The 72,089-nt window shown below is 42.6% G+C and overlaps 1 pseudogene; it reads right to left on the bottom strand.

Moving 5' to 3' along the window:
• Positions 1–44,880: 44,880 nt before the first annotated feature.
• LOC103115985 (large ribosomal subunit protein eL31-like) lies at positions 44,881–45,239 on the bottom strand (annotated as a pseudogene).
• Between the last annotated feature and the right edge of the window lie 26,850 nt (positions 45,240–72,089).

Raw genomic sequence — 72,089 nt, 5'->3', positions numbered from 1 at the left:
CCCCTGAAGGTGAGGAGCCTGGAGCTCAAACAGGGATCCTTCCGGTGTTCCTTGTGCTTTGTGCCACGTGCACGTAACCCACTGGGTTACCACCTGACTCCCAGGTGTCTATCTTTCTCCATTTTCCTTCCTCTCTCAATTTCTCTCTGTCCTATACAAAAAAAAAAAAAAAGCCACAGGAGCAGTGGATTACCCTGTAGGCAAGAAAAGAAAAAAAGAAAAAAGAGGAAGAATCCTTAATGTGGAGCTTCTCCACCCTCAGCATGTCACTCAGCTGGAAGGGCTTTGCTCACACAACTGCTCCGCCTTCATTCCCAGAGTTTCTATTCTGAATGTCTGAACTAGGGCGTATCTAATGAGCTTTCAAGAGCAGCAACAGCAACTGCTCCTCATGGTCCAGGAGCCATAGTTGAAAGACACTGGGTCAGCCGGTGATGCACCTGGTTAAGCACACACATTATAGTGTGCGAGGACCCAGGTTCAAGCCCTTGGTCCCCACCTGCAGTTGGGAAGCTTCACAAGTGGTGAACCAGGGGCTGCAGGTGTCTTTTTCTGCCTCTTTCCCTCTCTACCTCCTCTTCTTCCCCTCTCGATTTCTCTCTGTCTCTATTCAATAGTAAATAAGTAAAAAAAGAAATGATGAGCTCAAAAGAAAGAGAAAAAGACGCTGCCCATGATCAAACCTCCTTTCTACCTCATTCAGTTTCATATGTTAGCCAGTCAGGATAAGGAAGAGGAGATATTAAGGCAAGGTGACCTCAAAGAGCTGTGGAAATGGTCAAGACCTCTAGGACATTGGTTAGGTTGCTTTCTACCTGGAGAACCCAGGCTTCTGAGATAAAATAACTGTTTTTCCAAGGAGGAAACAGTAGTAAACAGAGCTATCCTTTCTCACTGACCAAAATTAGTAGAGTAATTATGGTTCTTAACTCCTCAAGCTGAATATCTATCTTACTTCCTCCTCAGTTTTACTGAGTTATAACCAATATATAATTTTGTATTTGTTTAAGGTGTACAGCATCACGATTTGACATGTGTATAAACTGTAAGATAGGCACCAAAGTGCTACTTTGTTGTGTTCTGGGGCCAGGCTCAAGTCTGGTCTCCACTCCATTAAAGGAAGCTTTGGACTATGGTCTCTGCCTTTCTTCCTATTTAAACAAAACAAAACACCAAAATAAATCAAGTTAACCTGTGCCAGCATGAAAATATAATTTTTTTTCTGATAATAACCATTAAGAATATGTAATCAGTCTCTCAGTAACTTTCTTTTCTTTTTAAACCAGAGAACTGATCAGCTCTGGCTTATAGTAGTGCAGGGGATTGAATCTAGGACTTTGGAGCCTCAGGCAAGAGAGTCTGTGTAACCACTATGCCTTCTACCCTCTGCTGGCAACTTTCTTTATAATCTAAAGTGCTGTTCACTATAGCCGTCTGCTGTACATTATATCCCATGGCTTGTTTACCTTACAACTGGAAGTTTGCTCCTTTACCATGCCTTGACCCATGTCCCCCTTCTCTCTACTCCCATTTCTGGCAACCATCTGTTTGTTCTACTTCTGTGAGTTTTTGTTTGTTTTCGTTTTTCACAGTGTCCACAGATAAGTGAGTTCATACACTATTTTTCTGTGATTTATTTTACCTGGTACAATGTCATCAGGTTCTTTCCATCCATGTTATCTCAAATGGCAAGCTTCATTTATTATGGTTGAATAATAATATTCCATTGTATAGGTATCACATTTTCTTTACCCATTCACATGTTCTTGAGTTGTATTGTTGACTTGTTCTAAATCAGCTTTTGAATTAATACATGTTCTAAACAAATTCAACAATCCCCAAAAAACTAGACGATAAAAGTGGGAAGAAGAGAAAGTCTTAAACTTCTTCTAAAGATAGCATTTCCCTAAATGTGTTGCAAAGAATATTAGTTCTAAAAAGCTGTGTCATAAAAAGAGTTCCATAGTCAAATGGAGACACCAAGTGCACATTATGTGAAGTCTTGTGATCAAGGAATCAGTTTGTGTGGCGCTAGTAGTGACCCAGTAGACAAAGTGTTGGACCCTCAAACATGAGGTCCTGAGCTCCATCCCCAACACTTAGTATGCCAGAGTGATGGCTCTGGTCTGTTTGTCTGTCTGTCTGTCTGTCTGTCTGTCTCTCTCTTTCTCCCACTTTCATCAATGAATAAATAAATCTTTTTTTTTTTTCCTCCAGGATTATCATTGTGGCTTTGAATCCACTGCTCCTGGAGGCTATTTTTTTTTCCTTTTGTTGCCCTTGTTGTTTACCGTTGTTGTTTTTATTACTGTTACTGTTTCCACTGATGTTGTTGTTGGATAGGAGAGAGAGGAACCGAGAGGAGGGGAAGGTAGAGAGGGGGAGAGAGAGACACCTGCAGATCTGCTTCACCACCCATGAAGCAACCGCCCTGCAGGTGGGGGCTCGAACGAACTGGAATCCTTATGCTGGTCCTTGTACTTTGCATGATGTGCGCTTAAGCTGCTGCGCTGCTGCCCAGCCCCATAAATCTTTTTTTTTTTTTTAATCAGTTTAAGGGCTGGGGAGATAGCATAATGATATGTGAATAACTTTCTTTTTATTTTTTATTATTTATTTATTTTTTTTAACCAGAGCACTGCTCAGCTCTGGCTTATGGTGGTGTGGGATATTGAACCTGGGACTTTGGAGCCTCAGGCACAAGAGTCTCTTTGCATAACCATTATGCTATCTACCCTTCACCGTGAATAACTTTCATACCTAAAGCTTAGAGGTCCCAGGTTCAGAAAATAGCTCACATGGGTAGTTCGCTGCTTTGCCATGTGCACAGCCCAGCTTGAGCCCAGCCCCCACCGCACTGAAGGAAGCTTGGTGCTGTGGTCTCTTTCACTCTCTCTGCCTCTCTGTCTTAAAAAGCAAACAGACAAACAAGTAACAGTTTAAGCAACTGCGGAGGCAACTCAGTGTCAGTAGCATGTATGCTTTGCAAACCTGAGACTGGGTTCAATCTCTGGCACCATATATGGCCAGAACAGTGTTTTCTCTCCCCACTTTATCTCTCTCTCTCATTAAATTAAGTAGTTAGTTAATTAATTAAAAGCAGCTTAAGGGTGGGGCTAGATAGCATAATGATTTTCCTGCCTAAGGTTCCAAAGTCCCAGGTTCAAAGCCTCTGCACCAGAGCTGAGCAGTGCTTTGGAGCCTCAGGCATGAAAAAGAAAAAGAAAAAGGAAAAAAAAAATTCAGTTTAAAATTGTTTCGTGCAGTTTTTGGAACTAGTACAGGGGGAACAATTTTGTTTATAATGTGTACGTATTCTGCAGCCCATATTTACAGGCACATTGCCTTTGGATGCCTTTTCTCTTCAAAGGGAGGAATTTTGTTTTGTTTGGGATGGAAACTTCATGTGGGCATGCAAACTGATACACACGCACAGGGCCGCCTCTAGCCTCGGTCTCCAGACAGGCAGGAAAGAGAGTGTCTGGAATGACAGCTCCAGATGTGGAGTTGCACCGAGGTAGGGCATTTGAGAAGCCCAGGGCTGTTCTCTCATGGGCAGTGAGGGTGAGTGGAGGGAGACTTGGTGGCAGGCTGCTGGGAGCATGGCATCTATGCAGCATTAAGTGGAATTTTCCTCTGGAAATCTTTTTGAGCTAAGTGGATTTGAATGTCCACCCCCTGGTTGCCTAGATCCCATGGCAAAGTGATTTTTGTCTTCATTTTCCAGTAATGATTAACGCTGCTTAGCCACTGCCATTCAGAGACAGTTTGTGGAACTGTGGAGATGGAGATAGGAAGGAAGCCCCCCTCCCTAGTCCCCATCTGGAAAGCCATTTCTCCACTTCTGCCTGCTGTTGAGAAGAGGAAGGACTGGTCTGCCTTTTCTCATATTAAATACTCAGTAGCTTTTCTCCTTTGAACAAAATACCCCTTTGGGCCTGTGGATGATGCTTTCCATCAGCCATTTTTGGTTACTGCAGAGATGGTAGCTTTAGGTTGGGAGCAGAGGCTGAGAGGCCCATAGCTTCGGGAGCAGGAGCACAGGCAGATGTGGCACCTTGTCACCTTGCTGATGGGAGACCTCTCTCATGCCATCTGCCATATTGACTCAGTCCCACCCTTCACTTTGAATAAACACGTTGGATAACAATGTGAGATCAAAGAGTCACAACCGCGGTGGGTGGAATGTCACATAAGAAGAGCCTTGCAGCACCAAGGAGCACTGACCCCAGCAAACAGTTGGCTCTGTTTTGTGTCTTCATCTTGTTTGCAAAAGCTTTTCTTTCTCTTCCCTTCGGACTGTCCTTTCTTTCAGTGAAAAAGGAAGGAATACCAACATATCACTCATTGATGAAAGGTAACAATAAGAAAGTGACTAGAAGCTGTTTGGGGGGGAGTGTGAGACAAGAGCTTAGCTTTTCAGGAGATAAAGCCTGTTAAGGAATGTCAAAACTATGAGCCACACCCTCAAAGAAGAGGGAGCCCAAAGGTTAAACTCTTAAGCTCTTGCACAGGACCCTTAAGCACAGCTCTGCTGCTTCCTGCTGTCCCCAGCTGGGAATGAATGAGAGCACTGCTTGCTAGGAGGTGTCACCAGTTGAGCTGGAGCTCTCAGAAACCTTTTTGGAGACTGGAGGCAGCAGCACCCTCTGGATTGTGCTAAAGTTTATGCCAGTTTGCTCAGATCTGTGGGCAGACTGGGTGGCCACACCAACCTGCCTCTCTTCAGACTGTAGGCTTTGAAAGAAAAATGCCTGAGTGCTTCTGAGCAGGGTCTGGGTTATTCCACACCGTGATCAACTTCCCTTTATCTAACATTGTAATTTTAGCAAACTAATTTGGAGTGCTCAGAAGCACCCAGGCATTTTTATTTCAATGCCTATAGTTTGAAGAGAGACAGTTTGGTGTGATCACCCAGTCCACCCACAAATCTGAGCAAACTGGCTTAAACATTATGGTGGAAAGTAACCTAGGCAGGGGATGAGACTGTTTTACAGACATCTATCCTGATGAGATAAGAAATTTTACCCATGTGTCAACAACTGTACTTACTGTAAGCCATTAATTCCCCAATAAGAAGGATAAAAATAAATTGAAAAAAAGATTTGATATGTGAGGCAAACTTGGGCCCAAGTTCTATACTTGTTTGCTGTGGTAGAGAGTAAATTGTTCAGCTTCCCATGGGTGGGCTGTAAATGAGTATCCCTCATGTACACACAAGGTAGTTTTTTTTTTTTTAATATTTATTTATTTATTCCCTTTTGTTGCCCTTGTTGTTTCATTGTTGCATTTATTATTGTTGTTGTCATTGTTGGATAGGATAGAGAGAAATGGAGAGAGGTGGGGAAGACAGAGAGGGAGAGAAAGACACCTGCAGACCTGCTTCACTGCCTGTGAAGTGACTCCCCTGCAGGTGGGGAGCCTGGAGCTCCAACAGGGATCCTTATACCAGACCTTGTACTTTGTGCCACCTGCACTTAACCCACTGCACTACCACCTGACTCCTGACAAGGTAGGTTTTTAATGATGTCAGGTGAACGATAGCCATTCAAAAAGTTAGCAGATTTCCAATGGCCATTCCCCCCCCCCCTTTTTTTTAAGAGACAGAAGTTGAAAGGGAAGGGAGAGATAGAGAAAGAGAAATAGAAAGCTGGGTGGTGGTGCATCTGGTTGAGTGCATATGTCACAGTGTGCAAGGATCCAGGTTCAAGTCCCCAGTCCCCACCTGCAGGGGGAAACTTCAAAAGGAGTGAAGCAGTGCTGCAGGTGTCTGTCTGTCTCTTTTCCTTTTTATCTCCCTCTTCCCCTCAATTTTTGACTGCCTCTATCTGATAAAGATAATTTAGAAAATGTCTAAGAGAGAGAGAGAGAGAGAGAGAGAGAGAAATAGCACAGCTTCACCGGTCATGAAGCTCTTTTTTCCTTACATGATTCCTTCAAGCTCCCTCTAAGATGAGGTGATGGAAGTAAATACACCATTCTTAATGGCTGAGTAGTATTCCATTGTGTATAGACACCACAATTTTCTTTTCTTTTTTAAAATTTTTTTTAAAGATGTTATTTATTTATGAGAAAGATAGGAGGAGAGAGAAAGAACCAGACATCACTCTGGCACATGTGCTCCCAGGGATCGAACTTGTGACCTGATGCTTGAGAGTTCAAAGCTTTACCACGGTGCCACCTCCCAGACCACATACCACAATTTTCTTAACCACTTTCTGTTGTTGGACACCTGGATTGCTTCCAAGTCTGGGCTATTACAAATTGTGCTGCTATGAATATAGGCATACACAGGATCTCTTTGGATGAATAGGATATATCCTCAGGAGAAGAATTGTCAAGTCATAGGGTAGGTCCATTTCTAGTCTTCTGAGAGTTCTTCAGACTGCTCTTCACAGGGGTTGCAATAGTTTACATTCCCACCAGCAGTGCAGAAGGGTCACTTTTCCCAGCAACCTCTCCAACATTTGTTGTTACTGAAGTGTATCTCTTTGTTGTTTTTATTTGAATTTCTCTGATAATCAATGACTTGGAGCATTTTTTCGTATATCTGTTGGTCTTCTGTTTTTATTTTTTTATATAAATTTTTAAAGATTTTTGTAAATTTTTTAAAAATTTCCTTTTATTACCCTTGTTTTACTGTTGTAGTTATTATTGTTGTTGTTATTGATGTCATCGTTGTTGGATAGGACAGAGAGAAATGGAGAGAGGAGGGGAAGACAGAGGGGAGAGAAAGATAGACACCTACAGACCTGCTTCACTGCCTGTGAAGCGACTCCCCTGCAGGTGGGGAGCCGGGGGCTGGAACTGCCTCATGCTGGTCCTTGTGCTTTGCGCCATGTGTGCTTAACCTGCTATGCTACCACCCGACTCCCCTGTTTTTCTTTTTTAAATGCATTGGTAGAAGTATTCTTTTTAATATATATATTATTTATTTTACTTTAATTAATAAATTTTAAAAACTTTAAAAAACTTTCTTTATTGGGGGATTAATGTTTTACATTCAACAGTAAATACAGTAGTTTGCACATGCATAACATTCCCCAGTTTCAAATATAACAATACAACCCCCACCAGGTCTTCTGTCATCCTTCTTGGACCTGTATTCTCTCCACCCACCCACCCACCCCAGAGTCTTTTACTTTGGTGCGATATGCCAATTCCATTTCAGGATCTACTTGTGTTTTCTTTTCTGATCTTGTTTTTCAACTTCTGCCTGAGAGTGAGATCATCCCAAATTCATCCTTCTGTTTGACTTAGTTCACTTAACATGAATTTTTCAAGGTCCATCCAAGATTGGCTGAAAACGGTGAAGTCACCATTTTTTACAGCTGAGTAGTATTCCATTGTGTATATATACCACAACTTGCTCAGCCACTCATCTGTTGTTGGACACCTGGGTTGCTTCCAGGTTTTGGCTATTACAAATTGTGCTGCCAAGAACATATGTGTACACAGATCTTTTTGGATGGATGTGTTGGGTTCCTTAGGATATATCCCCAGGAAAGGAATTGCAGGGTCATAGGGGGGGTCCATTTCTAGCCTTCTGAGAGTTCTCCAGACTGTTCTCCATAGAGGTTGGACCAATTTACATTCCCACCACCAGTGTAGGAGGGTTCTTTTGACCTCATACCCTCTCCAGCATTTGCTGCTGTTACTTTTTCTGATGTATGACATTCTCACAGGAGTGAAGTGAATTAATTAATTTTATTATAAAGATTTTACTTATTTATGAGAAAGACAGGAGAGAGAGAAAGAACCAGACATCACTCTAGCATGTGTGATGCCAGGGACCGAATTCGGGATCTCATGCTTGAGAGTCCAAAGCTTTATCACTATGCCACCTCCTGGACCACTTTATTTTTATTTTTTATTATCTTTATTTATTTATTGGCTAGAGACAGCCAGAATTTGAGAGGAAGAGGGAGAAAGACAGAGAGACACCTGAAGCCCTGCTTCACCACTTGTGAAGCTTTCCCCCTACCCTGGGGGCTTGAACTCAGGTCCTTGCACATTGTAACATGTGCACTCAACCAAGTGCGTCATCAGCTGGCCCTGATATATACTTTTTTAGTTTATTTGACAGAGACAGAAATTGAGAGGGATGGAGAAGTGGAAAGGGAGAGAGACAGAGAGACACCTGCAGCCCTTCTTCACTTCCTATAGGTGGGGACCAAAGGCTTAAACCTGGATCCTTGCACAGGGTAATGCCTGCCACCACCACCTGCCCCCTTTGGATCTCTTTGGTGAATATTCTTTTTTAAAAAATATTTTTTAATATTTATTGATTTCCTTTTGTTGCTCTTGTTTTATTGTTGTTATTGATGTCATTGTTGTTGGATAGGACAGAGAGAAATGAAGAGAGGAGAGGAAGACAGAGAGGAGGAGAGAAAGCTAGACACCTGCACACCTGCTTCACCGCCTGTGAAGCGACTCCCCTGCAGGTGGGGAGTCAAGGGCTCGAACCGGTATCCTTAAGCCGGTGAATATTCTGTTCATATCTTCCCTGTACTTTTGGGTGGGGTCTTTTTTTTTTTTCCTTGTTTGATGTATGGTATGTAAAGATCTCCTATTCTTTAAGAAATCTCTCTGGGTGGTGGTTCTTTTTGCCATATAAAAGCTTTTCAATTTGATATAGGGCCATTTATTTCTTTTTGTTTGCCTTTGGTTCAATCAAAATTGAGTCATTGAAGATGTCATTTAAACTTATATGAAAAAGAATCCTACCAGAATTTTCTTCTAAATATTTGATGGGTTCTGGACTAATATACAAATATGTCCTTGATCCACTTGGACTTTACTTTTTTTTTTATTTCTTTATTGGGGAATTAATGTTTTACATTCAACAGTAAATACAATAGTTTGTACCTGCATAACATTTCCCAGTTTTCCATATAACAATACAACCCCCACTAGGTCCTCTGTAATCCTGCTTGGATCTGTATTTTCCCCACCCACCCATCCCAGAGTCTTTTACTTTGGTGCAATATGCCAATTCCAGTTTCCTTTTTTGCTGTGTCCCTATCTGCTTTTGGTCTCAGGGTGATGTTGGCTTCATAGAAGGTGGAAGGGAGTGTTCCTGTTTCTTTGACCTTGTGGAAAATCTTTAGAAGTATCGGTACTATTTCCTGAAGGTTGTGTAGAATTCGTTTGTGAAGCCATCTGGTCCACTTGTTGGGGAGATTCTTAATAACTGTTTCAATTTCTTTGTCTGTGATTGGTGTATTTAGGTTTTGTAGTTCTTCTTGGTTCAATTTTGGAAGGGCATATGTTTCTAGGAATTCTTCCATTTCTTCCATATTTTCTAGCTTGGTGGCATATAGTTCTTCATAGAAGTTTCGCATAATTTTCGGGATTTCTGTGGTGTCAGTTGTGATATCTCCTCTATTGTTTATAATTCTATTAATTTGAGTGTTCCCCCCCTTTTTTTTTTAGTGAATCTGGCTGGGGTTTGTCAATCTTGTTTAATTTTTCAAAGAAACAACATTTGGCTTCATTGATCTTTTGCATGGTTCTCTTATTTTCTATGTTGTTTGTTTCTGCTCTAATTTTAGTGATTTCTGTCCTTCTGGTTGCTTTATGGTTCCTTTGTTCCTCTTCCACTAAGCCCTTAAGGTGTGCAGTAAGGTCGTTTATTTGAGCTTTTTCTTGTTCTTTAAAATGTGTTTGTATGGCTATGAATTTCCCTTTCAATACTGTCTTAGCTGTGTCCCAAATATTTTGATAGCTTTTGTCTTCATTTTTATTTGTTTCCAGGAACATTTGAATTTCTTGCTTGAGTGTCTCTCTGACCCAATGGTTCTTGAGCAGTATGTTGTTTAGTTTCCAAATTCTGTGTCTTTTAGTAATTTTCTGTTTGTTGTTAAATGTTAGCTTTACTCCACTGTGGTTTGAGAAGATACTTGGGATGATTTCAATGCTCTTGAATTTGTTGATGCTGTCTTTGTGGCCTACCATGTGGTCTGTCCTTGGGTATATGTTGTGTGGATTTGAAAAGAATGTGTATTCCAGTTTTCTGGGGTGAAGAACTCTGAAAATGTCCAGGAGGTCTAGTCTGTCCATATCTTCATTTAATTCTTTTCTTTATTGATTCTCTGCTTTGTTGATCTATCTAAGTGTGAGAGTGGGGTGTTAAAGTCTCCCACTATTATTGTATTACTATTGATGTATTTTTGTAGTTCTCTCGGTAGGTGTTTGATTGTATTTAGATGGTCCCTCATTGGGTGCATAGCTGTTAATAATTGTTAAGTCTTCTTGGCTGATTGATCCTCTAATCACTATATAATGGCCTAGCTTATCTTTTATTACTTTATTTAATTTAAAATCTATTGTGTCAGAGAAGAGAATGGCTGTTCCTGCCTTTTTTTGTGGTCCATTAGCCTGTAAGATAGTTTTCCATCCTTTCACTTTAAATCTTTGTTTATCTTGTTGGGTCAGATGGGATTCTTGCAAGCAGCATATGGTTGGGTTATGTTTTCTTATCTATCCTCCCACTCTGTGCCTTTTGATGGGTGAGTTTAAGCCATTGACATTTATTGATATTATGGATTTAATGTATTGTAGTGCCTTTATTCAACAATTTTTTATTTGCTCTGATATATGGTAAGTATTATAGTGATGTTCTTATTTATAAAAGGTGTTTTAGAACCTCTTTCAGGGCAGCATTGGTGATGGTTGCCTCCTTTAATTGTTGTCTGCCTGAGAAGGTTTTGATCCCTCCGTCTAGTTTGAATAAAAATCTAGCAGGGTAGATTATCCTTGGTTGAAACCATTTTTTATTCAGGGCTCGATAGATATCTTGCCATTCTCTTCTGGCATTTAGAGTTTGAGTGGAGAAGTCTTCTGATAGACTTATGGGTTTTCCCCATGTATGTGACTTTTTATTTTTCTCTTGCAGCCTTAAGGATTCTTTATTTATCCTTACTTTTTTTCATTGTAACTATGATCTGTCTTGGTGTCTTCAGGTCTGGGTTGATTCTGTTTGGGACTTTCTCTGGCATCCTGAATCTTTTAAGGTTTTTTTTTTAATATATTTATTCCCTTTTGTTACCCTTGTTGTTCTTTATTGTTGTAGTTATTATTGATGTTGTCGTTGTTGGATAGGACAGAGAGAAATGGAGAGAGGAGGGGAAGCATAGAGAGGGAGAGAAAGATAGACACCTGTAGACCTGCTTCACCGCCTGTGAAGTGACTCCCCTGCAGGTGGGGAGCCAGGGGCTTGAACTGGGATCTTTATGCTGCAGGTTCTTATGCTTTGTGCCACGTGTGCTTAACCCGCTGTGCTACCGCCCAGCTCCAGGCCTCTTGAATCTTAATGTCCTTTCTGTTGTTCAGGTCTGGGAAGTTTTCTTCTATAATTTCCTCTAGAATGTTTACTTCCCCTTCCTCTCTTTCTTCCTCTGGAAGGCCAATTATATGAATGTTACTTCTTTTGAGATCATCCCATATGTGTCTGTTGTTGTTTTCAGTGTCTCTCAATCTCTTTTTGAGCTCTTTTACCTCTTTTTTAGTTTTCTGTAGCTCATCCTCTGTCTGGATAATTCTTTTTCTGCTTCTGTTAGTCTGCTTTCCCTTCCCTCAGCTTCTTTCTTCAGTTCAGTTGTAGTACAAGCTTGTTCTGCTAATTGTCCTTTTAGTTCAGCTATTTCAACTTTCAGTTCTCTAATTACCTCAAGGTAGCTCGCATTTTCCTTGAGGGTCTCATCTGTTGTTTCCCTAATTCTGATAGCCCTTTCCTCCATAGTTGTCTTCATTTCTGTGATTATTAGGTTTACTATTGCTTGTATACTTTTCTTATCTATGGTTACTTCTTACTGATTTGTAGTTTCTTCTGGGCTCTTGTCTTCATTCATTGTAGTAGCAGTTTTATTTGCTCTTGGTTTAACCATTTTTTTATGTGTTTTTTATTTTTATGTTCTGTTGTTCTTCAGTTGTTGTGTTTTGAGTACAAGCCACGCTATACTAAATGCCTTTATGACAAATGCAGTCACCAACCTCTGAAATTACAATAGTAACTGAAGCAAGGATTGAAGTAGTTTAACCAGTACCAGTTAGGCAAACAACGCCTCCCATCCAAGAAAAAACAGCAACCAAATCCAAATGAAAAAGAAAGAGACAGGAAAAGAGGGAAAGCAAGAATAGACAATTATGCAAATCTACTGTCCACTATAAATTTTAGGTGTAGCAAGAGGAGAAAGGGAAGTAGAGAAGAGACACACACAAAGAGAGTCCACTCTGAGTCATATTTCTTCCCCAAAATAATTCATAAACGAGTATCGGTGAATTCAGAAAGCAGAAGAAGGAGGAAGGAAGAACAGAAGACACGAATGAGAAAAAAATAAAGAAAAAAAGCAGTGAAAAGAAAGAATTTTTTTTTTTTAATTAGGAGGTGGGAGAAGGGGGAGAGTGTATAGAGGAGGTAGGTAGAGTGAAACAAGTTCCTCTCACAATGGATAGGACACCCAGTCACCTAGCAATGGAAAATACAGTAAAAGTTAATTTTGGTCCACCTGAAGGAAGGGGAGAAGGGACACATGTATATATAATAGTAATAATAAAATAGAACAGAGTAAAAAACCCTAACAGTCATTCTGCAGCTCCCGATTGGTTTGGGCAGCCTGAGCAAAGACAGCCAGTTGTTAAAAACAAACAAACAAACAAAAAACCCTCTAGGTAGTCTTTTCCAGGCGGGGTGAGGGTCTGATTGCTCAGATATGTTGTCACTCCAATTGAGTTTGAGTCACTTAGAAAGAAAAAAAAGAGCAAAGGGAATTAGAAAGGAAAAGGATTGCACCCCTGCTGAGCCAGGAATCTTGGTAACGAAAAAAGGTCAGCTGAGAGCCTGCAAGTATAGCTCTCCAGCCCCTGGGGTCTGGTTATGGGGTGGGGGGGAGGGCTGTGCTTCAGAAGTAATAAAAAAATTTCCTTTCTTTTTTCTCTGTTTTCTAGCCCAAATTGAGCTATAGTCACCTCCTTGGTGTTACACTTAGGACCCCATACTCACCGTCCTGCTGACGGCCAGGTATCCTACCCTTTCCAGCAATTGTCGGAGCTCATGCCAACAGATGACTCCAAGTCACCATCTTGGCTCTGTCTGCCCCAAAGTTTACTTTAGTGTGTGATAAGATGTAGTGGTTTAGTTTTATTCTTCTGCACATTTCAATCCAATTTTCCCAGTATTGTTTGTTGAAGAGATTCTCCTTTCTTCACTTAATATTTTGGACCCCCCTTATCAAAAATTGCATGTCCATTGGTATGGGGGACACATCAACTTCTTAACAGTACTTCTCTTTTCCTCACTGGCAAGAAACCCCTACTACTATGAAGTGCTTTTCTTTATAACTCTGATTTACAGGTCAAAAGACATTTACCTTTCAAGTAGTAAGAGGCCCATTATTAACGCTGTGAGGTGTAGCAGATTAAAAATATAGAGTTCTGGGGAGTTGGGCAGTAGCACAGCAGGTTAAGCGCATGTAGCACAAAGTGCAACAACTGTTGTAAGGATCCTGGTTCCAGCCCCCAGCTCCCCACCTGCAGGGAGGTTGCATCACAAGCAGTGAAGCAGGTCTGCAGGTGTCTATCTTTCTCTTCCCTTTTCTGTCTTCCCCTCCTCTCTCTATTTTCTTTCTGTCTTATCCAACAACAATGACACCAATAACAACAACAATAATAACTACAACAATAAAACAAGGGCAACTGTATGCTTTACACTGAGTTCTAGTTCTCCCCCGCCAAGAGAATTGGATCAGTCCAGTTAGTTTTCGCGGGCCCGCTTGGCCCCGCCCCTAGGAACCCTTAGAGAGGGTTCCAAAGTGGGAGAGTGGGAGAGTTCAAGAGTTCCGGAGTTGGGGAGGGTTCCTGAGTTCCAGAGTAAGAGAGAGTGCTTGTGTCGCCGCAAAGAGACAGCAGAGTTCTGTTTGGTCATTAGTTTGGTTTAGTTTATGAATCGTTGTTCCTGAATAAAGAAATACAGCTTCCCTGCCCAGCCGTTGTCTCCATGTCTCTGTTACCCGCCCGTGAAGCTAGCCCGGCCGGCTAGAGCCTACGAATTTAACAACAAATGGCGCCCACGTGGACCTGACCTGCGCATCTCTCAGATAAGTAAAGACAATTTGGCTACCTATGCACTATGGCCTTCTCTTCTGCTTGTGAAGAGATCTCCAAAGGCCTCTGCTATTTCTTCACGAGACTGTTTTGCTGTTTCTGGAACATTTATCTCTGGACCACTCTGTGGTTTCCACTCGCTCGGGCGAACTCAGAACGGCCAGCGGGAATAGCCAGCAGGCGGGAGGCGAGGCGCGGAGCTGCTGTTTCCACCTGGTTAAACAGCCAGCCAGCCGGCTGTACCCAGACAACCCCGCGCACGCGCCCGCAGCCCCGCAGCCCACAAGAGGCCAACGCCAGCACTCAAGAGCCCCAAGAGCCTGACACCAGCACGCTAGAGCCCGATGCCACCACGCAAGAGCCTGATGCCAGCACGCAAGAGCCCGATGCCAGCACGCAAGAGCCCGATGCCAACACGCTGGAGCCCGATGCCAACACGCAAGAGCCCGATGCCAGCATGCATGAGCCCAATGCCAGCACACAGGCCAGCCCACAGGAGCCGGCTGTCCACCGTGTGGCGCAGGGCACTGGATGCGTGATCCCTCCACGCTGCTCAGCCACTGCGAGCAAGGCAGCAGACATGGCAGGGCCACGGGGCAGGGCCGCGGCGGCCTATCATGGCTGCCACCCCTGGGCACCTAGGCCCACGACTTCTACAAAACTGGCCCACCTGCCCTCTTGCTATGAATTCTGGAACAATCCCGGACCTCCCGGACCCCCGGGCTCCCTGCTGAAGCTGGGCACACGAGATCTCCAGCTGCCGGTCCAGTCTGAAGACAGACAAGCTAGAGTACGCAGAGATTTGTGCAGAGATCGCAACCTGCAATTCCTAAAAGTGAAACTGCGCGGGAAGCCACCTCCAGATGGTGAACCCCCCCCCACAACTAAGACAGTACAGATTTAAATTCGTGTTTAAAATGACATGTCTTCGTAACAAAGGTTTCTCTCCTTGTGCATTAATGACCATGTTTATGTGTATGTTTAAAGTTTGGTAAACAATAACTTTAAGGCTAAATTCTTACTAGTCAAAGTTAAATAAAAAAGGTTTTCAATGTAATTCACATAAAGATAAAATTAACTTACATTTAAAGTCTGAGGTAAAAATTAGTTAACAATCAATATATTTTAACTAAGTTGGTCTAAACAAAAGGTTAAACAGACTTGTTGATGTGTAAAACTCTCCATTACCTTCTCTATTAGAAATGGTAGATCGCACAATGGCTATGCTAATTATTCTCATGCCTGAGGTTTCCTTTCCTGACTCCATCTTGAATGGGTGTAACAAGAGGTTAAAAAGACGTTGTTGCTATGTAAAAGTCTCAAATTCCTTCTCTATTAGAAATATGCTAATAACAAGTTTTGTTTCATAGTAAGTAAATTATAGTCAGCTGCCTTTGAGACTCTAGGCCGTTCTCCTCCCCCATGCAAATGCCTGTCGAGGCAAGTAGCCCCCCAGAGACAAGAAATGTTTTTTTTTAAGCTGATAAAGTTTAGCCCACAGAGGCAGATATGGCCCCCTCAGGCTTTCCCTTAGCAGCACACTGGTTCTTGTTACTTGCTTGCATGTTTCTCCATGTTTGTGCCAGTTTCTTTTTATAAAAATGCCTGTACGATATAGGTTTCTGTTCACCCCACACCCTTGATACTGTAGCCATTTAGTTAAAAGAAAAGGGGGAATTGTTGTATGCTTTACATTGAGTTCTAGTTCTCCCCCGCCAAGAGAATTGGATCAGTCCAGTTAGTTTTCGCGGGCCCGCTTGGCCTCGCCCCTAGGAACCCCGAGAGAGGGTTCCAATGTGGGAGAGTGGGAGAGTTCGATAGTTCCGGAGTTGGGGAGGGTTCCTGAGTTCCAGAGTAAGAGAGAGTGCTTGCGCCGCCGCAAAGAGACAGCAGAGTTCTGTTTGGTCATTAGTTTGGTTTAGTTTATGAATCGTTGTTCCTGAATAAAGAAATACAGCTTCCCTGCCCAGCCGTTGTCTCCGCGTCTCTGTTATCCGCCCGTGAAGCTAGCCCGGCTGGCTAGAGCCTACGAATTTAACAACAGGCAACAAAAGGGAATAAGTAAGTATAAAAATATTTTTAAAATAAAAGAAAAAATAAAAATAATAAAAATACAGACCTCTGCGACCTAGGGCATGGCAATGTGGTTGAAGCATCAGCTTTTGTGCATGAGGTCTGAAGTTCATAACCTGGCATCCTCTGGTTCTCTTTCTCATGCTAGTAAATAAATAAATCTTTTGAAAATACATAGTGTGTCTATTTTTGAATTTCAGATAAATAGTAACTTTTATATAAAGAGTGAAGAAGGAAGAGAAGAAGGAGGGAGAGAGAGAGAGAGAGAGAGAGAGAGAGAGAGAGTGTGTGTGTGTGTGTGTGTGTGTGTGTGTGTGTATAAGACACCACAGCACCAAAGCTTCTTTCAGTGCCATGGGGATCCTGCTTGAACCTGAATTGAGCTGTTGTGGGCTGTTTTGCTGGCCTGAATAATTTTTTTTTTTTGGTTTAAATATGTTCCAGATATCTTTAGTAAAAGTATATCCAAAATAGCTCAGGGAACATAATACTAAAAACAAACGAACAAACAAAACCCCCTATAGTTTATCTGAAATTCAGCTTTACTAGATTTTCTCTGTCTTGTCTGGCATTCATAGTCATTGTGAGGGAGACTGAGCTGGCGAGCTTAGGCCCCTGGAGAATACTCAGTGTTGTGCTTGTCCATGGCTGACCACTGTACTGAGAGCATCTTTATCTAAGGTTTCTGTGACACCACCTCCATCAGTGTCTGTGAGTATCATAGACTTATTTTTTTAATTATTTATTTTGATAGAGACAGATATAAATTGAAGGAAAGGGGAAATAAAGAGGGAGAGACACAGGGGTCACGTGGTGACACACCTGGTTAAGTGCACACACTGTAGTGTGCAAGGTCCCAGGTTTAAGCCCCTTGTAACGTGCGCTCAAGCAGGTGTACTACCACCTAGCCCAAATTTCCTGATTTCTTATTTTAAAAATTTTTTATACTTATTTATTTTCCCTTTTGCTGCCCTTATTTTTTATTGTTGTAGTTATTGTTGTTGTTATTGATGTCATCATTGTTAGAGAGGACAGAGAAATGGAGAGAGTAGGGGAAGACAGAGAGGGAGAGAGAAAGATAGACACCTGCAAACCTGCTTCACTGCTTGTGAAACAACCTCCCTGCAGGTGGGGAGCCGGGTGTTTGAATGGATCCTTATGCTAGTCCTTGCGCTTCGCACCACCTGTGCTTAACTCACTGCCAGACTCCCAAACTTCCTGATTTCTAAAGACAGAGCAGCTCTTTACAAATTCATTGTCTGAATTCCAGCCACTTGTAGGGTCTAGAAGTCCACTGGTTGGAGAAAGATACTGAGAGACAGTAACTCAGGAAAAATTAAGTGGAGAGGACTCCAGAGATGGAGCGCACTTTGGCCCCTGAGCACAGTAAGGGCCCTGTCAGTGTGGACAGCACACCTGATGCCTGGACGCCCCCAGATTTTCCCAGCCCAGGGCACCTGGACTTAAATGTGGGCTCTATTTCCTGGCTCAGTGTTCACCTTCCTTTCTCAGAGCCTCAGTTTTTTTTTTTTTTTTTTTTTTTTAAGATTTTATTTATTTATTCATGAGAAATGATAGGAGAGAGAAAGAACCAGACATCACTCTGGTACATATGCTGCCAGGGATTGAACTCAGGATCTCATGCTTGAGAGTCCAATGCCTTATCCACTGTGCCACCTCCTGGACCATGCTCAGTTTTTTGTTTGTGTTTTTTTTTAACCAGAGAACTGCTCAGCTGTGGGTTATGGTGGTGCTGGGGACTGAACCTAGGACCTATGATGCCTCAGGCCTGAAAGTCTTTTTGAATAATGATTATGCTTTCTCCCTAGCTCACTTGTTTTTTGTTTGTTTGTTTTTTCAAACTTTAAAATTGGTATGGAAAAAAGTGCCTTGCAAGGTTGCTCTAGAGTTAAATCAATAGCATAGGGAAAGAAGTGTCAGGTAAAGAGCTCCATCAAGCTGTCTTTCTCCTGGGCCTGTTGGAATTAAAGACATGACAGGGCACTGATACAATAGCTCACTTGGATAGTGCTCAGGCTTTGTCATGGGCACAACCAAGGTTTGAGCCTGGCCCTCACTTCAGGCTTCAGTGCTGTGGTATCTTTCTCTCCGACATTTACTTTCTTTCCTTCTCTCTCTCTCTCTCTCTCTCTCTCTCTTTATTCCCACTCCTCAGCCCTACGTTAAGGTGGTGGTGATGGAGGAATTGAACCTGGGACCCCTTGGAGACTCAGGCACAGGAGTTTCTTTGCATAGCCACTATGCTATCTACCCTCTCCTTTGTCTCTCTATGTCTGTTTCTGTCTCATTCTTTTTATCTGAAAAAGCTGGCCTGGAATGGTAAAGCCCTGGTAACCACCACAACAAAAAGAATGACTGGAAGGAAAATACCTCAAGGCAACCAATATCCTTTCCAGTATTACAGTAATTCTCAGGTACTTTGCACTTTAACTCTTACCTGTGACAGGATAAACCTCTTTGGTCCTAAGGGTGTTTTCTGAGAATTGAAGAAGTGAGTGGATTTTAGAGGTAGTCTGACTTGTGACCTCTTCCCAGGCATCAATCATCCTGACGTCCCATCAGAGGAAGATCCTACCACCCAGATGCTAGTACCCCTTCGCAGTGTAGAGTCACTCTCATGGAACAGAAGGCTGAGCCCGACCTCTTGAATTCACGCAGGAGAAGCAGGATCCAGAGAGGCATAGTACTTAGATGTGGCACTACAGTCAGCATAGAGCAAGAGCTGGCTTTCAACTCAAGTTTTCTGTTCCTTTTCACTAAGGGCTTCTTTTTACTCTGCTTGTGTCCAAAGGTGACCAGAACACTCTAGGCACCTTCAGGGGCTGCCTCTAGATGTCTTATCCTAGGAGTCAGAGTCCCTCCACCTCAGTTTTGATCCCTCTCAGAATCGTTCCCTTGAAGAATGTAACGGTGGGAGAATTTTTATTTTATTTAAAATTAAAAAAATTTTTTTTTTACTTATTTATTGGATAGAGACAGCCAGAAATCAAGAGGGAAGGGGGGATAGAGAGGAAGAGAGACAGAGAGACACCTTCAGCCCTGCTTTACCACTTGTGAAGCATTCCCCCTGCAGGTGGGGACTGGGGACTTAAACCTGGATCCTTGGGCATTGTAATATGTGTGCTCAACCAGGTGCACCACCACCTGGCCCCCTTATTGTGACTTTTTATTATTATCTTTTTTTTTTTTTTAATTTATTTTATTTATTTATTCCCTTTTGTTGCCCTTGTTGTTTTATTGTTGTAGTTATTATTGTTGTTGTCGTTGTTGGATAGGACAGAGAGAAATGGAGAGAGGAGGGGAAGACAGAGAGGAGGAGAGAAAGATAGACACCTGCAGACCTGCTTCACCGCCTGTGAAGCGACTCCCCTGCAGGTGGGGAGCCGGGGTTCGAATATTATCTTTATTTGTTGGATAGAGACATTCAAAAATCCAGAGAGGGGAAGAGATAGAGAGGGAGAGAGACAGAGAGGCAACTGCAGCACTGCCTTACCACTTGTAAAGCTTTCCCCTTGTAGGTGAGGATGGTAGAATTTTTTTAATTCTTTTTTTTATAATTTTTTATTTTTTATTATCTTTATTTATTGGATAGAGACAGCCAGAAATCTAGAGGGAAGGGGGAGACACCTGCAGCCCTGCTTCACCACTTATGAAGCTTTCCCGCCTTCAGGTGGGGACCAGGGACTTGAACCTGGGTTCTTGCACACTGTAATGTGTGCACTCAACCAGGTGCGCCACCACCCGACCCCGGTAGAATTTTTTTTAACTTTTTTTTTTTTTTTTTACCTTTATTTATTGGATAGATATAGCCAGAAATCAAGAGGGAAGGAGGATATAGAGAGGGAGAGAGAGAAAGAGAGAGACACCTACAGCACTGCTTCACCACTTGTGAGGCTTTCCTCTTGCAGGTGGGGACCGGGGACTTAAACCTGGGTCCTTGTGCATTGTGACATGTGCTCTCAGCCTAGTGCACCACCACCCAGCCCCAGGATGGTAGAGTTTTATGTGCTTTTGAGAGATGCCAAATGACCCAAACAAAGCATGGAATCCTTTGGAAATGGAAGTCTTTTTAGGAAAAGATTCAATATATGCATATAATATGTATATGTACATAGAATATGTAAATATATTTAAATATCTTTACTAGGGAGAAGAATTACAACTTTCACCCTAGTTTCTAAAAGGGGTACAAGGCCTATAAATAACTAAGTAATTCAGGGACTGGGCGGTGGAACACTTGGTTGAGTGCATATGTTATTAAGTTCAAGAACGTGGGTTCAAGCCTCCAGTCCCCACCTGCAGGGGGGAATGCTTCACAAGTGGTGAAGCAGTACTGCAAGTGTCTCTCCTTTTCTCTCTCTTTCTATATATTTTACTTATTTATCTATTTATTTGGGTAAAGACAGAGAAATCGAGAGGGGAGTGGGGAGATAGGGAGAGAGACAGAGAGATACCTGCAACACTACTTCACTGCTTGTGAAGCTTTCCCCTTGCAGGTGGGGGCCAGGGGCTCCAGCTCAGGTCCTTGTGCATTGTAATGTGCATTCAACTAGGTGCACCACCGCCTGGCCCCCATGTCTCTCCCTCTTTATCTCCTCCTCCCCTCTCAGTTTCTCTTTGTCTTCTATCCAATAAATGATTAAAACAAGCAAAAAAATTTTAAAAGGTAATTCATTCATTATTCACTCATTCAACAAATATATGTCAATTGCCTTCTATAAGTGAGATGCTCTGCTGGATCCAGAAAATAGAGTAGAAAGAAAATAGATGGGGGTCGGGCAGTAGCGCAGCGGGTTAAGCACACATGGTGCAAAGCACAAGGACTAGCGTAAGGATCCCGGTTCAAGTCCTCAGCGCCCCACCTGCAGGGGGAGACGCTTCACAAGCGGTGAAACAGGTCTGTAGGTGTCTATCTTTCTCTCCCCCTCTCTGTCCATTCTCTCTGTCCTCTCTCCATTTCTCTGTGTCCTATCCGGCAACAAGGACATCAGTAACAGTGATAATAATAACCACAACAACAATAAGAACAAGGGAAAAAAAAAAAGGAAAATAAATAAATAAATAAATAAATGAAAGAAAATACATGTGGTCTCTACTCTTGCTTATATTCTAGTGAAAGAAATAAATGACAAATGATAAACAATAACACATAGGATAGCACCTTATGACAGAGTGAAGGAAAAATGAAACAGGTAGAGAACTACTAATCTGAATGAGAAGGATTATGTGCTTTGAAGGATTATGTGCTTTTTTTATGAGAAGGAGTATGTGCTTTGCATGTATAAGGTCCTGTGTTCTTTTCTTGGGTGGGAAAGAAGTCAGGAGGGGAGGGAGAGATAGAGATAGGGATGGAGACACACACACACACACACACACACACACACACACACACACACAGAACACTACAGACTAGACTGTGCAGTTCTCTGATGGCTTGTCGTCTTGTCTTTCTGGGGCTCTCACAATGCTTTCCTCTCCTGAGAAAGCACCTTTAAAAACAGACCCAGTTGTGATTTGAAGGTATGTAGATAAATCCCTAAATCCTCTGACCTCCCCCTACTTTAACTGGGTTGTTTGTGAGCTGGACTGCCAGGCTGTTATTAGATTAACCCTTCCACCCCTACCTCCCAGGCAGGGAGGATAATTCCAGGTCCCTAGGAAAGAAAGGCAGGTCTGTTTGGCCAGGATCAACCCTGCACTTTCCCCTTACAGCATCTCCTGCTCACTAAAGCTGTTGTTTGTGCAAGACTAAATAACCTGAAAGCCCCAGAAAGACAAATTTCCAGGAAATCTCGGTGAATTTTTAAAATGTTGTAGATTCTTATAATGAGGACATTGTTCAGAATTTTATCTGAGATCAGGATTTTGCTCTTCGCGGAGTGGCTTTTTCATATGTGCACATCTATTGCTGAAAAATGTTGAAGTGGTTTATACGCCCCCCCCACCCCCCACCCCCCAATCCTTAGTAAACTCACAGAACAAAGTGACATTGTATAACCAGAAGCCATTTTTGAGATGCTGTCCTAAATTCACCTGTAGGTGAGTGGGCAGTAGGCAGAGGGGTGACCTGTTGAAGGTCTAGCTTGCTTCATGTGGTCTGACTCTAGGAAGCCTGGTTTCTCCAGGCACTAGATTAGATCCCACAGCCCTGCTTAGATTACACAGGCATGCACACACACTGCTATCTGATGCTTGGGATCTGGTTGATAAGACCATTCAGTCCTTACCAGTCCTTAGGAAAATTATCACATTGTTGAATTTCTGGTTTAGAGAAAAACAGGCCCTGTCAATTAAACACAAGGCGTGGCACAACATGGAAGGGAAAATACAAGCACAAGTTAAAGCAAAAAATGTGTTTTTTTTTTTGTTGTTGTTGCTGGGCCTTCACAGCTGTAGGTTCACTGTTTAAAAAAAATATTTTTTGAAAACTTTATTTATTTATTTGATTTGATTTGATAGAACAGAGAGAAATTGAGTGGGGGAGATAGAGAGGGAGATACCTGTAGCACTGCTTCACTGCTTGTGAAGCTTTCCCCCCTGCAGGTGGGGGGCTCATTGTTTTTAGATAGAGACAGAGGCAGAGAGGTAGAGGAAGAGGGAGAGACACTACAGCACTGAAGCTTCCACCAGTGCATTGGGGCCAGGCTTTCACATGGGTCCTGTGCACTGGCAAAGTAGACACACTATGCAGCTGAGCTGTCTTGCTGGCTCTATGTAAATGTGCTTGGGGAAGGGACTGGTGAAACAGCTCATTTGCAGGGTGTGTTGCTTTACCATGTGCATGATCCAGGTTCAAACCCAGCTCCCCCCACTGCCCTGAAGGAAGCTTTGGTGCTGTGGTCTTTTTCACTCTCTTTCACTGTCTTTGCTGCCTCCCTGTTTCTATCAAATGAATGAATGAGAGAAAGAGATGAGAAGAGAAGAGAGGAGAGGAGAGGAGAGAAGAGGAGAGGAGAGGAGAGGAGAGGGGAGGGGGAGAAGAGGGGAGAGGGGAGGGGAGGGGGAGGGGGAGGGGAGAGGGGAGGGGAGAGGAGAGGGGAGGGGAGGGGAGAAGGGAGAGGGGAGGGGAGAAGGGAGAGGGGAGAAGAGGGGAGGAGAGGAGAGGGGAGAGGGGAGGGGAGAGGGGAGAGGGGAGAGGAGAGGGGAGAGGGGAGGGGAGGGGAGGGGAGGAGAGGAGAGGAGAGGAGAGGAGAGGAGAGGAGAGGAGAGGAGAGGAGAGGAGGGGAGAGGAGAGGAGAAGAGAAGAGTTGGGAGAAGGCCATGGATTTCATTGAGAGAATGAATAAAAAGGTTAACACTGACAGGGGTTTAAGCCCCCACTCTCCACCTGCAGGGGGGGATGCTTCCCAACCGGTGAAGAAGGTATCTTTCTCACTCCATATCCTCCCCCCCCCAACACACACATATACATTTTCTTTCTGTCCAGTCAAATAAAATAGAAGGAAAAAATGGCTGTAAGTACTGAGGCCCAGTGATAATCCTGGTAGGAAAAAAAAAAAAAAAGAGAAAAAGAAAGCCACTAGCTGATGGAGGAGAGAAGGAAGTACATGTTCTTTTTTTTTTTTTTTTTTTTTTTAAGATTTTATTTATTTCCTAGTGAGAAACATAGGAGGAGAGAGAACGAAAGAACCCTGGTACATGTGCTGCCAGGGATTGAACTCAGGACCTCATGCTTGAGAGTCCGATGCTTTATCCACTATGCCACCTCCAGGACCACAGGAAGTAGATTTTCAAACCTTTCCTGCCTTCTCTCCTTGTCTTCCTCAATTACATAGTTTGTTCTCTTCTTATCTAACTATATGATTTCAGGTTTTCACATATAAAAAGGTAAAGCCGGGTGTTTTCTTCTAGTAGATATCCAAGGTGCAGTCGATAACAACAGATAATCAGACTTAATAATCAGAATTATTTTCTCCCACTAATCACTAATCTAAACAGGTGTGAGATACCCCTCCCCCCCCCTTAATGAGAGAGCAGAGAGACCAAAATGCTGCTTAGCTCTGGCTTATGGTGGTGCTGAGGATTGAATCTGAGACTTCAGAGCTTCAGGCTGGTCTCCTTTACCTAGGAATATGATTTTTGCCAGGGAGCTCAGAATACCTCATGGATTTCAGCAGGCAGAAAGGACAATCATATCTGTTGGCTTAACAAATGCCTAGGAAAGCTAGTTTTCTGGCTAAAGACTCAGGGAAGCTGGAAAATATTGGCATGTTGTTATAGAATCCCTGGACTTGAAGTGCAAGGAACAGCGGCTCTCAGTTCCAGCCCCCGGCAACTCACCTGCAGGGGAGTCGTTTCACAGTCTGTGAAGCAGGTCCCCCCTCTGTCTTCCCCTCCTCTCTCCATTTCTCTCTGTCCTATCCAATACCAACAGCAATAAAAACAACAGTAATAACTACAATAAAAGAACAAGGGCAACGAAAAAAAGGGAATAAATATTTTTTAAAAAAGAAGAAGAAGAAGAATCCCTGGACTTGGGTAAGAAAAGGAAGGAAATCCCTGTGCTCAAGATAAAAATCCTGGGGACCAGGCAGTGGTGCACCTGGTTGAGTGTGCATGTTACAGTTCACAAGGATCCAGGTTTGAGTCCCAGTCCCCACCTGCAGGGGGAAAGCTTCACAAGTGGTAAATCAGGGCTACAGGTGTCTCTCTGTCTCTCTCCTTCTGTCTCTGTCTCTCAGTGTTCTTGCCATCACATTTTTTTCTCTAATATTTATTTCTTTATTATTGGATAGAGACAGAGAAATTGAGAGGGGAGAGGGAGAGAGACAGGGAAACACCTACAGCCCTGCTTCACCACTCGTGAAGCTTTCTTCCTACAGGTGGGGACCAGGGACTTTAACCTGGGTCCTATCTCACTGTATTGTGAGCCCTTAACTAGGTGCACCACGGCCTGGCCTCTGTCTCTCTCCTTCTCTATCACCCCCTTGCCTCTCGATTTCTGTCTGCCTCTATCCAATAAATAAAGACAATTAAAAATTTTTTTAAAAGGACAAAAATCCTAAATGATTTTTTTCTTCAGTTCCCATCAGTCCAGCCTTTAAAACAAGTGCTATCTATAGTCCTTAACATCTGTCCATCATCACCCGGGCCAAGCCTTACCCCCAACCCCCAGATTGTCACCTAATCAACCACAGGAACTCCTCCCAGGAACTGTTGTATATCTTCAGCTGCTTTCTAGTGTATTCTCTTCTCAGAAAACAGACAGGTCCATTACAATTGCAAATTAAATCACACACCCCCCCCCCGTTAATCCTTTTATACATTTTCTTCTAGTTTCCCTGAATTCTATCCAGGTCCCTTTTAAGGCATAGATGCCCCACCTCCCTTCTCTGCTTCCCATTAAAACCTCCTCACTCCTCTCTCCACTCCTCCAGAGAACACCCCCCACACCAGCATTAGAAGGCTGCAGCCTTTTGCTTGCCCAGCTCTCTTCGCATCAGAATGCTCTTGTCCTCTTCTTCACCTGCTGGTCCAGTTTTCAGTTGCAGATTTCCATTCAAATGCTCCTGCAGGTAAAGCCCCAGATGCCTTTCTCTCCCTCTCCCCCTCAACTGCCTTCTCATCTTTTGTCTTTACTAATCTTTTATTGTCTGCCTCTCCTGCTATGATGGCAGAGACACCTCTCTCTAGGTCCATGCTGTCTGGCATGGTAGCACATGCAGTTGCCAAAAACATGGAAGGTATGTGGCGAGTCTGAGTGGAGATGTGCTTTCATAACACAAACCAGGACAGCACACCCACTAAGACAAAGGCTTTGTCATAAGGCCCTGGGTTCAAGTCCTGGCATCACATTGGAGCACAGTGGCACCCAGGGGATCTCCATAGATTGTGGTGTCTCTTTCTTTGTCTGAAACAAACAAAACTCAGACCGACCCCGGGGATCTCCATAGATTGTAGCCTCTCTCTGTCTGAAAAAAAGAAAGAAACAAACAAACAAAAACTCAGACACACCAGTGGGTGAGGATTTGGTCTGAAAGTCTCCTTATACCAGTGACATAGGGAAATACTATTTTTAGATATGTTGGGTGAAATAAGATGTACTATAAAAATAAATATCAAGGTAAAATTATTTTATTTTAGGCTTATTGATTTGTCCATGAAAGGGAAAGAGAGAGAGGTACAGTTTGTACGATGCCAGAACCTTATACATGCAATGTTTGTGCTCTATTCACTGAGTCACCTCCCTGGTTAGTAAAAAGTTTATTAATGTGGCTGAAATTAGACATTTCAGACGGAGTAAAGGAGATAGCGTAATGATTCTGCTAAAAGACTTTCATGCCCAAGGCTCCAACATCCCAGGTTTAATCTCAACACCTCATTCTCTACTATAAACCAGAGTTCAGCAGTGTGCTGCAGTGTTATTTTTATTTTATTTTTCTTAGATTACATACATGGCTCACATTACATTTCTGTTAGCCCTGGATAATCTAGACTATGATAATTCTCCTCATTGTACACAAGGAAGTTCATCTACGCCGATGACATCTGCTGTGCAACTCAGGCATCCAAGTTCAACATCCTCAAGGAAACACTCACGAAAGACATGTCTCTGATATCTGATTACTGTAAAAAATGGCGACTAATCCCTAGCACTGCAAAAACGGTATCATCTGTTTTCCATCTACACCGTGCCTCGGCCTCGCGTGAGCTTAATATGCAGCTTGACAATACGAGAATCCGGCATGAAGCCCAGCCAGTCTATCTTGGCGTTACTCTCGATCGCACTCTGTCATTTCACGATCATCTCATAAAAACTGCAGCAAAGGTGGGCTCGAGGAATAACATCATTGCAAGACTGGCCAGCTCCTCATGGGGCGTGAGCGCTTCCACACTACGATCATCATCTCTGGCATTATGCTATTCCACTGCAGAATACTGTGCCCCAGTATGGTTCCGTAGCCCCCATGTCCACTTGGTCGATTCCAAATTATATTCCTCCATGAGGATAATTTCTGGAACCATCTGTTCCACCCCGGTTCCATGGCTGCCAGTTCTTAGCAACATCGCCCCACCAGATATTCAACGGGATGCGGCATCATCTAAGTTCATTTCCCATGTCTACGCTCGACGGGTCCTGCCAATATACGCGGATATCTTCGCCCACCCTGTCCAACGCTTGACGTCTCGTCACCCAATCTGGTCCCCTACGCCTACACTGAACTTCACTGTTCCAGACTCTTGGAAACAGAGTTGGCAGTCAGCTGAGGTAAAGAACAAACACCTTATCACAGACCCCTGCAAGCGTCAACCCGGCTTTGACCTAGCACGTTATGATTGGGCCCTCCTCAATCGCTATCGAACAGGCCATGGCCGGTGCGCTGCTATGTTCCATCGCTGGGGAGCCAGAGACGACCCGAACTGCCCCTGCGGCTACAGACAGACTATGACCCACATAGTCAACGACTGCCACCTCTCCAGATTCAAAGGAGGTCTCGAAACTTTACATCAGGCTCAACCTGATGCTGTTGACTGGCTATGGAAGAAGGGCAAACGCTAGAAGAATTGTACACTAAATGCTTGTTTACTGCCTGGCTGTTAATTTGTTTCCACTTTCCTTTGCAATTTACCAGATAAGAGGCTTCTAGAACTGTCAACTGGTCTTCATTTCCTTATTCCAGCTGTTTTGAATTAGGAGAAAGACAAAGCAAAATTCAAGCTCTAAAACAACATTAACAGAAGAAATCCCCTAAGCCACAGGGGCCCTAGCAGCAAGCCAAGGAAGGAAGCTGGGACCAAAATGAGTGGGTTACCCTGAGTGGCAGCAGTACTGAGCAGTTTTGGCAGTTAGAGGTCTTCCCTTAAGTCTAGGAGGTGACATAAGCAGTTTTCTCAGAACTGAGCAATAACCTAGTAAACAAGGCATGAAATCACACGAAGTGGATTTCAGCCAGTTCTGGGGGAAGAGTCACCCACATCACTTGTGTTAGCTGAAAAAAAAAAAAATATATATATATATATATATATATATATATATATATATATATATATAATAATAGGGAGTTGGGCGGTAGCGCAGCAGGTTAAGTGTACAGTGGCAGAAAGCACAATGACCAAGGGCTCATGGTTCAGCCCCTGGCTCCCCACGTGCAGGGGAGTCCCTTCACAGGCTGTAAAGCAGGTCTGCAGGTGTCTATCTTCCCCTTCTCTCTCCATTTCTCTCTGTCCTATCCAACAATGATGCCAACAATAATAACTACAACAATAAAACAAGGGCAACAAAAGGGAAAATAAATATTAAATATATGTAATAATATTAATAAATAAAACAGAAAATGTAGATTTTAGGTGAATTTCTTTCTTTATTATTATTTTTACCAGAACACTGCACAGCTCTGACTTATGAACCTGGGATTTTAGAGCATCTAGCTTTGAAGTCTTTTTACATAACCTTTATGCTATCTCCCCCACCTTAGGTGAGTTTATTAAAGAACTAAACTGAGAACTCTCCAGGAGGGACTCAAACCTGAAAACAGTTCTCACACTGCTCTGAGCAAACTGGTCCTGATATGGAGGTCGGAGGCATTGTGTCTACAAGCAGGGAACATACAGTTAACATCTACAAGAGAGCACGTTGCTCGTGACTCAGTGTCATCTCTACACTTTGGCATCTCAGCAAGATCTTTTTTTCCCTATCTACGCATCAACCTGTTCTTCTGGGAACTGTAGTTCAGATGTCATGAATCCACTGCTCTTGTGTGTCCTTGACGGTGATGAAGTCCCATGGTGTCTCAGGTCACTGTGCCCCAGTTTCTTTTACAGAGTCGGAAGGTTTGGGGTGCAGCCTTTTTCACAGACCAGACCAGTTGAGTCCTGAACTTAAAAAAAACTTATTTATTTTTATTATTATTATTATTTTTACCAGAGTACTGCTTAGCTCTTTCTTGTGGTTATGTAGGGGATTGAACCTGGGATTTCAGAGCCTTAGGCATGAGTGTCTCTTTCCATAACCATTATGCTATCTACACTCTCTCTAAAAATATTTTATTTATTATTACAATTCATTCTCCCCCCCCACCTTTTTTCTGAAAAAGGAATACAGAGAGAGAAAGAGGGGAAAGCAGAGCAGTACCCAGCTCTGGTTTATGTACTAGGAATTGAATTTGGGATCCCAGAGTTTCAGGAAGGGAAGTCTTTTTGCAGAATCACTATGCTGCCCCTGCCACACACCACCACCAACAGCCCCTAAATTCTGACTTTTGGTTCATTCACACAGATGTCCATGAAAGCTGGTGATTTCTTTGACAATTCATGAATCAAGGACTAGTGGAGATATTTCTTCATTCACTAGTGCAACTGAAAAACATACTTTTCTGTTTATGTGGTGGCGGGGAGAGGGAAGAGTACAGAATTTGGAGAGTCAAAGTACAGTGAGATGAGGAGAGGTAAATAACTGTGATGATTAGAAAAGCTGGAATGGTTTCTTTCCTAGCTTTCCTTCTAAGGCTTCTAGACTTAGCCTGGGATCAAGTTAGGGAAGAGCAAAAGCCTTGAGCTAGCTCATTAGCTGGGCTTATCTGATTAATCTTGGGGAGCCTGGGTCACATTCCATCGAACAAAATTGAGTAAAGTATGGAGAGTTCAAAAAGTTTTGAAGCCACAGGCTCTACCCCCATTCCTTATATAAGGGAGTGGATGGGGCAGGGAAGGAATGAGATAGAACTAGGGGGACCTTGAACAAAACATCCCCACCCCCTCAAAAAAAAAAACAAACCTGGAATTGCTCACTGGCCCAGGACTGCCCCCTTCACAGACTGGAACAGTCACTGGTCACACACTGACCATTCAGACTTATATTCCTGAAGTAGACTACCTTTGCTGGTGCTAGAAGTTGAACACAACAACAACTAGGCATGTAAGATCAGTCAGCTCTCTAAAACTTACATGTTGGAGGATAAAGAGCTGATTAAATATAAGCAAAGCATGGACTGGCAGAATAACTCCCATGGATAGTGTGCTGCTTTGCCAAGTGTGCAACCCAGGTTTGAGCCCAGCCTCCACTGCATTGAAACAAGCTTTAGGACTGTGGTCCCTTTCACCCTTTCACTATCTCCAAAAAAAAAAAAAAAAAAAGGAAAGGAAAGAGAGAGAAACAAGTAAAGAAAATGCAAGCTTTTGAGTTTGATGAAACCAACAATAAGAGAAAGGTACAAAAAAGGTACCTGTCCAGCAAGGAAGACCTCTATGAGGAAGTGCATGGAGAGATAGCATAATAGCTATGCAAAAGACTTTCATGCCTGAGGCAACAGAGGTCCCAGGTTCAGTCTCCAGCACCACCATAAACCAGACCTGAGGAATGCTCTGGTTAAAAAAAAAGTGAATTTAATCTAGGATCTGTGGGAAAGAATTACACACTGTCTCTTTCATGGCTTGACACTTTATGCATGCATTTATTCATTCACCAATCATTTACTGAGTGTCTTTTATGAGCAGGCTCTCTTTGCTGGGCATTGCCAAAAAAGATGAATCAGTCAGACTCTTGCCTGCAGAGGAATCTATAATGAGGAGATGGACAAGTCAGCAAGAAAACTCTTAACAGGGGTAACTCAATGTAGATTATCCCTAAAGGCCAGTTCAACATCTAAACATCCTTTGTTTAATGAGTATGTCTAGTAACAGTCCTCTCCATACACCTAATAATCCAACTGCAGCTAGAAAGCATGAACTATGAAATACTTCTTCTTCTTCTAGCGTTTGCCCTTCTTCCGTAGCCAGTCAACAGCGTCAGGTTGAGCCTGATGTCAAGTTTCGAGACCTCCTTTGAATCTGGAGAGGTGGCAGTCATTGACTATGTGGGTCATAGTCTGTCTGTAGCCGCAGGGGCAGTTCGGGTCATCTCTGGCTCCCCAGCGATGGAACATAGTGGCGCACCGGCCATGGCCTGTTTGATAGTGATTGAGGAGGGCCCAATCATAACGTGCTAGGTCAAAGCCGGGTTGACGCTTGCAGGGGTCTGTGATAAGGTGTTTGTTCTTTACCTCAGCTGACTGCCAACTCTGTTTCCAAGAGTCTGGAACAGAGAAGTTCAGTGTAGGCATAGGGGACCAGATTGGGTGACGAGACGTCAAGCGTTGGACAGGGTGGGCGAAGATATCCGCGTATATTGGCAGGTCCAGTCGAGCGTAGACGTGGGAAATGAACTTAGATGATGCCGCATCCCGTTGAATATCTGGTGGGGCAATGTTGCTAAGAACTGGCAGCCATGGAACCGGGGTGGAACGGATGGTTCCAGAAATTATCCTCATGGAGGAATATAATTTGGAATCGACCAAGTGGACATGGGGGCTACGGAACCATACTGGGGCACAGTATTCTGCAGTGGAATAGCATAATGCCAGAGATGATGATCGTAGTGTGGAAGCGCTCGCGCCCCATGAGGAGCTGGCCTGTCTTGCAATGATGTTATTCCTCGCGCCCACCTTTGCTGCAGTTTTTATGGGATGTTCGTGAAATGACAGAGTGCGATCGAGAGTAACACCAAGATAGACTGGCTGGGCTTCATGCTGGATTCTCGTGTCACCAAGCTGCACAAGCTGCGAGGCCGAGGCATGGTGTAGATGGAAAACAGATGATACCGTTTGTGCAGTGCTAGGGATTAGTCGCCATTTTTTTTACAGTAATCAGGTATCAGAGACATGTCTTTCGTGAGTGTTTCCTTGAGGATGTTGAACTTGGATGCCTGAGTTGCACAGCAGATGTCATCAGCGTAGATGAACTTCCTTGAAGAAGTTTCTGGGAGGTCATTGATGTAAATATTAAATAGCGTAGGAGCCAGAACAGAGCCCTGGGGGAGGCCACTTGAGACAAGTCTCCATCTGCTAGACTTGTCACCCAGATGCACCTGGAATCTTCTGTTTTGGAGAAGAAACGATATAGTGTTGGCCACCCATGGAGGCAGGCATCTTGAGATCTTGACTAGGAGACCACGGTGCCAGACCGTGTCATAGGCTGCTGTGAGATCAACAAAGACAGCACCCATCTTTAAATTCTTCTGGAATCCATTTTCAATGTAAGTTGAGAGGGCCAGGGCTTGTTCGCAGGTAGATCTTCCTGGGCGGAAACCAGCTTGGGCGGGTGATAGGAATTTCTCTGTAAGAGGAGAAATATGTGACAGAAGCAGCCTCTCAAGGAGTTTGTAACACATGGAGAGGAGAGAAATTGGTCTATAGCTGGCGGCCAGTGTTGGGTCTTTCTTTGGTTTCAAAACTGCTATTATTTTTGCATGACGCCAAATTTTGGGCATAGATTCAGATTCCAAAATGTGGGACAGGAATGAAGTGAGCCACTTCTTTGCCGCGGGGCCCAAGTTAAGAATGAGTTCTGGGGTGATGTTATCATAGCCAGCAGCCGTTCCCGGTTTAACCCTCTTCAAAGTGTCTTCCAGTTCAGACAGTGTAAAGGGAGAGAGTTTTGGAGATGCACAAGATAAACAGAAGTGGGATGACCACTCATGGGAAATTTCTCTTTTCCAGACTGGGTCGATCTTAGCACGTCCAACTTGAGTTAGGTGACTGGCCACTGAGTTTGGAGATACGGGAGGATGGGAGACGGGAGGGGGTTGGCTACCGGCACCCAGAGTATGAAGAAGCTTCCAGGCCTTCCTACTTGAGTGGGTGAGTTCAGACTTTCCGTGGGTTGTTGCCAGCGGGCTTGGCGTGCTGCATCCAGGGAGGCAATGAGATGGTCGGCCACATCTGGGTCGCCCGACTCATCATACTGCTTTAGTAGTTGCTCGCATTCAGCATCAAGACAAGGCGTATAGTTAGCACGTCTCCCACGAGGAATGGCTTGGGAAGCTGCTTTGAAGATGGCTTGGTGGAAGCGCCTGTAGGAATCTTCAGAGGGGATAGAGTTAATTGGAATTGCAGGAATAGATTTGTTGGTAAGATCACTGAACAGACGCCAGTTTGCTTTCCGAAAGTTCCATCTTAGTTTCTCCGAGCACAGAATCAGTGGGAGCTGGAGACCAATGTGGATGATAGCTGGGCGGTGATGACTGTGCGGGAAGATCTTGAGAACGTGTCTCGTAGCGGGAAAGGCTTGGCCGTTGACTGTGCTAATCCAGCACAGGTCGGGTGACGAGTCTTTATTCCATCTAGCACTGTGAAAAGAGCCTGGCTGTTTGGGATCGTATAATAGGGAGAGGTCATTCGCTGAAGCCCAGCCGGCTAAGATAGAGCCGTCAGCACAAGTGGAGGAATATCCCCAGTCTTGGTGATGACTATTAAAGTCTCCAACGTAAACGGCTGGGTGATTCGGGCTAGGCAGGACCTCATTATTATTAATAGTTCCAATAGTAATGGAGTCGTAGAAGGTCGAAATACTAAGAGCAGGTTACAACTATATTCTCAGCTCAGCTACTATCCTCCCAGAAAGATCATTATACTTTCCTTTTTTTTCCCTTCCCTTTATTGGGGGGTTAATGTCTTACAGTTGACAGTAAATGCAATAGTTTGTACATACATAACATTTCTCAGTTGTCCACACAACATTACAACCCCCACTAGGTCTCCTGCCATCCTGTTCCAGGACCTGAATGTCCCCCACCCATCCCAGAGTCTTTTACTTTGGTGCAATACACCAAGATCATTAAACGTTTCTTAATCAGTAAGGTCTGCTGACTCTGGCTTAATCAGTTTTGGATTCTATCTAGTTATGGTAAACTGTATCATGCCTTGTTTTTCAGAGTCCCATGAGAGGGTCTGGACCTAAGGTACTGTTCATGTGCTGCATGCTATGAGGAGGACACCCCCTGAGCCTCAGCCATTCCTTCTGTGGTGATCTCCCTGAAACAAAAGCCCTTAATAAGGTAGATTCTTGCCACTGTACTTTCGAGAGAAAATACCTATAATGTCTTAAGATCTTTAAGCAGAGGACTGAGGACTTAGCATAGTGGTTATGTAAAAGATTTTCATGCCTAAGGCTCCAAGGTCCCAGGTTTATTCCCCAGCGCCATCATAAACCAGAGATGAGTAATGCTCTGGTTAAAACAGTCTTTAAATGGGAAAAAAATGGTGTCATTTGAAGATCCGGGAGGTGGATCCTCTACTTCATCGACTATCCTTTCTTCATTGTACCCCTCTCACACTTTGCTCAAAGTGCTTTGCTTAAGGTCCCAGTGACTCCTCCATCCTGCCAAGTCCACTTGCCTCTGTAGAGTACCTGCATTGTCTGTTGCCCACACTGTGGTTTATCTCCTCAGGTGCTGAAATCCCAGATCCTGTGGCTTTCCCTTTTCCTGCCTCCCTAACCCACGTGGGTTCTTGTGAATAGTGCACAGAGTCAAGTGGGGGAAACGTCAACTTTTATGACTTCTTTCCAGCATCCTTTAGATAGCTTTACTATCTGCATTAACTATTAACTCCCTCTTGCACGACATTCTCACCAGTTACTTGATCTCAATTTACTTATCTATAGAAGGGAGTGAAATCATATCTATCTAAAAATGTGCTATGACGATTAAACACATAAAATATGACAATATATATTAGATGTATATTATGACATTTTATATTAATGCCACTATTTTCTAGTCAAAACATGCACGACAATTAAGTTAAAACACTCCATACAATGCACAGTATGAATACTACTTAAGTTATTGCTCTGGCTATTATTATTACTACCCTTTTAAAATTCATTTATTTAGAGACAGGAAGAGAGTGAGTGAAGTTTCCTTCAGTATAGTGGCAAGCATCACACTATCCAAGTGAGCTATTTAGCCTGCCCATTAATCTCTACTGGACTATACTGGACTCTCAGCCCCCAAAGGGCAGTCATGAAATGAAAAATCCATAGGCAAAAAAATGAAAATAAGGGAGTTGGGCGGTAGCGCAGTGGGTTAAGCACAGATGGTGCAAAGCGCAAGGGCTGGTGTAAGGATTCCCATTTAGTTCGAGCCCCCAGCTCCCCCACCTGCAGGGCAGTAGCTTCACAGGCAGTGAAGCAGGTCTGCAGGTATCTTATCTTTCTCTCCCCCTCTGTCTTTCCCTCCTCTTTCCATTTCTCTCTGTTCCATCCAACAATGACGACATCAGTAACAACAACAACAATAATAACTACAACAATAAAAACAACAAGGGCAACAAAAGGGAATACATAAATAAATAAAGATTTAAAAAGAAAAAGAATGAAAATAACTGCTGTTGGTGGACTCTCACTTCCACATTTCAGTATCCCGAGTGGTGCACTCTGCAGCCAACTTGCTCTCACATTTATTGTCAGTACCTTGATGGACTCTGTTTGTTCCCAATCAGCTTGTGCTGTGCCCAGCTTGAAGACAGATAAAAGCTGGGTGCTGAGGTATAAGGGGGTTCAGGTCTGGTAGGAATCTGCCTGTAACCCTGTTAACATAAAATAAACGTAACTCCCTGCCCTCCATATTCTTTGGTTACTTTTGAGCTGTAACACTGGAGAGCAATATTACAGAATTTTTCATAGAAATTAGTCTGTTAATATCTGGCAGACATAGACATTCACTGGATATTTATGCCTTTTCAGTGTTGGCTTTGCTAGTTTTTTTTTTGTTGTTGTTATTCGATAGAGAGAGAGAAATTGAGAGAGGAGGGGGAGATAGAGAGGAAGAGAGACAGAGAGACACCTGCAGACCTCCTTCACTGCCTGTGAAGTGACTCCCATGCAGTTGGGGAGCTGGGGTCTCAAACCAGGCTTTGCTAGTTCTAGATCCCAATAATTTTTGGTTTTCCTTAATCCAGTGAGAAGATAGGAAGGAAGGAAGGAAGGAAGGAAAGAAGGGAGGGGAAAAAGGAAAGAAGGAAGGGAGAAAGGAAGGAAAAAGGAGATTATTTATAGAAATTTCTCGACCCAGAGGTGTGGTCTCCTCTCCAAGGCACTGTGGAGAGGAAATAGCTTTCTGCAGATAAGAGAGCTTGATAACAGCCCTGGTCTTTGCTCTTTACCACCCATCTCCTTGCAGAGACCTCTTCTTGCTTCAGCTGCTTTCTTGTTTTACTGCCGGGATCTTTGGAGAGTTTCAAAGAATGTGGTGGTAGTGATGGTGGTAGTGGGGAGAAGGTGAGTGTGTATGTAGCATGAGGAAGAAGTAGAACTTTTTGAGATAGTCTCCGTGGAGATGAAGAAAGATAAGGTTGTGAAAGTGCCTCCACCCAATGCAGTAATGCTGAGGGGGCAATCTTTCCTGTTTTCTGTGGAGCATTTGGAAGTTCTGAATATAGTTCATTCATTGGATAAGGGTTCAGAGTGGGTGCAGAGCAGGACTAGATGAAGTAATTATGGTGACTATACTCCCCAAACTAATATATAGGGCAAATCTTGGCACAAAGGCGTTACTCAAATCCTGATTTGTGATTTTATTCATGTAAAAGACCATGCACATATATAAAACAATGAAGTCTCTTGGAAGCTGTCTTTATTAAAGACTATAATTATATAAATGATATTTGCACCATTAAACATTTTATTTGAGCTGGGGAGATAGCATACTGGTTATGCAAAAGACTTTCATGCCTGAGGCTCTAATTCCCAGCACCACCATAGCTGAATGGTGCTCTGGTGTATCTCTCTGTGTATATCTTTCTCTATCTCTCTCATTAAAATAAATAAATAAATGAGGGGAGTTGGGCGGTAGCGCAGCAGGCTAAGCGCAGGTGGCGCAAAGTGCAAGGACCGGCATAAGGATCCCGGTTCGAGCATCCAGCTCCCCACCTTCAGGGGAGTCACTTTACAAGCGGTGAAGCAGGTCTTCCGGTGTCTATCTTTCTCTCCCCATCTCTGTCTTCCCCTCCACTCTCGATTTCTCTCTGTCCTATCCAACAACAACGATATCAATAACAATAACTACAATAAAAAGGGCAACAAAAGGGATTAAATAAATATTTAAAATAAATAAATAAGTGGGCTGGGAGGTTGCGCAGTGATAGGGCTTTGGACTCTCAAGCATGAGGTCCTGAGTTCGATCCCCAGCAGCACAGGTGCCAGAGTGATGTCTGGTTCTTTCTCTCTCCTCCTGTCTTTCTCATTAATAAATAAATAAAATCTTTAAAAATAAATAAATAAATAAACAAATAAGTAAATGAAATATTAAAATTTTAATTTAATTTTGTTTTACTTTTTATCAAACAACTGCTCAGCTCTGGTTTATGGTGGTGCCAGGAACTGAACCTGGGAGCTCTGATCCTTAGGCGTGAAAGTAGTTTTGCATGACCATTATGTTGACTTCCCAGCTCTATTTATTTAGTTTGAGAGAGAAACCAAAGCATTGATCCATTATTTGTGATGCCCTGTTTTATTTTATCTTTTTTATATATTAAAAAAAATATTTATTTATTTTAATTTTTTTGTATTATCTTTATTTATTGGATACAGACAGCCAGAAATTGAGAGGGATGGGGAAAATAGAGAGGGTGAGAGACAGAGAGACACCTGCAGCCCTGCTTCACCCCTTGTTGAGCTTTCCTCCTGCAGGTGGGAACCAGGGGCTTGAACCTGGGTCCTTGAGCACGCTAATGTGAATGCTTAACCAAGTGTGCCACCACCCAGCCGTTTATTTTTGTTTTATGCAATGCTCAGGATGAACCCACTGTCTCACACATGTAAGGCCTATGCTCCATTGTTTGCTTACTCCTACCCCCACTTTGTATTTTTATTTTTAAAATTAACTAATTAATCAGTCAATCTGTTTATTACTAGGACTGCTCAGTTCAGGCTTATGGTGGTATAGGGGATTGAACCTGAGACCTTGAAGGCTCTGGTATGAGAGTCTTTTTGCATAACCATTATGCTATTTCTCCTACCCTCCAATATTTGTAATTTTAAAATATATTTATCTAAAATAGAAAGGGAAAGAAACCACAGCATGGAAGCTCTCTTCAGTGTGGTGGGGACCAGGCTCAAACCTGGGTTGTGCACGTGGCACAGCAGCACACTATCCAAATGACCTATTTTTGGGGCAGGCTGATGGCATACCTGATTGAGAGTACATGTTACCAAATGACCTATCTTGCTTGCCCAATTTATGTAAAGATTTATTTATCTTATTTATTATGAGGGAGGATGAGAGGGGGAAGAGAGAGACCAGAATACTGGTTAACTCTGGCATATGATGGTGCTGGGGGTTAAACCTACAGTCTTTGGGGCTTCAGGCATGGTAATTAGCATTCTAATAGACTGAGCTATCTTTCTGGCCCCAAGTACTTGTATATATATATTTAACAAGAAAAGCTTTTATTTGGTACTGGGAAAATCACTTAATAGTTTCATGCCTAAGGCTCTGAGCTCCCAGGTTTAGTCTTTAGCACCACCAAAAACCAGAGTTGAGCAGGACTCTGGTTTAAAAAGAAAGAAAAAGAAGACTTAACTCAAGTCTTTTTTTTCCCCCACATAGTTGAATTTACTTATTTATCTACTTATTTTTCTTACTGATTTGCTTTTCCTTCCTTCCTTCCTTCCTTCCTTCCTTCCTTCCTTCCTTCCTTCCTTCCTTCCTCCCTCCCTCCCTCCCTCCCTCCCTCCCTCTCTCTCTCCCTCTCTCTCCCTCTCTTCCTTCCTTCCTTCCTTCAGCTCTGGTTTACGGTGGCATGTGGAGTGTGGTGGTGGTGGTGGTAGGAGGGGGATTGAACCTGGGACTTTGGAGCCTCAGGCACAAAAATTTTTTTGCATAACCATTATGATACCTACCCTGCTTTTCTTACTGACTTCCAAGACTTCTTTAAAAATCTGGCTATGATTGAAAATACATGGTCTTACTCAGTATTACTATTTTTTAATTAATTTTTTTTTGCCTCCAGGGTTATTTGGCTGGTGGTCGGTGCCTGCACTATGAATCCACTGTTCCTGGAGGCTATTTTTTCCCATTTTTGTTACCCTTGTTGTTGTCGTCATTGTTATTGTTGCCATTGATGTTGTTGTTGGATAGGACAGAGAGAAATGGAAAGAGGAGGGGATACAGAGATGGGGAGAGAAAGATAGACACCCGCAGACCTTCTTCACTGTCTGTGGGGAGCTGGGGGCTTGAACTGGGATCCTTATGCCGGTCCTTGCGCTTTGCTCCATGTGCACTTAACCTGCTGTGCGACCGCCCAACCCCTTTATTCATTCTTTTTTGATGCCCTTTGATGAACAGCATAATTCGGTTTCTAGGAAGTCTACATTGTCACTCTTCTCCTTTGTGATGGCTTCTGTTTGTGTTCTGTTCAAGAAATCTTTGTCTGTTCCAAATTTATGATAGTATCTTATACACTTCTAAAATTTATTATATAAAATGTATTTATTATATGCAATTATTATTATAAAATTAATTATAAATAAGTTGTTCATTTAGCTTTTAAGCATATGAAAAGATGCTCAATAGAGAGAAATGAAAATTGTAAGGAGATGATTTCTTTGTAAGGAGATATTGTTTTTAAATGTTTTTATTTATCTATTTAGTATTGGATAGAGACAGAGAGAAATTGGGGGGCAACAGAGAGAGACAGAGAGATACCTGCAGACCTGCTTCACCACTTGTGAAGCTTCCCTCCTGCAGGTGGGGACCAAGGACTTGAGCCTGGGTCCTTGTGCACTGTGATATTTATGTTTAACCATATTACGTGTACCACTGCCTGGCCCCAGGAGGGATTACTATTATTATTATTATTATTAATTTTTTGGATAGGGACAGAGAGAAACAGAGAAAGGAGAGATAGTAAGGGAGAAAGAGAGACACCAGCAATGCTGTTTCAGTCCTCCGGCAGCATAGCCTCCTCCCTGAGAAGGTGAGGAATGGGGGACTTGAACCTTGGTCCTGGCACATGTGACCTCAGTCAGGCGAACTACTGCCCAACCCTGTAATGAGGTATTTCTGTACCTGTTTTTTAGTGGTTAAAAATGAAACACGGTGGTCTGGTAGATGGCACAGTGGATACAGCACTGGATTCTCAAGCATGAGGTCCCGTGTTCGATCCCCGGCAGCACATGTACCAGAGTGATGTCTGGTTCTTTATCTCCTCCTATCTCTCTCATGAACAAATAAATTTAAAAAAAATTAAAAAAAAATAAAACACCATAGGAGAGATAGCATAATAGTTATTCAAAAAGACTTTCATGCTTGAGGAATCACCACCATAAGCCAGAGTCGAGCAGTGCCCCGGCAAAAATGAATCAATCAGTCAATCAGTCAATCAAATTGTGCCTCTCCTACCTGAGAGACTTTAAAATAAAAAGCAAATACAAGCATAGGAGTACTAGGAAAGGATTGGTGGGAACTATAGAATGATGAGAAATAATAGCAAAGTATTGTCTCTAAACATATGTGACTCACCCATATAATAGTGAGCAAATGTATCCAGACATTCAAGAGGACATGGTATTGGGTTACACTAAATTAAGTTCAAGAACAGAGAAATAGTGAAAGAAGTCCGTATATTGGCTATCTTTGGTAGAGAGGGAAGTTGATTAGAATATAACAGAGAGGGCCTGGTGGTAGCGCAGTGGGTTAAGCACAGGTGGCACAAAGCGCAAGGACCAGCATATGGATCCCAGTTAGAGACCCCGGCTCCCCACCTGCAGGGGAGTCGCTTCACAGATGGTGAAGCAGGTCTGCAGGTGTCTTTCTCTCCTCCTCTCTATCTTCCCCTCCTCTCTCCATTTCTCTCTGTCCTATCAAACAATAACGACAACAATAATAGTCACAACAAAATCGATAAACAACAAGGAAGGGCAACAAAAGGGAAAAATGGCCTCCAGGAGTAGTGGATTCGTAGTGCAGGCACCGAGCCCCAGCAATAACCCTGGTGGCAAAAAAAAAAAAAAAAAAAAAAGAATATAACAGAATGAGGGAAGGGGGTAGATAGCATAATGGTTATGCAAACAGGCTGTCATGCCTGAGGCTTCAAAGTCCCAGGTTCAATCCCCTGCACCACCATAAACCAGAGCTGATCAGTGCTCTGATAAAAATAAAACAAAACAAAATAAAATAAAATAAAATAAAAAATTTGAAAAGGAATATAACAGAATGAGCTGGAATGCAAATAGTCTATAATTGGGATGACAGCTTCATTGTATCTATTTATAAAAATTAACCCAATGTCACTCGAAGATTTGGGCATTTCAGTAAAAAAAAAAACAAAAACTTAAGGAAAAAATGTTAGTTAACCAGTAATAAATTGTAGTATGGGAGATGGCGCAGTGGCTCAGGCATTAGGCTCTCAATCAGGAGGTCCTGAGTTTGATCCCTGGCAGCACATGTACCAGAGCGATGTCTGGTTCTTTCTCTCCTCTTATCTTTCTAATAAATAAATAAAAAATCTTTAAAAAAAAGTCATAAATTCTGGGCTGAGGACACAGCATAATGAGTATGCAAAAATACTCTCATTCTGGAGGCTCTGAGTGTCCAGTTTCAATCTCCAGCCTCACCATAAAGCAGAGCTGAGTGAGCAGTACTCTGGTCTCAGTCTTGGTCTCTCTCTGATTAAAATAAAATATTTAAAAATCAAGCCATAAATTTTGCCATTTATTGAAAACTGCGGTTTCTGGTGGTGTGGGGGATTGAATTTGGGACTTGGGAGCCTCAGGCATAAGAGTCTCTTTGTATAACCATTTATTTATAGGCGTTGAAGGAGTGCTGTTTTGTTTATAATTCCTATGTTTGAAAAATGTAGCCTTCTCAGTCATAGTAATGCTTACTGACCTGATTCATTCAAATGTGGTTTGCATGAATGCTAGAGTTTCTGTGAAACATCAGCTACTTATGAGGGCTGGGATATTTAGACTTGTTACAGAACCAGCACATACAAGCAACTAGGAAACCTTTAAGATCCATTCTGGCTCTAAGACGTAGTGAACTGTCTGAAATTGTGTATGGTAGTACCAATGTTATCCTTTGGTTATCAAAGCAATAAGATATAAAGACTTGTTTGAGGTTGTAACAATAATGGTGTTGTTCTTTGATTATAAAGACTACACTATGCATAACATTTTGATTTTCTGAGGCATGTTGACTAGGTTTACATTGACTGCATTTTTATTTTTTGCTTTGATTTTCATTAAAAAAAAGTGTGTTTATTTTTTATGAAACACAGAAACCAGAGCACTGCTCAGCTGTAACATAAGGTGGTACTTGGGATTAAACCTGAGGCCTCTGTGGCCTCTGACAATCAGTTTGGTTCTCTGATGGACTGAGCCATCTCCTTAGCCCTAGGAAGTTGTTTGGATTCAGAGAGGCTGATGATGCTTAAATATTTCTATATTTATACCAGATGAGCCACCCCCCCCCCACTATTTATTTTTAGTTCAGGATTTGTTCATCCTACTTGGCTCCTCTATGCCGCTTGTAAAGCACATCCTTTTTTTTTTTTTTTAACTTTTTAAAATATTTATTTATTCCCTTTTGTTGTCCTTGTTGTTTTATTGTTGTAGTTATAATTATTGATGTCATTGTTGTTGGATAGGACAGAGAAAAATGGAGAGAGAAGGGGAAGACAGAGAGGGAGAGAGAAAGATAGATACCTGCAGACCTGTTTCACCGCCTGTGAAGCGACTCCCCTGTAGGTGGGGAGCTGAATGCTCAAATCGTGATCCTTATGCAGGTCCTTGCGCTTTGCGCCACCTGCGCTTAACCTGCTGCGCTACTGCCTGACTCCCTAAAGCACATACTTGATGATCTTTCTCTCCCCATTTAAAATCTGTCAGGTCTCTGAAGACTCCCCATCATCTCCAGGATAAATGTTATCCTAAGTGTCACCCACAATCTAGTCTGGCTTTTCTCTTTCTTTCTTTCTTTTATTTATTTATTTTTAATTTTTTTATTATCTTTATTTTTTTGTATATTTTATTAATTTCTCTTGTTGCCCTTGTTTTATTGTTGGAGCTATTATTGTTGTTGTTATTGATGTCGTTGTTGTTGGATAGGACAGAGAGAAATGGAGAGAGGGGGAAAGAAAGATAGATACCTGCAGGCCTGCTTTATCGCCTGTGACGCAACTTCCCTGCAGGTGGGGAGCCGGGGCCTCGAACTGGGATCTTTATGTCTGCTGGTCCTTGAGCTTTGCCCCACTTGCACTTAACCCCCTATGCTACTGCCCGACTCTCTCTCTCTCTTTTTAAATTTTTATGTATTTATAGAACATTGTTTAGCTCTGGCTTCTGTTGGTGTAGGGGATAAAATTTCGGGTTTTGGAGCCTCAGGCACGAGTATAACTATTGTGCTTTCTCTCCTGTCCTCTTGACTTAGTTCCTTCTCTAGGGTCTGCACTATACACCCTCACTGCCTGAATATACTTTTGGTGTCTGCCCCTGCCTTTGCCACTCTTCCACCCAGTACTCCTCTCCAATCTTCAGAATTGTCACCTCCTGTGACTTATCCGATACTTTTACTCAGTAGCCAATAGAATAGTCAATAGTCTCTGTTTGCACTTTGTGCATTTTCCCATTAGGACAGTTACTGCATCCTTGTGCAATGCACAAGTATCCGGGTTCAAGCCGCTGGTCCCTTCCTATAGGTGAGAAGATTCACAAGCAGTGAAATAGTGCTGTAGGTCTCTCTCTCTCTCAACTTCTGCCTGACTTTATCCAAGAAGAAACAAACATATTGAGGTGTTTTTTTTTTTTCCCCCAGTAAAGATAACTGGGCTTGCCCTAGCCCCACATGCTTGTTTAGAAAATAGCAGTAATTAATGCTTTGTTGCCCCTTACCTCTGTCTTTCTCTGGAAGTGTCAGCAGCATCACTGTGAATGAGCCAAGGGCTGGAGTGTTTGATGGTGACAGTGGGGCAGGTCATGTCTCCTCTGGGGGTGTGGGAGCCTGGCTGGGAACAGTCTACTGCAGCACTTAACCAACGTTTCATACTGGGTCAGTCGTGAGTGTGCTAGGCTTTGGGGGCCAAATGCAAAAGCAGCCATAGAAGTTGTATAAATAAACAAGTCTGACTATATTCCAGAAAAACAGTATTTATGGATACTGACATTTCAACTAGAAAATACTTTTCACATGTTGCAAAATATTTCTTCTCCTTTGATCTCCCCCTCTCACCCCCACCCCCCTGCCCCCTTCAAAAATGTGAAAACTGTTCTTAGTTCTTGGGCCATGCATGGAGGTGTTTGCAGGCAGGATTTGCTTTTTTGTTCTGGTAAGTGTCCCTGCACTGTCTGGGGCAGCTTCATCCTGTGGAGTTGCAGCCTTATCAGTTTAGCAACCTCTCTTCTGTGAGCTCAGCACCTATGCTCTTACACTCTATTTGCTTGTTTGTTTGTTTTAAATCAAGGCAGAGAGAAGTTGAGAAGGGAGGGGGAACTAGACAGAGAGAACTGCAGGATTGTTTTACTGCTTGTGAAGCTTTCCTCTGGCAGGCGGGGACCAGAGGCTTGAAGCTGTGTCCTTGTGCTGTAATGTGTGTACTGAACCAGGTGCATCACCACCTCACCACCTGGCTCCATCCATTCTTCTTTCCTTCCTTCCTTCCTTCCTTCCTTCCTTCCTTCCTTCCTTCCTTCCTTCCTTTTTTTTTTTTAGTTTTGTAATTTTATTTAAATTAATGTTTACAGTCAACAGTTAAATACAGTAGTTTGTACATGTGTAACATTTCTCAGTTTTCCACATAACAATTCAACCCCCACTAGGTGCTCCTCTGTCATCATGTTCCAGGACCTGAACCCTCCAGCCCCAACCCCAGAGTCGTTTACTTCAGTGCAATACACCATGGTTTTGATATTTTATTTGACAGTTAGCACTTAGTTCTCATCCACATTGACTGTCTGTAGATTTTTGAAGGTGGTGACAGGTACACAGGTAGCCAGGTATAGAGCTTGTCTGGTGAATCTTCATCCTCATTGTGCTTTCTGGACAAACGTACTCGGATATGGTATGGATCATTCCTTATTCCTTTGGCCCACATGGCTTTGTTGAGCCTGGTGTCAGTGCCCATCTCTTTCATGGCAAATTTCCAGATCTCTGAGTGCCCGAGGAGCATGTTTCTTAAAGCCCACACCATGACTGTGCTTGTGAATGTTGATGGTGTATTCCCAAATCACTACCTCATCAATGGCAGAACCTCCTTCTCAACACCCTTCTTTGCAGGAGCCATTCTGCCAGGCCCAGATGGGAAGCCATACTCTTTCCTTTACTAACCACTGGTTTATGATAGTGATGGGCACTGAACCTAAGATTTTAGAACCTCAGGCATGAAAGTCTTTTTACTTAGCCATTATGATATCTCTTCAGACTTTACTAAAAAAAAAAAAGTTCATTTATTTATTGAGAGAGAGAAAGTGAAGGAAGAGGGACAGGAGAGAGGGAGAGAACCAACACATTACTCTGGTAACTTGTGACCTCATACTTAACAAGAGTCCAAAACTTTATCCACTGTGTCACCTCTTAAGCTACACCTGGTTGAGTGCAGTGTTATAGTGTGCAAGGACCCAAATTCAATGTCCTCCCTCATCTCCCCAGTGGGGTGGAAGCTTCTGGAGTGCTGAAGTAGTGCTGCAGGTGCCTCTCTCTCTCTCCCACTCTCCCTCTCCCCTCTCAATTTCTCTCTGTCATTATCCACAAATAAATAAATAGATAAATATTTAAAATGAATTAAAGAGAGACACCTACAGCACTGCTTGTGAAATGTCTCCCGTGCAGGTGGGGACTAGAAGTTTGAAGCTGAGCCCTTGTGCATGGTGATGTGTGCATTCAACCAAGTATATCACCACCTGGCCCCTTATTCAGTTCTTATAGCTACCCTGAGAGATGAGCTAGGATAATCCTGTTTCACAGATGGGCAAACTAAGTTACCCAATTTTTGGAGGTCTGTCTGCTTTTCACCATCATATCATACTGCTTTTGATGGCAGGGTACTGTTGCTTTGCATATGTGATGGATTTTGTTTTTTTAAAACAGCCATTTCTGTCAACAAAAATTTTACAAAAGTGGGGGTCGGGCAGTAGTGCAGCAGGTTAAGCACACATGGCATGTGGTGCAAGGACGGGCGTAAGGATCCCGGTTCCAGCCCCCGGCCCCCCACCTGCAGGGGGGTCGCTTCACAAACAGTGAAGCAGGTCTGCAGGTGTCTTTCTCTCCCCCTCTCCTTCTACCCCACCTCTCTCCATTTCTCTTTGCCCTATCTAACAACAACAACATCAATAACAACAATAATAGTAATCACAACAATGATAAAACAACAAGGGCAACAAAAGGGGAAAAATAGCCTCCAGGAGCAGTGGATTCATGCTCCAGGCACTGACTGAGCCCCAGCAATAACCCTGGAGGCAAAAAAAGAAGAAAAAAAGAATTTTCCAAAAGTCAAACTGTGGACAAGAAAGATTGAAGGACTGATGTAGTCATGACTGACTATGGGAGATGGGTTACTTAATACACCTCCTTTTCCCTTCTGTGTGTGTGTGTGTGTGTGTGTGTGTGTGTGTGTGTGTGTTTGTGTGTGTTTTTCCAGTTTGCTGCTCAGCCCTGACTGTGATAGTGCTTGGGATTAAACTTGGGACCTTCAAGCCTCAAACATGAAAGTTTATTATTATGTAACCACTGTGCTATCTCCCCAGCAGTACATTTTTCTCAATTTATTTCTATTTCTTTCTCCCAGTTTAGAAGAGGAATACCGAGATAATTTGTCCTTGTAGAAGGGCACTGTTTTCATTAGCCTAACACACACATGCGCGCACACACACACACACACAGAGTCACTGTTCAGCGCTCTTGTTGGCATCATTATCTAAAGAGCACGTGACCACCTACCCTCCCTGAAGGTCCCACCACATGCATGCAAAGCTGGGCCATTCCCTGTAGGAATCACCTACATGGCTGAGTTTGCTCTTTTCTTCTCTCTGTGCCCACAATGTCGTTGTCGTCATCTTCCTCCTCGCACCAACATACACCAAAACACACACACACACACACACACACACACACACACTGTGGCAGCCGCACTGAAGGAGGGCCCTAATGGCAGTGCTCAGCACCCCCTTAGACAGCCCAGCCACACTGGAAGCTCCTTCTTCTCTTTTCCCCACACCCAGGCCCAGCCTCCACTTCCTCCCAGACCTTACTAGTTAGTTCCCCTCTGTAAGAAGACTAGGGGTGTGACTGTCACCCCCTCAGCAGCACAAACTACAGGCCCTGAGAAAAAAGCTCAGATTGTTCCCTGGCAATACAATTAAGTTGGGGGTGGAAGTAGGACCTAGAGGTTGAGTGAGGGAGATAAGAGCAACACAAAAGGGAATTTGAAAACTCTGAACAGTTTGGAGCCACGGGAGGAGGTGGGGTGGCCTTTGAGCTGACTTGGACTTGCCTTCTGCCCCTGTCTTCCCCCCTCCCCTTCCTTCTCTCCCCACGCTTAGAGGTCCTTGGAAACGTGCCAGGCCCTGAGTAGTGCAGTTTCAAGTCTTTATTATTAGAAATCCCCTTCTTGGCTTCACAGCCTCACCTCCTTCCGGCTCTTGACCTCCCTTCTGCCATTCCCATTTCTAAATGGGTAGGCTGAGAGTTGGGGTGCAGTACTGGAGTCACAGGGCCCCCCTAGATCTGTCTCTGAGCTTCTTGTCTGCAGAGTTGCTTGCTGGAGTCCTGTGTGGCATCCCCGCACTCTGTTCTGGGATGAGGCAGGGGTGAGGGGAGAGGCCTTGGTGGACACTGGGACAGCAGGAAGGAAGGCTGGCTGCAGGGGAGGCAGATCTGAAGGTCTTTGAGTTCAGGTCACAGCTTTCATCTGGCCTTCCTGGTGAGGCTGAATTGGAGCATTTGAAAAACAAATGGCAAAATGTATTCCACTCTTCCACTATGACTGATCATCTTTGCCCATGATTAGGGACTTGGGCAGCACAGAAACATAACAGCAGTAAAGAAAACGAGGGTCTTCTGTACTCCCACAATGAAAAACCCTTCCCTAGGACTCTGATATGCTTCTTTTCTTCTGTGTTCAGGGTGTATATATTTTTATTTCTCTCACTGCTTATAGCACACAAATATCTACTAATTGCTAGCCTGCCCCCCCACCCCCATATCGCTATACTCTTTGGGGTGTTTCCTTCTTACAAATTCTTCCAAAGCAATTTAATGAAGAGGTGACTACTTTCAAGACACAGACAGTGTCTTGATTAGCTTTGGCTCAGTACTGATGACATTAACATCTTTGTATACACTGGTGTTTCTCTGTGGACTTTCTCAGAAGGCAGTTACTTTAAGAACTCTCTGTAAGCAGAGAGAACTCTCCAGATGGAATTGTGTACTCTAGGTGGTGTGGGTGGCTGGGGACAGGGGACAGGCACAGGTGGATGGATTATGCCCTCTCTGCCCCTTGAAGTCATCACCCCTTGACCATGAAATCCCTTTGGGAAGCATCATGAATATGGTTTGAAGCTAAGAAAGCACAATGATTCAACGCCAGCTCTGCCAGAATAAAAACTGGATTAAGTGAGGAGGGATTTTAATCTATGTTCTGACTTCCTGCTTCGTTCTCCCACACCCTTGTTTCTTTTCCCAGTTCCCTGTTTTTCCCTCAGTCAGGCAGACCACACACACTCTAGAACAGATACTCTCTTTTGGTAGACTGGAGCCCAACACAGTCCCCCAGGCCAGTAGCACAGCCTTTTGTGGTCAGTCTCCCAGGGCACAGTGCTCAGTAACATTTTGGGTTTTGAGGGGCTAGCACAGGGCAGGAAAGTGGGAGTGGGGGAGGTGGAAGGTGCAGACAGCCAGTAACAGTTATGAGCTCACCTCAAAAAAATGGGACCTGTGCTTAAAGGCAAGAACTCCCATGGAAGCATTCTGAGCACTGCTCAGCTCTGACTTATGGTGGAGCAGGGAATTGAACCTGGGACCTCTGAGCAACGGGTCCTTGCGCCTCATACTATGTCTGCTTAACCCAGTGCTCCACTGCCCAGCCCAGGGGAGTCTTTTTGCTTAACCACTGTGCTATCTCCTTTGTCCCCTTGGGAGCACTATGAGGGTCTTCTTCAGTAGCTGGTCTGTGCAGGACTAAGAACTCAGGGTTGGGAAAGAAGTGACAAGAAAGATGAGGGTAGGGAGTCAGGCGGTAGAGCAGCTGGTTAAGCGCATGTGGCCAAAGCGCAAGAAGTGGCGTATAAGGATCCCGGGTTCGAGCCCCCGGCTCCCCACCTGCAGGGGAGTCGCTTCACAGGCAGTGAAACAGGTTTGCAGGTGTCTATCTTTCTCTCACCCTCTTTGTCTTCTCCATTTCTCTCTGTCCTATCTAACGATGATGACATCAGTAACACCAACAATAACTACAACAACAATAAAAAAGGGGGCAACAAAAGGGAAAATAAAAAAAAAAGATGAGGGTAAAGGTGAAAGTATAGCATCCGGAAAATCAAGAACCTATTCACTGAAAGAACATCAAGGGGGCTGAGGAGACAGCATAAGGTTCTGAAGCTCTGAGGTCCCCCCCATTCAGTCCCCAGCACCATCATTAGTCAGAGCTGAGCAGTGCTCTGGCCATTTTCTCTGTATCTTTCATATCAAAATAAAATAAAGCAAAATATATTTTAAAAAGGAAATAAAATTTAATACTGTACAAAGAACATTCATGAATCACCTGAGGGGGTGCCACGTGGAGAGGAGGAAGACAATACTCCTTTAGTAATTAAGGTCTCAGTTATCTTTGGTGATTAGAGTCTCAGCAGGTCCTTAGCAGAGGAGAGAATCAAAATATTCAAATCCTACCTCCACGGGATAGGATGCCATAGAAAAACATTTCCCCTAAAGCCACCTCAATCTCAAAACCTTCATTGTTGGGGTTACCAATATAGTCCCAGACGTGGGTTTTGTGGAAACAGGCCTCAAAGATTCTGGGCTCCAGACAATACTGGGTACCACTGGGATACATGCGCAGTGACCAGCCCCTTGTGACTGTGCTCTTCAGAGTGAAAGCTGCTCTCCATCTTTGGACGGAATACATTCTAGATCCCTGCAGAGGCAAAATAAAGCAAATGACCTCTGATTTATTTAAATAAAGTTTGGCAAGTTTATTCATTTTGTTTGTTTTATTTATTTTGCTGGTACATATGATTTTTATGGTTTACAGTTGTTGGTACATTGGTACAATTTCTCAGTTTTCTGCAAAACACTCAACCCACAGCCTAGGTCCTCCTCCACCATCATTCACCAGGACCTGACAGCTCCCCTTCGCCCCACAGTGCTTTACTTTCGTGGAATACCCCAGACCCAGTCACCCAAGTTCTGCTTTATATTTTCTCTTTCTGTTCTTGTGTCTCAACTTCTGTTCATGAGTGAGATCATCCTGTTTTGAGGGAAAGGAGGGGCCGACACTTGCTTGTCCAACCTTAAAAAAGGTTTGTCACCCATTATCTCTACAAAGAGTTGAGGAGAGCATGATTTTCAGGAATTTTAAATTTTATTCGGGAAAATTGAGAATGTTCATGTTAGAACTGAGAGAGAGAGTGAACCTGAGTTACCACTTACATGATGGTTCAGACAGACAGAGAGCTCAAGAAACTCACAGATCTAGCTTTTAAAACCAAAGCCCTGCCTTTACCTTTCCAAGCCACAAGTGTCACCACAACCATTTTCTGGGCGGTACCTTTCAGTACCACCTGTCCCTCAACATTCCCTTATTTATCTCTCTCTTTCTGACTTATCTCATGTACGCTCCATCCAAGATGAGGTGAAGAAGGTAAATTTATCATTCTTAATAGCTGAGTGGAATTCCGTTGTGTATATATACCTGTTCCTCTATTGTTGGTTGTTTCATGGATTTAGCTTTTCCAAATAGCTAAAAACAACACAGGTATGAACTTAGATATGCACAGATCTTTTTGGATGGGTGTGTCGGGTTCCTTAGGATATATCTCTAGGAGAGAAATTGCAGGGTCATAGGGCAGGTCCATTTCTAGCCTTCTGAGAGTTCTCCAGACTGCTCTCCACAGGGCTTGGACCAATTGACATTCCCACCAGCAGTGCAGAAGGGTTCCTTTGTCCCCACAACCTCTCCAGCATTTGTTGCTACCTTTTCTGATTTATGACATTCTCATAGGAGTGAAGTGGTATCTCATTATTGTCTTTATTTGCATTTCTCTGACAATCAATGACTTGGAACATTTTTTTCATATGTCTGTTGGCCTTTTGGATTTCTTCTGTGGTGGATATTCTGTTAACAGGGGGCAGGGTGGTAGCACAGTGGGTTAAGTACACCTGGTGCAAAGTGCAAGGATCAGCGTAAGGATTCCGGTTCAAGCCCCCAGCTCCCCGCCTGTAGGGGGGTCACTTCACAGGCAGTGAAGCAGGTCTGCAGGTGTCTATCTTTCTTTCCCTCTCTCTGTTTTCTCCTCCTCTCTTGATTTCTCTGTGTCCTACCCAACAGCAAGAACAACAAAATGAACCCAACACATCCATCCAAAAAGATCTGTGTACACATATGTTCTTGGCAGCACAATTTGTAATAGCCAAAACCTGGAAGCAACCCAGGTGTCCAACAACAGATGAGTGGCTGAGCAAGTTGTGGTATATATACACAATGGAATACTACTCAGCTATAAAAAATGGTGACTTCACCGTTTTCAGCCGATCTTGGATGGACCTTGAAAAAATCATGTTGAGTGAAATAAGTCAGAAACAGAAGGATGAATACGGGATGATCTCACTCTCAGGCCGAAGTTGAAAAACAAGATTAGAAAAGAAAACACAAGTCGAACCTGAAATGGAATTGGAGTATTACACCAAAGTAAAAGACTCTGGGGTGTGTGGGTGGGTGGGGAGAATACAGGTCCATGAAAAATGATGAATTAAATAGTGGGGGTTGTATTGTTAAATGGGAATCTGGGGAATGTTATGCATGTAAAAAAAAAAAAAGAAGTAGAAACGCAAAGCAGAAATTGACTGAGTTTGGAGTATGGCACCAAAGTAAGAAAGCAGAAGTACACTAGAGTTTGCAGTGAGTACCTCCCTAATACTTCCTCTCCACTTTTCCAAGCTTTGGGTCCAGGATTGCTCAACAATTTGTTTGGCTTTGTATGTTAACTCTCTTTTCAGTCACCAGGTTCCAGATGCCATCAGGATGCCGGCCAGACTTCCCTGGATTGAAGACCCCACCAATGTGTCCTGGAGCTCAGCTTCCCCAGAGCCCCACCCTACTAGGGAAAGAGAGAGGCAGACTGGGAGTATGGACCGACCAGTCAACGCCCATGTTCAGCGGGGAAGCAATTACAGAAGCCAGACCTTCCACCTTCTGCAACCCTCAATGACCCTGGGTCCATGCTCCCAGAGGGATAGAGAATGGGAAAGCTATCAGGGGAGGGGGTGGGATATAGAGATTGGGCGGTGGGAATTGTGTGGAGTTGTACCCCTCCTACCCTATGGTTTTGTTAATTAATCCTTTCTTAAATAAAAAAAAAAAAAAAAAAGAACAACAAAATGGGAAAATGGCCTCTAGGAGCAATGGATTCGTAATGTAGGTACCAAGTCCCAGTGATAACCCTGGAGACAAAAAAAAAATCTGTTAATGTTCTCTCCCCATTTTTTTGCTCCCCCCTTTTGTTGTCTTTTTTTTCTATTGCTGTGGTCATTATTATTATTGTTATTGATGTTGTTATTGTTGTATACAATAGAGAGAAATGGAGAGAGGAGGGGAGACAGAGAGGGAGAGAGAGAAAGACACCTGCAGACCTGCTTCACCGCCTGTGAAGCACCCCCCCTGCAGCTGGGGAGTCAGGGGCTCGAACCGGGATCCTTACTCTGGTTCTTGCACTCGGTGCCATGTGTGCTTAACCCCCCCAACCCCCCTCCCCATTTTTGATTGGGTTTTTCTTTTTTCTTTTTTGAGTTTGGTGAGCTCTTTATATATTTTGGTTATTAGCCTCTTGTCTGATGTATGGCATGTAAGCATCTTCCATTCTGTGGGAGGTCTCTGTTTCAGTGGTGGTTTCTTTTGCTATGCAGAAGCTTTTTAATTTGATGTATTCCCATTGGTTTATTTTTGTTTTAGTCTTTCTTGAAATTGGAATTGTATCACTGAAGATGCCTATAAAATGTAGATGGAAAAGAGGCTTGCCAATATTTTTCCCTTAAGTATTTGATAGTTTCTGGTCTAATATCTGAGTCCTTGATCCATATGGAGTTTACTTTTGTGTCTGGTGTAATGTAATGGTTAAGTTTCATTCTTCTGCATGTTTCAACCCAACTTTTCCAACACCATTTTTAAAAAAGATTTTTTTTATTTGTTAATGAGAAATATAGGAAGAGAGAGAAAGAACCAGATATCACTCTGGCACATGTGCTGCCGGGGATTAAACTCAGGACCTCATGCTTGAGAGTCCAAAGCTTTATCACTACACCACCTCCCGGACCACTCAACACCATTTGTTGAGGAGACTCTTCTTCATGTCAGAAGAAGAACTCCAAGAATCAGTCCCCTTCACTATAGCAGCAAAAGCAATAAAATATCCAAGAATAAACCAAACAAAAGAAGTGAAAAGACTTGTATACTTAAAGTTTCTGAAAAATTAAATGTCCATAGGTGTGGGGGCTTATTTCTGGCCTCTCAGTTCTATTCCACTGGTCAGTATGTCTATTTTTGTCAGTATGTCTATCAAGTGGTTTTGATTATAATGGCTCTATAATAACATACAATTTGAGATCTGGGAGCATGATGCCTCCAGTTCTGTTCTTTCTTCTAAAGATGGTTTTGGTGAGTCTAGGTGTATTCTGATTCCAGATAAACATTTGTAGCTTTTGTTCTACTCTCTTAAAAAAATGGTTGGGATTGCATTAAATTTGTATATGGCCCTGGATGGAATAGTCATTTTGATTATATTAATTCTTCTAATTCACAAATAAGATATCTTCCAACTTGTTTGTATTTTTTCCTATTTCCTTGAATAATTTCCTTGAATAATTTTCAGTATACAACGCTTTCACTTCTTTTGTTTGGTTTATTCCTAGAGAGTGTATTGTTTTTGCTGCTGTAGTGAATGGGACTGATTCTTGGATTTCTTCTTCTGACTTAGTGTCTACATAAAGGAATGTCACTGACTTTTACATACTAATTTTGTAGCCTGACACTTTATATTGCCTGATAATTTCCAAGAGCTTCCTCTGGATTCTTTAGGTTTATCTATGTATATTATCAGATCATCTACAAATAGTGAGGATTTGACTTCTCTTCCAATCTATATTCCATTAATTCTGGTTGTTTTTTTTTTTTTTTTTTTTTTTCCTAATTGATATGGCAAGAACTTCCAACACTATGTTGAATAGTAACAGTGAAAGTGGGCAGCTCTTTCTAGCACCTGATCTAAGTGGGACTGTTTTCAGTTTCTCACCACTGAATATGATGCTGGCTGTAGGCTTGCTGTATATGGATTCCATATACCAGATCATTGCTCAACTCTGGTTTATGGTGGTGCTGGGGATTGAACCTGGGAGCTCAGAGACTCAGGCATGAATGTTCATTATTATTTTAATATTTGTGTATTTGTGTGTGTGTGTGTGTGTGTGAGAGAGAGAGAGAGAGAGGAAGAAATAGAGAATTGAAAGAGAAGGGAAAGAAGAGAGAGGTCAGAGCACTGCCTATTTATGTCATACTGTCATGCTCCCTAGAACCTGTGGCTTCTGAGACCTCAGGCATACAGTTTTGTGTTCTGTCAGGATGAACTATTTCCCTTCACTTTGTTCATTTTTAAAATCTAGATTTACATTTTATTCCTAAGTCTGGATAAAATGGATATAGTTAGCTGTTTCTTCTCCTTAGTTCTTTAAAATATTGGGAAAGCTATACTTCTCTCTGGCATTCACTATCCTGGAAAGAAACCAGCGTAGAGACTAGAATAGGAAGAGAGGAAGAATAAGTCTGAAATCACTTTAAATGGGATCCTCATGGCCTCAAGGTGAAACCCTTAAGTTTAGAGCTCAGGACAGACAGGGGAAGTCTGCCTGAAGATTCTTCTGTGACTAAGGCTGATATCCTGGGAGAGCCGCTGAAGGGGCCTCATGTCATGCTGCTGCTGAACCAGCTGCCTTCACCAGCAAGGTATCTTTTGGGGTGTGTATGTGTGTGTGTGTGTGTGTGTGTGTGTGTGTGTGTGAAGAGGATGCAGGCTCAGCTCACAGCCCATGAGAGGAGTCAGAAAGGTAAACAATTGTGGCATTTGAAGCAGAAAAGTTTAGAAAGAGACCTTTCTAAAGTGTGGGCAGTAAAGGTTCACTCGAGGGCACTGGACTTTGTGAGAGCATAGGATGGCAGAACTTCACAGAAAGGGCATTCATCTCAGGTGGACCTTCAAGAATAGGTGAGATTTGACAGAAAAGGTGGGAGGATAGCAAGAGTGTCAGGGACTAACATGGAAATTAGAAGCAATCATAAAATTCCAGACAAAGTAACTCTCCAGAAATGGGTTGCAGGAACAGGAAAGACATGGAACAAGGAAGTTGAAGTCCTGGGCAGGGCATCTGAGAGAACTACAGGTGGAAACTCAGCAACCTGCCTAAGAAGGCTGTTCAGTTCTGTCAAAAGAACAGCTGTCCTCTCCGCTCTATCTTGTTACTGCTGACCAACTTCAGGCAAGTTATTTGATTTCTTTAATTATTGGATTCATAATTTCTCAGCCCGTAATACTCTCAACTCTCAGAAGGGTATGAAGTTCACATGGTATAATGTTCACAGAAAACCAAGCAAAGACCAGTGACAGAACCCCATTAAATGGAGCCCTTTCTTTTACTCCCTGTAGATGGATTGAATTGGGAAATATAATGGTGCATCAGAAGTTATTTTAATTAATTAATTAATTAATTACCAGAGCACTGCTCAGCTCTGGCTTATGGTGATGTTGGGGATTAAACCCGGGACTTTGGAGCCTCAGGCATGAGAGTATCTTTGCATTACCAGTATGCTATCTACCCCTGCCCCATCAGAAGGTTTTTTTTTTTTCTTTTTCTTTTTCTTCTTCTTATTTTTATTTATTTTCCCTTTTGTGGCCATTGTTGTTTAACATTGTTGTGGTTATTGATGTCGTTGGTGGATAGGACAGAGAGAAATGGAGAGAGGACGGGAAGACAGAGAGGGGGAGAGAAAGACAGACACCTGCAGACCTGCTTGACCACCTATGAAGCGACTTCCCTGCAGGTGGGGAGCCTAGAGCTAGAACAGGGATCCTTCCACCAGTCCTTGCTTTGCGCCACGTGCGCTTAACCCGCTGCACCACCGCCCAACTCCACAGAAGGTTTTTTTCCTTAATTTCTTCATTGGGGAATTAATGTTTTACATTCAACAGTAAGTACAATAGTTTGTACATGCATAACATTCCCCAGATTCCCATATTACAATACAACCCCCACTAGGTCCTCTGCCATCCTTCTTGGATCTATATTCTCCCCACCCACCCGCCCCAGAGTCTTTTACTTTGGTGCAGTTCAGGTTCTACTTGTGTGTGTGTTTTTTTTTTATAATTTATTTCTTTATTGGGGAATTAATGTTTTACATTCAACAGTAAGTACAATAGTTTGTACTTGCATAACATTCCCCAGTTTCCCATTTAACAATACAACCCCCACTATGTCATTTATAATCCTTCATGGACCTGTATTCTTCCCACTCACCCACTCCCACCCCAGAGTCTTTTACTTGGGTGCAATATGCCAATTCCATTTCAGGTTCTACTTGTGTTTTCGTTTCTGATCTTGTTTTTCAACTTCTGCCTGAGAGTGAGATCATCCCATATTCATCCTTCAGTTTCTGACTTATTTCACTCAACATGATTTTTTCAAGGTCCATCCAAGACCGGCTGAAAACGGTGAAGTCACCATTTTTTACAGCTGAGTAGTATTCCATTGTGTATATATACCACAACTTGCTCAGCCACTCATCTGTTGTTGGACACCTGGGTTGCTTCCAGGTTTTTGGCTATTACAAATTGTGCTGCCAAGAACATATGTGTACACAGATCTTTTTGGATGGATGTGTTGAGTTCCTTAGGATATATCCCCAGGAGAGGAATTGCAGGGTCATAGGGTAGGTGTTGGTATCTTCTAATTCTGCTTTTAAAACCCCCTTCTGTTTCATTTGGTTTAAATCCCCCCCTGCTTAACACTGCATTCTATTTACATAACCACTGTATTCTATTTACATAACCACTGTCGTCTATTTACATAAATCTCTTTTACATTTACATAAAGCACCACCTTCCCTCCAGGGCATTGGTGGTTTAGTGGTAGAATTCTCACCTGCTCCACCCCCTCTCCTTGTCACACCCTGATCCTCTCCTTGTCACACCCTGATTTTCTTTCTTTTTTTTTTTTTTTTTTTTTTTCTTTATTTAAATTTTTAATTTAAGAAAGGATTAGTGAACAAAAGCATAAGGTAGGAGGGGTACAACTCCACACAATTCCCACCACCCAATCCCCATAACCCACCCTCTCCCATGATAGCCTTCCCATTCTCTAGCCCTCTGGGAGCATGGACCCAGGGTCGTTGAGGGTTGCAGAAGGTAGAGGGTCTGGCTTCTGTAATTGCTTCCCCGCTGAACATGGGCGTTGACTGGTCGGTCCATACTCCCAGTCTGCCTCTCTCTTTCCCTAGTAAGGTGTGTCTCTGGGGAAGCTGAGCTCCAGGACACATTGGTGGGGTCTTCAATCCAGGGAAGCCTAGTCAGCATCCTGGTGGCATCTGGAACCTTTGCCGACGATGCTATCAGAGCACTCGCTGTTAGCGACTTCTCAGGCCGTCGCCATATTACCTCCCCCACACCCTGATTTTCACCACTCACTTTTCTCTCTACCCTCTCTGCGTCGCATCCTGTTCCCACCCTACTGGGCTAGTATATTTATAAGGACAAGATTGTTTGTAGTTGTTAGTTTAACTTAGCTTGGTATAGATTGTGCTGCGTTCTGCATAAATAAAGAGATACTGCGTACAACCCAGCCATGAGTCCCGGGTCGTCTGTCTCCCGTCAATGAAGCTCAGACCGACAGGTAGGTCCATTTTTAGCCTTCTGAGAGTTCGCCAGACTGTTCTCCACAGAGGTTGGACCAATTGACATTCCCACCAGCAGTGCAGGAGGGTTCCTTTGACCCCACAACCTCTCCAGCATTTGCTGCTGTTACCTTTACTGATGTAAGACATTCTCACAGGAGTGAAGTGATAGCTCATTGTTGTCTTTATTTGCATTTCTCTGAAATCAGAGACTTGGAGCATTTTTTCATGTGTTTCTCAGCCTCTTGGATCTCTTCTGTGGTGAATATTCTGTCCAAGTCTTCCCCCCATTTTTTGGATGGGGTTATTTGTTGTCTTGTTGTTGAGTCTGGCAAGCTCTTTATATATGTTGGCTATTAAACTCTTATCTGATGTATGACATGTAAAGATCTTCTCCCATTCTGTGAGGGGTCTCTTGGTTTGGGTAGTGGTTTCTTTTGCTGTGAAGAAGCTTTTTAATTTGATATAGTCCCATAGGTTTATACTTGCCTTAGTCTTCTTTGTAATTGGATTCGTTTCATTGAAAATGTCTTTAAAATTTATGTGGAAAAGAGTTCTGCCAATATTTTCCTCTAAGTATTTGATAGTTTGTGGTCTAACATCCAAGTCCTTGATCCACTTGGAATTTACTTTTGTATTTGGTGAAATACAGTGATTCAGTTTCATTCTTCTGCATGTTTCAACTCATTGTTTCCAACACCATTTGTTGAAGAGACTCTGCTTTCCCCATGTAATAGTCTGGGCCCCTTTGTCAAAGATTAGATGCCCATAGGTGTGGGGCCTCATTTCTGGGCTCTCAGTTCTATTCCACTGGTCAGTGTGTCTATTCATGATCCAGTACCAAGCAGTTTTGATGACAGCGGCCCTATAATACAGTTTGAGATCTGGGAGTGTGATGCCTCCAGTTCTGTTCTTTTTTTCTCAAGATTGTTTTGGCAATTCTAGGTCTTTTCTGGTTCCAGATAAACATTTGTAGCATTTTTTCTATTCTCCTAAAAAATGTGCTTGGGATCTTGATGGGGATAGCATTAAATTTGTAGATGGCTCTGGGTAATATATTCATTTTGATGATGTTAATTCTTCCAACCCATGAACATGGAATATCTTTCCACTTCTTTGTGTCTTTTTCAATTTCCTTGAGTAGTGACTCATAATTTTCAGTATACAAGTCTTTCACTTCTTTGGTTAGGTTTACTCCTAGATATTTTATTTTTTTTGTTGCTATAGAAAAAGGAACTGATTTCTGGATTTCAATTTCTTCTAACTTAGTGTTTGCATAGAGGAATGCCACTGACTTTTGAATGTTAATTTTATAGCCTGACACCTTACTGTATTGCCTGATGATTTCCAAAAGCTTCTTGCTGGATTCCTTCAGTTTTTCCATATATACTATCATGTCATTTGCAAATAAGGAGAGTTTGACTTCTTCTCTTCCAATCTGTATCCCTTTAATTCCTTGCTCCTGCCTGATTTCCAAAACTATGTTGAATAGTAATGGTGATAGTGGGCAGCCCTGTCTAGTACCTGATCTGAGTGGAAAGGCTTCCAGTTTTTCACCATTGAGTATGATGTTGGCTGTAGGTTTGCTATATATAGACTCCACTATCTTCAGGAATTTTCCATCTATTCCCATTTTTTGTAGTGTTTTGATCATAAAGGGATGTTGTATTTTGTCAAAGGCTTTCTCTGCATCTATTGATATGACCATGTGGTTTTTGGTCTTGCTTTTGTTGATGTGGTGGATCACATTAATTGATTTACGTATATTAAACCAACCTTGCATGCCTGGGATAAACCCCACTTGGTCATGATGAACAATCTTTTTGATATACTGCTGTATCTGGTTGGCTAGAATTTTGTTCAATATTTTCGCATCTATGTTCATCAGAGATATTGGTCTGTAGTTTTCTTCTTTGGTTGTGTTCCTGTCTGCTTTTGGTATCATGGTGATGTTGGCTTCATAGAAGCTGGCAGGGAGTATTCAGTGTCTTCAATCTTCTGGAAGACTTTTAAAAGTAGAGGTATTAGTTCTTCTTTGAAGGTTTTTTAGAATTCATTTGTAAAACCATCTGGTCCAGGACTTTTATTTTTGGGGAGATTTTTGATAACTGTTTCAATTTCATTAGCTATGATGGGCCTGTTCATGTTATTCACTTCCTCTTTACTTAGTTTTGGAAGTTGGTAGGTATCTAGGAAATCGTACATTTCTTCCAGGTTCTCTAGCTTGGTGGCATATAGTTGTTCATAGAAGCCTCGCATGATATGTTGAATTTCTGCAGTTTCTGTTGTGATATCTCCTCTTTCATTTACTATCCTATTTATTTGGGTCTTCTCCCTTTTTTGTTTTGTGAGTCTGGCTAAAGGTTTGTTGATTTTGTTTACTCTTTCGAAGAACCAACATTTACTTTCATTGATCTTTTGTATGGTTTTCCTATTCTCAATGTTATTTATTTCTGCCCTAACTTTAGTAATTTCTGTCCTTCTGGTTGCTTTAGGATTCGTTTGTTGTTCTTCTTCTAGGTCTTTAAGATGTGCAATCAGGCTGTTTATTTGTGCCTTTTCTTGTTTCCTAATGTGTGCTTGTATAGCTATGAACTTCCCTCTTAGGACTGCTTTAGCTGTGTCCCAAATATTTTGATAGCTTGTGTCTTCATTTTCATTGAACTCTCGAAACATTTTGATTTCTTCCTTGATTTCCTCTTTGACCCAGAAGTTGTTAAGAAGTGTACTGTTGAGCTTCCACATTTTGGCACTGTTACTAACCTTTTGTTGATTGTTAAGTGTTAGTTTAATTCCACTGTGGTCTGAGAAGATGCTTGGGATGATTTCAGTGCTCTTGAATAGGCTGATGCTGTCTTTGTGGCCTAATATATGGTCTATCCTTGAGAATGATCCATGTGGATTTGAGTAAAATGTGTATTCCAGTTTCTTGGGATGAATGACTCTGAAAATGTCCAATAGTTCTAGTTTATCTATCTCTTCATTTAGCTCCCTTATGTCTTTACTGATTTTCTGCCTGGATGATCTGTCAAGTTGAGATAGTGGGGTGTTTAAGTCTCCTACTATGATTGTGTTACTGTTAATATATTGCTGTAGCTCTTTCAGTAGAAGTTTGATGTATTTAGATGGCTTCTCATTGGGTGCATAGATATTAATAATTGTTAAGTCCTCTTGATTGACTGATCCTCTGAGCATTAAGTAGTGTCCATTCCTATCTTTTTAAATCTTATCTATTTTAAAGTCTATCATGTCAGATGTGAGAATAGCTGTTCCTGCCCTTTTTTGTGGGCCATTGGCTTGTATGATAGTTTTCCATCCTTTCACTTTAAGTCTGTGTTTGTCTTGTTGAGTTAGGTGAGTTTCCTGTAGACAACATATTGTTGGGTTGTGTTTTCTGATCCATCTTCCTACTCTGTGTCTTTTAATAGGTGAATTCAGGCCATTGACATTTATTGATATCAAAGATTGAAGATATTTTAACGCCATTCTTGTAGAGTTTTAGAGTGTTTTGATATATGTCCTATTTGTGGTGCTCTGGTTGTTTATAGGAGACCTTTCAGAACTTCTTTCAGGGCAGGCTTGGTGATGGTTGCTTCCTTCAACTGTTGCTTGTCTGAGAAGGTTTTGATGCTTCCATCTAGTCTGAATGACAATCTAGCAGGATATAGTATTCTTGGCTGAAAGCCTTTCTCATTGAGCACTCGATAGATATCTTGCCATTCTCTTCTGGCCTGTAGTGTTTGTATGGAGAAGTCTGCTGTTAATCTTATGGGTTTTCCTTTGTAGGTGACTCTTTGTTTTTCTCTTGCAGCCTTGAGGATCCTTTCTTTATCCTTATTCCTTTCCAATCTAAGTATGACATGTCTTGGTGTCTTTAGGTCTGGGTTAATTCTGTTTGGGACCCTCTGGGCTTCTTGAATCTTTATGTCTTTGGTGTTGTCTAGACTAGAGAAATTTTCAGCTATTATGGCCTGGAGAACGCTTTCTTCCTCCCCTTCTCCTTCTTCCTCTGGTAAGCCAATAATGCGTATATTGTTTCTTTTGAAGTCATCCCATAGGACTCTGTTGTTGTTTTCAGTATCTCTTAATCTCTTTTTGAGATCTCTTACTTCTTTTTTAGTTGTCTCTAATTCATCCTCAATCTTGCTAATTCTGTCTTCAGCCTCATTGATTCTATTCTCTCTGCCCTCTACTGCTTTCTGGAGTTCATCTATTTTGTTGCCCTGCTCTGATACTGTTTTAGCTTGTTCAGCTAGTTGTCTTCTTAGCTCAGCGATTTCAGCTTTCAACTCTCTAATAACCATGAGATAATTAGAATTTTCTTCCATATTCTCATTTGTTGTTCCTGCATTTCTGATTACAATTTTTTCAAATTCTTTACTCACTCCTGTTATTATTTCCTTAGCTAATGTTTGGATGTTGAACTCGTTGTTTTGTGCTTCACCCTCTGTTTTGTCCTCCTCTGGAGGACTTTTAGCTGGACTCTTGTCCTGGTTCGAGTCTCCAATATTTTTTCTTGTTGTTTTAACCATTTTATATAAGTTAACAGTTTTTTCAATCCCTGAGTTGGAGTTCAGTGGTGTAAAAGCCTTTTTTTTTTCCCCCTGTAGGCTATGGGAGCCTGAGGGCTTCTAAACTATCAATAGGCTTCTTAGCTTAATCACTGACTCCTGACCAAGAGATAAAGCAGGGTGTGGCAGAGATAATCCAGTGGTTATGCAAAGAGACTTTCACAGCCCCTCAGCTATACCACCGAGGTATAGGTCTTCTCCTGAGTTTCCTGGTTAGATCTCTGTCCCCTGGTGTCCCTCCCTGTTGCTGCTCCAGATTCTGAGGGTAGTAGCAATGGAGACTCAGAGTTGCACTTGGTGAGTCTCTGGGGAGTCCTTTCCTCCCTTCAGCTGTCCCCTTGTTGGTGGAGCAGACTGGAGGTGGTGTCTCCACCGACAAACTGTCGAACTGTTAGCAGTCACTTAATCTCTCCTTCGGCCCCTCTCTCCTCTCTGTCACCAGTCACGCGTGTTTGTACTCACGGGTGATTTACTGGGTTTCTGTGGTCATTCTAGTCCTGTCTTGTTTCGGTCCAGGTGTTCTCCTTTGGTATTCCTAGTTGATCTGGGAGAGGAGAGGAGAGGAGAGAAAGCGATCTGCTGCTCGTAGCTCCGCCTCCGGAAGTCCATACCCGGTAATTGACCCCTATATTAAGCCTAAACACTTCACCATTTTCTCTTTGACTGATGAACAAGAGTCCAAATAATGAGGACTGGTGGACAAGATGAGCAGGGTGAAGTCCTTGAGGGCTGGTGGGTGGAAAGGTGTCAGGAACTGAAGAAATCTGAGCATGGCAGAAACTTAGAGAAATGGAGAGGAAAGGAAGACTTGTACTAAGAGGTGGACAAAACAGAAGCCAAACCATACCTGCCCAGAACAATTGAGCTAAGGCTGCAGAAGAAGTGTCCTAGGAGGAAGATGGAGGGTTAGGTTTGGAGCCAGATTATGGAGAGGATTAGAGGCAGTGAGGCCTTCAGTTTCCACGTAGACAATGTCTTCTCCATTGTGAGTTCTTGGTCACATGGAACTGCCCCCCCCCCCCACTGACTAGTCCCTCCCACACCCTGCATTCATTCTTCTTTCTTTCTTTCTTTCTTTCTTTCTTTCTTTCTTTCTTTCTTTCTTTCTTTCCTTTCTTTCTTTCTTTCTTTCTTTCTCTCTTTCTTTCTTTCTTTAAGTTTATTTTATGGGATGGTAAGATAGCACACCTGGGAGGCTGTCTGTTTTGCCGTGTATGTGATCTAGATTAGAACCCCTAGTATGTGCTATGGTATCTGTGTGTGTGTGTGTGTGTGTGTGTGTGTGTGTGTGTGTGTGTGTCCCTCTCTCTATCTAAAATAATGTTGGCTTGAAACAGCAAATCCCTGGTGACAACAGATTTTATTTTAATTTATTACACAAACAGAGTGGAGTGTTGATTCACTTGAATCAGAGATGGAGAAAGAGAAGCCAGAGCATCACTCTGATAACATGTGGCACTGGGGGTTGAACCACAAACCTCAAACATGCAAATCCCTTCTTTTAGCATTGGTCCCCCCCACCCAGCCCCATGGTCATCACTGGGGCTTCACCACTCCAGAGTGATTTTTTTCAAATAGAAAGACAGGTAGATAGAGATAAAGACAATACAGCTTTGAAGCTGTCCTCAATGTGATAAAGGCAGGGTTTGAACCTCAGTCTCACCCATGATAAAGCAAGTGCTCTATTCAACTGGGCTTTCTTGCCAATTCACTTCGGTCACTTTTATGCCACTTATTCATACACACACACACACACTCTCTCTCTCATTTAAAATATTTATTGAAGAAAAATAAGAGAAAATGTTTTTATCTATTTGTATGAGAGAGAGACAGAAAGAAGAGAGCATGGCTCTGCTTTGGCATATGGTGATGTTGGGGGATTGAACCTGGGCTCTCACACAACCAAATCCTGTGTATAACTCTGAACTATCTCCTTGGCCCCATGTACTTTTTCTGGTTTATGTACATATATGTCACACCATGCCCTAAGCAAGACTGTAAGTTTCATAGGACAGGTCACATAAAGATTTCCTAATTTGACATGTCTCTGTGGTAATATAACATGGAAGCTGAAAGGTAAAGGAACTTTGGGGAAGCCCAGGGAGAAGCTGGGTCACCCTCTCATGATGAACTTCCTAAAAGCACAGCACAGCACAGCACAGCTACAGTGATGGCATGTGTTGTCTCCTCAGCGTTGATTCCCATGCTCTTGCACTAAGCTGCCTTGGTGGTTTGGATTTCAGTTCATGTGGTATATTTATAGAACGAATTTGATATACTTCCTACCGGTATATCCTGAAATATAAACAGAGGGAATGCTTTTTCTAGTCAATGGTTACAGACTTTGCGAATTCTTTGGGGTTTAATCTGTTCAAGACACTTGTCTTTCCTAAAAATCAACCAAAGTTTCATTATTTAAGAAGAGAACCACTGTGTGCACCTAACACCTTTGCCCTCTAGAGATTCCTGCCCTTTGGTAGTTTCAGCTGCTATTTCATAGCTTAATCCCAAAGAAGAAATCAACCAGGAACCTCAGGAATCAGGTGACTAAGGGCAGTAAGCAGAACTGTGCAGTGCAAACATGGCCTGCCTGCCTGGATGTTTGCTTTGGTTTAAATAGTTACTGGGGATCCCATACCAACCTTTGACTTTGCAGGGAGTTTTACTTTGCTGGTAAGTAGCTGTTTTTCTTCCTTTCTTTCTCTGCTTCTCTTTTTCTTTCCTCTTTTCTTCCTTCCTTCCTTCCTTCCTTCCTTCCTTCCTTTCTTTCTTTCTTTCCCTTTTCTCCCTTTCTTTAGAGCATTGTTTAGCTCTGGTTATGGTGGTACAGGGGATTAAAACTGGGACTTTAGAGCACAAAGTGTTGTTTATTTATCGTCATCATCATTATCATCATCATTATTATTTTAGTAGTAGTTTCTTCATGTGGCTAAACAGATTCTTTTTTTTTTTTAAGCCAGAGCTAAGGAGTTTTTTAGTCTTTCTCTTTATTTTTTAAATATAATTTTAAAGTTTTATTTATTAGCTAGAGATAGAAATTTAGAGGGGAAGGGAGGGGAAGATAGAGAGGGAAAGAGACAGAGAGACACCTTCAGCCCTGCTTCACCACTTATGAAGCTTTCCCCTTGCAGGTGGGGACCAGGGACTTGAACCTGGTTCTCCTTGCACACTGTAATGTGTGTGCTTAACCAAGTGTGCTATCATCTGACCCCTGCCAAACAGATTCTTTAGGTAGATCTGACTTTTCTCTATGGATAAGCCAAGATGGTAATGGTAACATCTGGATTACTGGACCTATTCATATGTCAGGATAGTAGCCACTCAGGAGTGTGTGGATTCCCTATCCATCTAGGACTCAGCTGTCTATACAACTCACTAATTCTTGAAGTCATAGTTTTTGGTAGCCTTGACCACCACCCACTGGTAGAATCCTCATAGAAGTGCTTCCTGGACACTTCTGGAGCCCTCTTATGTCACATGCATGTGGACAGCCTTACTGACCTGAAGTAGATTATTTGGGTTCTGTATTTTTCAAAGCTGATTTTTCACTGGATTGGAGTGGTGGTGGAGGGTAACGATGGGGCTGGAAGGAGCTTGACACAGAAGTTCTTGAAAGGAACAAGAATGGAATCTCCATTCTGCTCATGCTTGTATGGTTGATTTGCCTGAGTTGTAGTCTACTGCTCAAGACCCAGCAGATGCTAACTCTCCTCCATTAATTTGTTCTCCCCTTCTACATGTTTTCCATGGGAGTAAGACTAATTCTTCACAGACCCCTCCAAATCACACTCATGGGCTGGGGAGATAGTATAATGTTTATGCTAAAGACTTTCATGCCTGAGGCTTTTAGGTCCCAGGTTCAACCCCTAGCACCACCATAAACCAGAGCTGAGAAGTGCTCTGGTCCCTCTCTATCTTTTTTTTTGTGTGTGGTGGGGGTGGGGTGGGGGGAGGGATGAATAGAACCTGGGAATCTCAGGCATGAAAGTCTGTTTACATAACCATTTTGCTATCTCCCTACCCTCTCCATTTCTATATATCTTTCAATAAAATATATGTAAAGAAAAATAGTTTTTAAATCTCTTCATTAAAAAAAATCACACTCATGGGGCTGGGTGGTTGTGCACCTGGTTACAGTGCACATGTTACAGTGCACAAGGACCCAGGTTCTTGCCCCCAGACCCACCTGCAGGGGGAAAGCTCTGTGAGTGGTGAAGCGGTGTTGCAGGTGTCTCTCTGTTTCTCTTCCGCTTTATCACCCCCTTCCCCCTCGATTTCTGGCTATCTCTAGCCAATAAATAAAAAATAAAATAAAAAATTTTTAAAAATCACACTCATATATGCGCTTTGTGCATTTCCTTATACCCATGTGGTTCTTTTCTCCTGGTAAATTTTCTGCTTTCCTCCATATCTGTTCAAATCCTTCCCACACTTCATGATCCAGGACAAACTTGTCTCCTCCATAAAGCCTACCAAGAATGTTTCCTCATCACTTCACAATTTGGTACTGGTTTTTGCTTCTTTATGTTATGTGAATCAGTCTCATTCTTTCCTTGGTTCTTTCTTTTTAAAATACATTTTGCTTTATTTTTATGAGAGAGATTCAGAGAGATAGATACACACAGGGAGACAGAGACATCAGAACACTGTTCAGTACTGTTTTATGGTGGTATGGGTCATTGGACCTTGGGTATGTAAGTTTTTTCGTATAACCAAATATGCTATCTCTCCAACCAGTATTTATGAACTTTAATTTGGATCTTTGAAAGTATAGGAGATGGAGCCAAAGTAGTTGAATAGGAGCGTCTGTTTCTTTTACCCTTGCAATAGCAACAAAATCACAGCATACACGGGAAATTCCATATATAAATGGCCTTGAATCACAAACAAACCTCCTTAGCAAGGGACAAAAGCTCAGCTATCATAGACACAGAAAGATACTTTTATCAAAGTAAGGACCTGCGTTCAAGCCCCTGGTCCCCACCTGCATGGGGAAAGCTTCACACGTGGTGAAGCAGTGCTGCAGGAGTCTCTCTGACTCTTTTCCTGTCTCCCTCTTCCTCTAAATTTCTGGCTGTCTCTATCTAATAAATAAATAAAGATAGTAAAAATTAAAGAAAAAAGGATAGAAAACCTCTGTGTTAAAAGTTAAAATATGGAAGAGAACCATAAGATACAGAACTTTAATCTGATGAGCAAAGGGCAGGCTAAACTGAAGTCCCAGCACCAAAGTCTTGTTACAATGTTGTGCATCAACTTTACAACAATAAAGAATTAGAGCTAGGGACCAGATAGTGGCACACTTGGTTAAGTGCACACATTACAGTGTGCAAGGAACTGGGTTCAAGCCCCTGCTCCCCATCTGCAGGGAGGAAAGCTTCAGGAATGGTGAAGTAGAGCATCAGGTGTTTGTCTCTCTCCCTCTCTGTCCCCCCTCACCTCTCAATTTCTCTCTGTCTCTATCCAATAATAAATATTTTTAAAACATTAAAAAAAGAATTAAAGCTATAAACTATGTGGGTGTTGCAACAGTAGCCACCCCAATGGGAAATCTCACTTCTCCCTTCTCTCTGAAGAAAGGAAAATAAGAAAAAAAAAAACCCTCAAAGAAGTGAATTTCTAGACAACATCAAGAAGAATCACATTTACATTACAGGGGATGCCAGAAGGAGAAGAGAAAGAGAAATATTAGCTGAGAATTTTCCCCAAACTGAAGAAGATAGATTCTTAGACCTAGGAATCTTTAAGCATTCCAAACAAAACCCAAATCTAAATGCACCAAAGTACATAATAATTTTAAGATAGTAAAAGTTAAAGATAAAGAGAGAATTTTAAAAACAGAGAAAGGCAAGCAGTCACATATGAGAAGCTGCCTCTTAAGTAGAGGCTGTCTGCAGCAGAGTGTTTTCAGGATCTTGGAATGGGTATATTCTTAACAAAAACTCTTAAAATTCTCAAAACTTTGGATGTAAAAGACAACCATTCAGGAACTCTCTAACTGGATTATCAGAAAGAGTGATGGAAAATTTTCTTTTCTTTTTTTTTTTTTGCTTGATTAATGATGGGATCAATTTATTTACCAATGTATATATTTTAACTTGAAATGTGTATAGGTTAAGGGAAAAATGAATTATTTTGAAGTCATCCCATATGCCTCCATGCAGTAGCGATGGACATTCACAGTTACGTTTGGTGAACCTTAGATGAGTTCTCTCCTCCCTTCAGCGGTCTTTTTGTTGGTGAAACAGACTGGAGGTGGTGCAAAGCCCAGCTGCTTGGGAGTAGAGATGGGCTTTGCCCCCAGGAAGAAGTAGACATGGCGGATGGATGACTGGAGCACCTACATCTGACCAGGAGAAGAAGCCACAGCCAAAGAGAAAACTTTCCTTTTTTTTTTTTTTAGTATTTATTTATTCTCTTTTGTTGCCCTTGTTGTTTTATTGTTGTTGTAGTTCTTACTGTTATTGTTATTGATGATGTTTTTATTGGATAGGACAGAGAGAAATGGAGAGAGGAGGGAAAGACAGAGAGAGGGAGAGAAAGATAGACAACTGCAGACTTGCTTCAACACCTGTGAAGCGACTCCCCTGCAGGTGGGGAGCCGGAGGCTTGAACCAGGATCCTTATGCCAGTCCTTGCACTTTGTGCCACCTGTGCTTAACCCACTGCGCTACTGTCCGACTCCCGGAAAACTTTTCAGGCAAATAATAACCAATGTAATAACACTAAGCCAACCCTACAAGGAGTACTAACAGGACTTTTATATAAGAGAAATACTGAATTCTCTTTATTTACCTCTTAATATATGGGAATCAAAGAAACAAAGTGAGGGAACAAGCAAAGCCAAATAAAGATAATACTTTGGTCTCAGGCTGCAGAACAGAGATTACCTAAACCAAGGGGGAATGGATTTCAAGAATGAGAGGGGGTCTACTAGACTTTGCTGAAGAGATAGTGTTTTGGTGGTGGGTGAAATGTAACTTATTTTGAGGAAATGAGAAGTTATATTTTCTAAAACATAATCTTTTAAACCAATCTTACCAAGAAACCAAATGAGATTATTGTAAAATTAAAAAAGAAAGAAAATAATCATGTACAAAGACAATGATATTTCTTGTATTTCTTTTTTCCCTTTCGTTGTCCCCCCCCCCTTTTTTAGATCATTGTGGTTATTGTTGTTGTTGGATAGGACAGAGAGAAATAGAGAGAGGAGAGGAACACAGAGAGGAGGAAAGATAGACACTTGCTGACCTGTTCACAGCTTGTGAAGCGACTCCCCTGCAGGTGGGGAGCCAGGGGCTCTAACCGGGATCCTTACGCCTGTCCTTGTGCTTTGTGCCATGTGCACTTAATGTATTTCTCTTTTATTTAGTTGTCCACCAAGAGAATATGACTCTATCCTCTCTTATATTTAGTTTGAACAATTCAAATTAGTAAACGTTAAGCGAGTGTCTACTGGACTGGGGACATAGCTCAGACTGCTAGAGCACCAATTTGTATGCCTGAGGCACTAGAGGCCCCAGGTTCAGTCCCTGGCACCTTAATAGAGAGCTGAGCAGTGCTGTGGTCCTCCCTCTCTGACTCTTTCATAACAACTAAGTCTTTAAAAATGGTGGGCAGGGTTGGGTTGAACGCCCATGTTACAATGCACAAGGACTCAAGTTCGAGCCCCCAGTCCCCACCTGCAGGGGGAAAGCTTTGCAAGTGGTGAAGCAGTGTTGCAGGTATCTCTCTGTCCCTCTCCCTCTCTACCACGCCATTCCCTCACAATTTCTGACAGTCTCTATCCAATAAATAAATAAAGATGGGGGTTGGGCGGTATTGCAGCAGGTTAAGTGCTCGTGGTGCAAAGCGCAAGGACCAGCGTAAGGATCCTGGTTTGAGCCCCCAGCTCCCCACCTGCAGGGGAGTCACTTCACAAGCGGTGAAGCAGGTCTGCAGGTGCCTACCTTTCTCTCTCCCTCTCTGTCTTCCCCTCCTCTCTTCATTTCTGTCTTATCCAACAATGACAACATCAATAACAACAACAACAATAATAACTACAACAATAAAACAAGGGCAACAAAAGGGAATAAATTAATAAATAAATACTTTAGAAAATAAATGAATAAAGATTTTAAAAAGTAGGCTGGGAAAGATAGCATAATGGTTATGCAAAAAGTCTCTCACGCCAGAGGCTCCAAGGTCCCAAGTTCAGTCCCCTGTACCATAATAAGCCAGTCTTGAATAGTGCTCTGGTAAATAACAAAATAATATAAAAAATAAAATAAGTAAATAAATGATTATTTGCTAAGTGCACTCACTTCACAGTGCTGGATCCTGCTAATAGGCTTGAGGTCCTGCTATGAAAGAAAACAGCTGAGAAGCTTTTGTTAGTCATCAGTCATGTATTTTCTTCTTAGCCCTAGGGAGAAGTGGCTATAGCAGCAAAGAGCAATAACCACAGGGCCACTCAGGGAAAGGAAAAAACAGAGGAGTTCCAATGGGTGAAAAGCCGGAATGAAAGGCTTCAGATCCAACCACAAGTTGGTTGATTCTCAAAGTACATGCTGTGGTCTGAGGTGATTCAAATGACCAATTATGCAACGGGTGCAGTAGTCATCAGAACCAGAGGAGACCTCCAAGTGAGCAGAGCCAGCCCCAAACTCTCTGAGAAGCAGCCAAACCTTCAATCGTCATGGAACAAAGTCAGCAAAGGTCTCTGAGAAGAGCTAAATTTATCCAGGTTGCCTGAGGTGCTTGAGGGCATGAACTTCAGGGCAACAAGGGCAAAAGAGGAAGCACTTCTATGCTAGTGAGGGAGACCAGAAAAGATAAGCCCATTGTTAGTGAATCACCACATAGAGGAGGGAAATGCCACCAATGAAGTGCCTAACTATATCGTGTGTGTGTGTGTGTGTGTGTGTGTGTGTGTGTGTGTGTGTGTGTGTGTGTGTATGGGGGGGGTAGGAAAGGGGAAAGAGAGAATATGTTGTGGTGTATGAGTCTATGTGTTTATGGTGGGAGTTGCTTTTAACCAAGGCAGTTGAACCATCTTGGAGTTACAGGGATGACAGAAGACAAGATCCACATCAAGTTTCTACCACCTCTGGTGACTTACAGAACTAAAATGGTATCTTAAAGCACTGGATATACAACTGAGAGGTACAAAGGCATGTCAGCTTATACCCAGAGATGGAATATCCAGTACAGCTCAGTAACATAATTATAGAATCCGACCTACTGTTGCTTCTCAAAGGAAATGTTGAGGACATTGTCATTCTGGACAATGTGTCTAATTTTCAAGGAGTTGGAGGAAGCACAGATGAAGTTATCTTACCAATGCAAAGGTGGTAAGGTGAGGGTCAGATGAGCTGGAGGAAGTAGTAGTCATGTATTGGTACCTTTTTGCAAACGCATCTCATTCAATTCTTCGGAGTAAGTATCATCC

Source organism: Erinaceus europaeus, chromosome 9, assembly GCF_950295315.1.
Source record: "Erinaceus europaeus chromosome 9, mEriEur2.1, whole genome shotgun sequence".
In the NCBI taxonomy this organism is placed as follows: Eukaryota; Metazoa; Chordata; class Mammalia; order Eulipotyphla; family Erinaceidae; genus Erinaceus; species Erinaceus europaeus.
This window is presented reverse-complemented; position numbering and strand designations above follow the sequence as displayed.